Here is a 72,089-nt window from a genome sequence, read left to right as displayed (position 1 = left end):
TCTGTCCATGGGGATTCTCCAGACAAGAATACTGGAGTGGGTTGCCATGCCCTCCTCGAGGGGATCTTCCCAATCCAGGGATCAAACTCAGCTCTCCATAGCAGAGGATGAGTGGTGGGAAATAGAGCAAAAACAGGCTGATCGACAGCCAGTGCCCCACCCACGCAATGCTAAGAATTTAACCACCCACCTTCTGGTCCAAAACCTCAAAAAAGCTCTCTAGAGAAATTAGAGAAAAAAAATCTGAGGAGAATGAGGCTAGTTGGCAAGAATATCCAGGTTTTAAAGGAGGAAATGAAGGGGATCAGAATACGCCATTCCAAAACACTCCACTTAAGGATTACTTTGAGCTAAAGGCAACTGAGACACAGCAGATGTAGAAAAAGCTCTCTTTTTTCTCCCTTTCTGTCCAAAAGCAGGGTATAAATTTCCATTTGTCAAGGTAACAATTTCCTTTTGTAAAAGTGTCCCAGGTCCCTCTGCCACACCAGGAAGGGAAAACTCATCACTGAGAATGGTACCAACTTGAATCTACATAAACAAACGTTACTAATATAAACCTTGTCTTCCATTGTGTGTGCCAAGGCACTTCAGTCATGTCTGACTCTTTGTGACTCTATGGACAGTAACCCACTAGTCTCCTCTGTCCATGGGATTCTCCAGGCAAGAATACTGGAGTGGGTTGCTACGCCTTCCTCCAGGGGATCTTCCTAACACAGGGATCGAACCCACATCTCTTACATCTCCTAAATTGGCAGGCGGGCTCTTTACCACTAGCACCACCTGGGAAGACTTTATCTTGCATTAGTTTCTACCTTAAATTTACTTTCCCGCAATCTCCCCACTCTTGGGAGCCCAAATCTCTTTTCTCATTGTCTTGTCACATCTCCATAATCTATCACTCTTTGTTAAAATGATAGGAGATCAGCTCTCAGGCCTAACCACCCTTTGGGGGCTTTCACTTCTTTTCTGTGAAGCCCCCTGCCATGTATTAATAAAATATATCAATATCAAATAAAATCTGTATGCCCTTTCACCTATATAACTTGTCTTTTGTCAGTTTAATTTGCAGAATGCCAAAGACGGAACAGAAGAGGATAGAGAGAAAAGTATTTTTGCCTTTCCTGAGATGCAATAACAGGGATGTGACATGATTCAAAGAAATAAAGTATTAGGAGTTGTATTTTTAGGCCTAAGGAGAAGAGCTGCCTCAGACAAGCAAAATTCCCACCACCTTTGAAAGGTTCTCCAAATAGGCAACCGATCTCCCCACTTTGGGGCCTTTTCATCAGCTTCCTCTCTTTTTTGTAAGCATTATCTTCAAGAAGTACCAGTGAATATTAACAAATTTAGAATGAGATAAGTTCTCAGACATACTCCATCCTATGCCTGAGACCAGGATGATGTAACATGGGAAATCTACACATTGGACAGTGACAGAGCTGGGGTTTTGACTCCTAGTTCATTGCTAGTATAAGTGGGGCAGTGAGGTGAAAGCGTCATATGGAGTCCAGAAGCACTAAAATCTTCTCTAAGAGAAAGAAATGATCCTATATATAAAATTCCAAACACACATAAGGAAAGATCTGATGTGAATTTCTACTCCCTTGAACAAACTTCCACCAAATTCATTGAACCAAAGAAATGTTTCCTTCACTTGAAAAATAATAATGTAAGAGCACTTAGCATGTTGTTCACGGCCACGAAGCCACCGTTGCTTGAATAGATGCGATACACAGACTTTCATATACTTGAGTAGAGAGGAACAGAATTTGTCACACACACACACAAAGAAAAAGTATACAGAAAAAAAGCTTAGAAGTACTCTGTTTTTTCCTTTTTTTTGACTTGCAACGAATCAAAGATGTGAATTAACAAAGATTCTCAATCACAGTCCACAAAGTATCAAGGCTGGTGTGTCAGAAATAACTCTGATTATTAAGACTAGCCTAGAATGAACTGCATCTCCACATATACCTCAAAGAACTTCATTTTCTTCTCTGGTCCTTCGTTTTTACATCTAAAAATTGAGGGAATTGACTAACCCGGATAATTCCAAGAGTTTCCTTCTTAGTTCTTCCCATTTCTAGCATTCTATATCATTACTCCTCATTTTTACAGTTTATCCTTTTATTCCTGTAAGCATGATCACTAACCTTTGCAAAATGCACTTGTATCAAAAGTGAAGAACAGCTAGAACTGAGATCTCTTGCCCAGTAAAATGCAAACTGTGAGTGTTTGGCCTTCCTAATGGAATAAGAAACCAGACTGGGCTAGTCAAAAGCTGTGAAAACTTCATAACCCAAAACAATGTGAAAGTTGGCACCAAGAAGAGACATTTAGAAGCTGATGGAAAATCTTAGAGTAAGCTCCCAAACAATACTTCTGGATACATAGTCATTTGTCAAGGGAGAACTATGCTCCAAACTTGGAGTAGGACCCAGGCTGGAAATCAATCTGATTTAGCAAATTTTATTAAGTGTTGATATTATGCAAATCTCTGTGCTCAAAGCTATGAAAGATACTGAAAAGGTTCAACTTGGCCTCCATCCCTCAGTTCATAGCACAGCAGAGTTTAGTCATTAGGAGCATGGGCTTTGAATTCTTTCCTGACTTCACCTCTTGCTAATCTTATGAGTTTAGCCAAGTTACTTAATTATTCTAAGCCTCTGTTTTCTCATCTGTAAAATGGGGGTGATAATAACAGAGGATAATGCACCTCAAGCACCTTAGCACAGTGTCTCAGACAGCAAATTTTCAATGAATATAAATTTACATATTATACAGGTTATAAATGCTATAAACAGTAGGCAAGGCAAAAAAACAAAGATAATAAAGTCAAAGGCAAGATGCAGTAAGTGTTAAAGAAGTTTGAGTGATGTGATGACCACAGGACATGAGGCAGACTCTGGTGTTTTTCAGGGTTAGGAGGCTAACTTACCAATTAATTAATGAATATGATGTGTTAGGTTACAGTCAGAGAAAATTATGATCCATGGAAGCCCAAGAGAATGAAAATTATCCTTCACTCCTTTCCTCTTGGGCTTCCCAGGTGTCTCAGTGGTAAAGAGCCTGCCTGGCAAGCAGGAGATGTAGGTTCGATCCCTGGGCAGAGAAGATCCCCTAGAGAAGGCAATGGCAACCCGCTCTAGTATTCTCGCCTGGGAAATCCCATGGACAGAGGAGCCCAGCAGGCTACAGTCCATGGGGTCACAAGCAGTTGGACGTGACAGCGACTAAACAGCAGCAGCAGCAACCCGTTCTCTTATTGGCATGTTTGTCCCTCTATGTAGCTCAGTTCAGCCAGACTGATATCAGATCTGTTCCAATCCAATTTTCCAACTGCTAAATAACTACTAAAATAGCTAATACCTTATGAAGCAGCTATCACAAATAGTCCCATTTTACAGATGCAGTAAGCACAGAGAGGGTATTCAACAAAGGTCATGTAACTAGTCATATAACCAAGAGAACCTTGTCCAGAGGTTCACCACCCTACTGCCTAGAGGAGTGATGAGCACGTAGTGGATACAGTATAGATGTGTTGACTGAATGAGCTGAGAAACCTGGGGTTTGCACTCAGCACTGTGGGGCTCACCTGCTACACCCACTCCCTTTCTTGTTATCAATGAGTAGTAATGTGTCTCAGCAACTGCTTCCAAGCCTCACTTGGGCAACTACAGACCTTAAAGTTTTGTTAAAGGTCAATGTTCATTAATAATTCCCTCAAAAGTTAACAGTGTGGGAAACGTAGTTTTGAACCATTAGCCCACTGTGACTCCCTTTGCCTAACAAAGTAATAAAGCTATTTTTTTCTACTTCAGCAAAAATACTGTCTCTGAGATTCAATCTGGTGCCAGTGCAGAGGCCAGATTTCAGCATCAATATCCACCCCTTGATTATTGTTAATATTTCCATTTTTCAAGATAGGAAAAGGCAAAGAGGACTTCAGTGGCAGAGTCAGTGTTCAGACTCAGGCAGTGTGATACCAGAGTCCACTCTAAGCACCTCAGCACATGTTACACTTCCTTCACAATTTCACTGTGGGCATCAATCAAGTTGACTTTCCATCCCTGACTGGAGAAGTAACAAACAGTGTGTCTTTGCTCCTCTTAGAATAAATCTTCATGGTGAGTTCTCAAGCAGTGACTTTTGGGGGAAAGCTAGGCTGACCGCAATCGTAAAACTAGATTCCAGTGGGAGGAAGGAACGGGAGCCAACAGTGAGTGATGAATGGGTGGGGTTTTGGATGTGAGAGGAGCAGCGTATGAGTGAGAGCAGCTGCCTGGTTCATCTTTTACCTGCCTCCTCTCCTTGTAGAATACTCACCCTACTACATTTTAATGAAAGGCTGATTTGGGCTATGATTTAGTGGGTTCCTTAAACATGCATCTTACAGAGACAGAAACGTGCCTGCAAGACTTTACTTCTCCTGACCTTGGAAGTTCAAAGGCAGAGTCAGGCTCCTCCCTGCAGCGCTGTAGGCAGTTGCCTAGGAGATGGGGTTTCAGTGGGCGGGAAAGACTCTTTCCTGGGAAAAGGGGGAGGGGGGACGCCAACCCTTTCTGCTCTGTGAAGCCAGAAACTCTCAAAGAAGGGGAAAATAACTTTTATTCCACACTGACAGATGGGGCTTATATGCAAAAAATTGCATGAGAGATGAAATATAGTGATTTCAATTCACATTAAAGAGGAAAGAGTTATTATCAAAGCTTTTCCTGAGAGGCCCTGTGAATAGAAGCCAGGAGACAGGGAGGAATGGGGCTCCTACAGAAGATCTAGAAGGGAGGAAGCCATCCCCCTTCACAAATGAGGTCCCAAGCACCCTCCCTACCTCACCTTCAAGACTCACACCTTGCCTCTGTGTGTTCCCATAAGGGTTCCATGCCTGAGACTCTCCCCTGTCTTCTTATGCAAACTCCTGCTCATCCTCCAAGACCCTATGTGAATATGTCTTTGAGTATCTTCCCTCACCTTTCTATCTGGCTCCTTCATTCCTGCCCCCATTGCACTTTGTACATCCTTTAATCATCTTGTTGATACTAAATTTTTAAAGGAAAAGGAGAAGAAGAACGGAAAAAAAGAGAGGAGAAGAAAGGCACTATTTGCTTTATTTCACATGGGAATTATTGTGAAGAGGTAGGTACTGTTATTTCCAAATTACCTATGACTAAACAGCCTTTAGACCAAAAATTCTTAAAGAGATGGGAATACTAGACCACCTGACCTGCCTCCTGAGAAATCTGTATGCAGGTCAAGAAGCAACAGTTAGAACTGGACATGGAACAACAGACTGGTTCCAAATTGGGAAAGGAGTACATCAAGGCCGTATATTGTCATCCTGCTTATTTAACTTATATGCAGAGTACATCATGAGAAATGCCAGGCTAGATGAAACACAAGCTGGAATCAAGATTGCAGAAGGAAATATCAATAACCTGATATGCAGATGACACCATCCTTATGACAGAAAGCGAAGAAGGACTAAAGAGCCCCTTGATGAAAGTGAAAGGGAAGAGTGAAAAAGTTAGCTTAAAACTCAACATTCAGAAAACTAAGATTATAGCACCTGGTCCCATCATTTAATGGCAAATAGATGGGGAAACAATGGAAACAGTGACAGACCCTTTTAGGGGGCTCCAAAACCATGCAGATGGTGACTGCAGCCATGAAATTAAAAGACACTTGCTCCTTGAAGAAAAGCTATGACCAACTTAGACAGCATATTAAAAAGCAGAGACATTACTTGGCCAACAGAGGTCTGTCTAGTCAAAGCTATGGTTTACCCAGTAGTCATGTATGGGTGTGAGAGTGGGACCATAAAGAAAGCTGAGCACTGAAGAACTGATGCTTTTGAACTGTGGTTAGGAGAAGACTCTTGAGAGTCCCTTGGACTGCAAGGAGATCCAACTATTCCATCCTAAAGGAAATCAGTCCTGAATATTCACTGGAAGGACTGATGTTGAAGCTGAAACTCCAATACTTTGGCCACCTAATGCAAAGAACTGACTCACTGGAAAAGACCCTGATGCTGGGAAAGATTGAAGGTGGGAGGAGAAGGGGACAACAAAGGTTGAGATGGTTGGATGGCATCACCAACTCAATGGACATGAGTTAGAGTAAGCTCTAGGAGTTGGTGATGGACAGGGAAGCCTGGCGTGCTGCAGTCCATGGGGTCACAAAGAGTCAGACACAACTGAGCGAATGAACTGAACTGAAACAGTTTTAGAGAGGCTAAGTAACTTGCCAAGGTCACATGTATAGAGCAGAGTCAAGACTCCCCTCTGGGACCATCTAATCAAATCTGGCTTTAAGCTCCCTTCCTTGTTAGATGTTATCATTCACTGCTTTTATGGTCACTCTTTCTGGTAGACCATGAGCTCTCTCCTTGAAGCAGCAATTCTGATAAATCTGTTGTTTCATTTCCCAGTGTGTCCAGAACAGTGCATGGCATAGACTAGGGAAAGATTTGCTGAAAGGGGGAGAGAGAAAAAAGAGGAAAGAAGCAAGGAATAAAAGTGACTTGATGAACAAAGAGATGGCAAGTGGCAAGGGGATATGTGCCTCCACCCAGCGTGTGCAAGTAAAGTTATCCCAGTGAATCCACAAAGTCCTGGAGCTCTGTTATGAGCTCTGCAAAGACAGACACAGTCAGGCACAGGCTGTAAACTGCAAACACGGTGGCAGGATCACATTAACCTTAAACAGGGCCTGGTATAGATTATACCTTCTGTCTGCTACAAACACAACTCTTTAAGGATATTATCTAGTAGTTGGGGCCGTCTTGTTCTAAGGGGAACACTATTTGTTAACAGTCACTGAGCCAGACCCATTCAGTGTGCTTAGGGCAATGATTTCCAATTGCTGTGCAATTCTAACAGTCTAGCAGTGCTTGGCCTCAGGATAGCGGACTCCCATCTTTAACAGCACTGTATGGCAAGCATTTTTATCATTATTGCTGCTGCCGATTACCCACATAAAGTCAGCTTGTTGCAAGATTTCAAATGATGCTGAAATGTATAACTTATAAAGCATAAGTTCCTCTGCCTCTCTCTCAGCTTCCACTTTCTCTCTCCCTTGGAGATAACCACAAAGAACCACTGACATACACTAATAAATACATACTCTTTCCATAGAGGGAATACCAAACTATGTACAGTCCTAGAGTCAGCTTTTCTCACTTATCAGTTCTAGACACCTTCCCATGTCAGTTCAAAATCTTTATCATTCTTGTTAGTATCTGTATCATACTTCACTGTGGAGATGTATCTTTATTTAACCATTCTCCTACCCATAGGTACTAGAGCTGGTTCCATTCTTTTTCTATTAACAAGGTTGCAATAAAGATCTCTCTTGAGATGTAGATGCTGACGTAGATAACATAGATAAGATAGTATTTGCTGAGTCGCTCCAGTCGTGTCCGACTCTGTGCGACCCCATAGACGGCAGCCCACCAGGCTCCCCCGGCCCTGGGACTTTCCAGGCAAGAACACTGGAGTGGGTTGCCATTTCCTTCTCCAATGCATGAAAGTGAAAAGTGAAAGGGAAGTCGCTCAGTCATGTCCAACCCTCAGCAACCCCATGGACTGCAGCCTACCAGGCTCCTCCATCCATGGGATTTTCCAGGCAAGAGTACTGGGGTGGGGTGCCATTGCCTTCTCCGTAAGATAGTATATATCTGTATATAGATGATACAGATATATACCTTTGAATCATATGCAAATAATCTGTAGTATAGATTTCTAGGGTGAGACTATAGGTGTGCATAACTAATTTTCATATTAATAGATATGACAAACTACCCTTGAAAAAACTGGACTAGTATGTACTCGAATCATGTACTATACATGATGAAAAGAACACTTTGGAGACTGTGATCCCGGCAAAAACCATTCCTTAGGAGCTTTGGTTTATAGTTTGTTATACAACAAGAACATCTCTAAGATCCCAAATCTATGTGGAGTGGGTGGGAAGTGTTAGAAAATCAATTTAAAAATTGTTTCTCTGTGATCATAACCCTAGGATACTGGAAGAATTCAAGCGAATCCCAGAGGTGCCCCCTCATGCCACTCTGTTCCATGTTTAGAAGGGGTAGAAAATATTCTCCTTTCCTATTTTGCTCACTCCTCAATCCCACACACAATCTTGCTAACATGGGCTCATCAAACCCTGGGGCTATAACCCCAGATGCCTGCAGTGGCCAGAAAGTGAGGGCAGGAACAAAGGAGGCCAGGGTAACCCAAGACAAGCAGATCCAAAATCCCTACTGTTAAACTGCATCACAGAGTTGAGCATTTGGCTCCCATGTTTTTATGCCAACTGGCCAAGAAGAAACTAACTTACTAGAAAGAAGACGGCAAGAGTTGCACAGGATTTCCCTGGTGGTCCAGTGGTTAAGGCCCTGCACTTTCACTGTAGAGGGCAGAGGTTCAGTCCCTGGTTGGGGAACTAAGATCCCATATGTCTTAGTTTGGCCAAAAAAAAAGAAAACACACACACACTTGCTGCAAAACAAATGCTGAATGCTATTTTTAAAGAGAAGAGGAAAAAAAGAAAAACATTTTTAAAACTTGCTCATTATTTCAGCCACAGGTAGAACCTATCAGTCAGGTTTCACTTGCTTGGCTTTAGCATAAATTGCCTGGCTCCTGGCTCTGGAAACCTGAAACCGTTTCACTTGTGGCATCTCTTACTCCTCCCCAGCACCTCCATCATTTTCCCAAGCTCATTTTTTACTCTGCTGCTGAAGAGGAGAAAAAAGGTTCATTCATGTAGATAATAAATGAACCCCTGACTTTGGAAGAGGGCTAATTAGTGCGCATTATCACTTGGGCTAATGAGATCTGAGTAGTGCTGCCCATGCCCAACACGCCTAATCAGAAATTTAAATTAAGAAGTCCCACTCTCTGTGATTAAGGAGATATTCACTGAAACACTGCACTCCTAATTCCTTTGTATTTCCATTCACCAACTCAGTATCAAATGTTTTATGACACTGAAAATATGCTTAGTTTAAAAGGAACAGATGCCCAAATCTCCTTGCACTCGTTTAGAGAGACAACCTTATTTTTCTTTATCTGGGGTGTTATCATTTAGGATTACACACAGACACAGAGACACACAAGTGATTCTAACTGGATTTGGTTGAAATTGTTTCTTTATGAGCTATATAAACAGAGCTTTAACAAAAATCCCACCACCATGGGGGAAAAGAAAGGGGTTAGACTTGGGAGGGGCTAGAAAGGTATACGGCTAATTCTAGTGCCATAAAAAAGTCCTTGTTTTATTTCAACAATCATTCTGGCAGGGAATAAGTTACCCTTGAATAATCTAACAAAACTTTCATAAACTTCTACTCTATGTCTGACTCTTTCAGACACTGTTGCATGATAATGGTCCTGTCTAATAGAGATCAGTTTCTGTACAGACATTTAAATCTGTCTCAGCCGCTATATACAAAAAGGCCTTACACAAGACCTTATGCTTAAAGACTCTAAGTCTAAATTTCATCTCTTATAAAGTAGATCATGCTAAAATTAACAGCCCCTCTTCATTAACAGGCACCATCAAGAGAGTGAAAACATAAGCCACAAATGTGGAGAAGCTATTTGCAATGAACATAGCAACAACAAAAATCAAATATACAGAATGTATAAAGATATCCCCCAAACAAATAAGGAAAACAGAACAATCAGATAAACATTGGCCAAAAGTCTTTAAAGAGACACTTTACAAAAAGAAAATCCAAATGGCTAGTAAATACACAAAAAGATGCTCAATCTCGTTAGAAATTAGAGAAATGCAAACCACTGAAATGCATACCAGATGAAATCCTGAGATACTAATTCACACATCATGATGGCAAGTGGGAAAAAATCTAGTAATACCAAATGGTCATAAGAATGTAGAACAGTGGAATACCTACACACTGCCAGAAGAGGTGAATTTTGTTATAATCACTCTAAGAATTTGTTTGGCATTAAACTTGAACTGTTGAATTATTTGGTAACAAGCTTGAAGATGGGCATGCTCCATGACCCAGCAATTTCCAAATCTGCTCTTAAGTTCTTGAAAATGTATACCAACATTCAATACATGTTTATAATAGCAATGGTTACAGCAATAAAATTCAAGAAGCAACCTAAATGTCTATCAGCTGGGCTTCCCTAGTAGCGCAGATGGTAGAGAGTCTGCCTGCAATGTGGGAGACCAGGGTTCAACCCCTGGGTCGGGAAAATACCCTGGAGAAGGGAATGGCAACCCACTCCAGTATTCTTGCCTAGAGAATTCCATGGACAGACCTATCTGGTCTATCAACTAGAGAACTGATATTTTATGATATATTCACACTGTGAAGTACTATGCAGTAGGGAAAGAGAGTTAAAGGTACAAGTACAACCCAATGAGCCTCAGGAGCATAGTGAAAACCCACAAAAGCAAACTGTAAAGTAATTCATACGGTATGATTCTATTTACACAGTGTCTTAAGATATGCAAAATTAAATCCCATGTTAAGCCCAACAATTTGACTTCAAAGATCATCACTTGTAAACTCAAGCCTGTAATCTTCAGCGGAGAGTAAGGGCGAGTGGGAGTAGAACGAAGGGCTACAGAAGTGGCTACAAGCGAGCATCCATCCATGAATTACTTTGACCTCATATGAAAGGACACTCCAGAGGTTTCTGTGGAGGAAGTCAAGTGCACAAGAAGGCTGAGGGAAGAGACAGTAGTGGCCTGCATCTCTACAAGTCACGCCTGGTAGACTGGCTTCAAGGAGTTTTTCCTGCTGCTCTGAAAAGATAGCTTAATACTTGGAGCCCACTAACCAGAGCTGAAGCCAGCAGGCTCTTCCTGGCCAGCCTCCATTGTGCCTTCAAAGGACAGGGAGCTAGAAGCTGTTAGCTTGTGCCCACTCTGTAAGTCCCATGTCAACACTGGCCTGAAATCAGGAAGCCCCCTCTCACCTGGGCATAAGAATCCCTCTTTCTCTTTCCTAATGGGAAAAATGGAGAAGAAATAAGCAGGTATGCAGCACCAACAATGGTATAGATACAACACACAGGATCACATCTAATCCACCCTGCACCCCTGTGCAGCAGTTAAGATTATCCCCACTGATCAATGAGGACATCAATGCTCAGAGAAGTTAAGTAACTAGCTTATGGCCACCCCGCTAGAAAGTGCCTAGACTGGCATTTAAACCTAAGCCAGCCAGCGTCACAGCCCCATAACCATTCTTTTAGGTATCGAAACTACTTCCTGCAGCATAAAGCTGAAGGTGATGTTAAACAACAAGGATGGGTGGTCCAGTGGGTATGGAAGAAAATCTAGAAGAGTATAAGGTGTCAAAATCACATCTACTACTGCAAAACACGGTTCCTTGCTACTGGAAAACCAGCATCCCCAAAACACCCCAGTTGGAAGAGAGGAAACACACATGAGATTTTATTATGGGAAGGAGTTCTGAGAGAAGGCAAGAGAAAACCAAGAGCTGAAAAAAGAACAAAAGTGTAATAAAAATTATGGGTCTCAGAAAACTCTCATCCTAAACCTTGTTGAGACCAGAAGTCGTTAATCTCTTGATTCAGATCGGGGTCACGGTACCAGCACTGGGCTTTCTGCCCCAAATCCCTCAAAGTAAATTCAAGTTCCTCAGCTCAGTCCCATGCCTTTATTCTGGAGAAGTTAATAAATTAGCTATCAAAGGCTGCTTCTGTCTCCCTGCTCACCCGATTAATGATAATCTACAGGGGATGAACAATGTTCAGGCTGACACCAGTGGAATGCTAAGGAAATTCCAATTAATTCCTCAGACAGCAACTCTCCTTTGACAGGTTCCTCTGCAGAAAGACCCTGCATCTATTTCAGCCAAATGAAGCTCCTTTAAAGGCAACCTTTGCCTCATACTGAGCACTGTGTGTGAACCAGTCACAGCAATGAGGGGTCCTCATGGAACAGGAAGGCAGGGGCAGGGGCGGGGGGCTTCCTGCCTACCTCTTGCCCCGATACCTAAACTCACCCAACATCTCACTTCTTTCCATGTACAGCTAGTCTTCTTCACAGCTCTTACCCCAAATACCACTTACTGTTTCATTTTTATACCCTGAGCCAGATACTGTGGGGCATTGGGTACTGGTTAGGAGAGCTACTTTTAGGGTGAGACTGCCCTGACTAGAAAGCAGGCTCTGCCTTTTACCACCTGTGTGGTGTCAAACAAATTGTTTACTTCTTCTGAATCTCAGTTTCTTTATCTATAAAATGGTTACAATAATAATAACCCTATTCACAGAAGGATAAAAGTGGATAAGAATGGACATTAACAATTTTGATTATTATCATTCTAGTTACCTTATTTGAGCTAGTAAGTGGATATTATAATCCCACTTACACCTTTAGACCCCAAGACTTAGAGGGAAAGCCATTTATTTACCCAGGAACATAGCTTGTATATCTACTTGGCATCAAGCCTAGAATGTCTCGTCTCTGAACTTGTCTCTGGTGTTTCTTTCAGATTTACTTGAAAGTCCTCTCTCTGAAACAGAGGAAGTAGCCTGCATGTCAAGAGTCTCTTCTGATACCTCCCACAAGGAAGGAAGCCGCTCTCCAAGAGGCTCAACATTGATTCAGAACAGAGTAGGAGTTCTCCCACTAGACTGGCGGAGCAAGCCTCGGGGGCTGTGCATCACCACAGAGCTGGGTCACTGCCTGGCAACAGGCAGCTCTCCTGCACTCCAGCCACTGCCCTGTCCTAAGCGCTGGCTCAGACAGTTGCATGCATCACTCTGGAGCAGATCTAGAAAGCAGACTCTCTCAGCACAGCTTGGACCCCAATTTCAGAAAGGTGTGCTAAAACTCAGAGATTATGAAAATCTGATTTGGAGGATGTAGCAACTTAGAAAAAAATAGAAAGTCTGAAAGCTAGCTCTTATTCTTCAGATGATTTCTATCTCAGCCCAGTTTCTCCATTGGGATATTTACCCTCAGAACAATTTGGGTTAATAGAGAGGCAGCCTGGTGCTTCATAAATGGTCAACTATCAGTCATTATTCTTGCAGGAAGTAGCTATGGTAACCTCAATTCCACAAGTTTGGAAGGAAATCATTATCTTGTTAATATCAATTTCAAAGACCAGAAATAGCCCCCAAAAGATAGCCGTTTCCTTCAATAATCTTTATATTTGAAGAGCATACATTTATGGCAAGTGTTCCAAATACCTCTCTAGTCTGCGACATTCCTAAGTTCCTTTCTCATGCAGAAGAGTCCAGCCTCTCTCACATCTCCCCCGCGACCTTTAATAAAAGCAAGAGGCAGTAGCACACTGTCACAAAGCTTATTTAAGAATGTGTGCGTGCTCAGTTGCTAAGCTGGGTCCGACTCTTGCACCCCATGGACCCACCAGGCTCCTCTGTCCATGGGATTTCCCAGGCAAGAAAGCCGGAGTGGGTTGCCATTTCCTTCTCCAGGGGATCTTCCTGACCCAAGGATCAGACTCGAGTCTCCTGCCATTTCTCTTGCATTGCAGGCAGGTTCTTTGCTGCTGAGCCACGAGGAAGCTAAGCAAATCATGACCTGTTACAAGGGAAGAATTCTATCCTTTACACATAATCTCTTTAGCTTATCTCTTAAGACCCACTTTAAGAAACTCCTTGGTGGTACAGTGGTTAGGTCCCTCTGCTTTCACTGCTGGAGACCTGGGTTCAAACCCTGATGCATGGTGCAGCCAGAAAAAGGTAGAGGAAAAAAGACCCACTTTAAGTTCCACCTTTTCCAGAAAGCCTTTCTAATGACCACAGGCACAATTCCAGCCAAAGAAAGCCATAAAAACTCCTAGAAACAGTTTCAGTTGGCCCCTTATTCTTTATTGCTCTATTCCATGATGATGATAATAATTCAGTCTGTTGTTTTATCATCACCGAATGCTCACAGATACATTTATCATGTTCTTGAGTTTATGTTGGACTTTTATGTGTATCTTTTCTCTTTAAATTGACGGTAAGCTCACTGAGGAAAAGGGACCACTTTCTTGCTTATTTGTACTCCCTATTACCTACTATGACTCATGATACAAACGTGCAGTTTAGGGAGTATAGGTCACTTGAAGGTGACACCATTTGTGTTTGTGCCTTGCCCAACTTGTAGTAGTTTTACTAGCTTTTATCTGTCCTGTTATGAGTCAGGGAAACATAATGGAGCCACAGTATCTAAGCTGGATGAAATTTTCTTCCCCGGATAAGTCAGGAGGCCTTTATTCCTAGGAAGTCACTTTTATTTGCATGTGACAAAAGAAAGAGGAAATAAGGAGGGCTGTGTCTGTCAGGTACTCCTTTATGTCAACAAGAATAGGGGTTAAAGCACTCGGGGTTTCTATGTTGACTCACTCAGCTAGGTCATAAAGTTCTATTGTTTTTAGTCACTCAACACATTTCTCTCTCCAGCTACCATGCCTTGCATAGACCCAGCTGCTCCTGCCACTCATTATCTCCCATCACAAGCAATAGGCTTGACCAATCATGGCTCCTTTTGGTTGGTTCAGGAATGAGCACAAGGTCTGAGCAGAGCCAATCAGAGCCCTTTTATAAGGTCAATAATACACAGGCATTAAAAAAGGTAAGTTCTCATTCTGTATGCGGGTCCTGAATTGGGGCTGTGCCCACCTAGAACTGTTAGCAGCCATCTTCCTTAGCAATATGGGAGAATCCCTATCTGTTTTATGACAAAATGAACTCACAAACATAGGGAAAACAAGAAGAGGTAGGAAAAAGAGCCTCCCTAACAACATTTGAGCCACAAAACCCAGCCATGCCTAATCCACCTTGCACCCCTGGACTTGTGGTTTCTTAAGCAAATCCAGTCTCTTTTCACTTATGTCAGTATAAACTGGGTTTCTGTCACTTACACAGCCAGAATCCTGATAAATACAATAGCATCTTAGCAGGAACAGAAAGTATACTCCATGAGGGAAAGAGCCACATCTGTCTTGTTATGGCCATACCCCGAGTGTCCAGCTCAATAATTATTTGGTAAGTGAAAGAATACATCTCTGTATTCATAAACACCTCAGCAGGAAATGGTCCAGCAGTGAAGAAGCAAGAGGTCCAGCAAGCATTTGAGTCATCACCACTTGCTCTTTGAAGAAGAGAACCATTCCTTGTCCTTATTCCAGTCTTCGTATGAGATTTTCAAGAGGGCATCTGACAGTTCATTGGTTAAACGCTCCAAGTTCCTAACTTGACAATTCCTTGGTGAAATACTCCGGTTTTCACCTGTGTATCTTGATCAAAATGCTTTTCATATTTGAGTGAAGTTGATCTGAAGACTTCTGGGGTTCTTTCTCATTCTTTAGCCCACTGCAGACCCTTACTAAATTGCAAAGAAGGTCTCTGAAAGGATGTTTCTTAGATATTTTAAAATAACTTCCATTCCCCAAAGTAGAATCCTTCAGCACTGGTAACTTAGCAACATGACAAAACACCTCCACAAGCAAAAAGAAGGAGGAAAAATTTGGTCTTTTGTCATACTTATTTACTTGCAAGGAGCGTGTCACTCACTGATAAGCAAAACAAACAGAATTACCACCATACGTATGTCTTCTCTGTTGGTGTTGAAAGAGATGTTTGTATACAAACAAGAAGCCAACACAAATGGAGTTTCTAGCAAATCTGCAATATTTCTAAACCCCTCAGTTAATTTTTCAGCCCCACTACATCTATGTGACATACTGGAGATTTAAAAAGAGAAAATATTTGGAATACATTTTAAAGTATGGTCTTTTTCCTATGCATTGGTAGGGAGGTATGGAACACCTAAGCAAAAATATTCATGTGTATCCTGGGCACCAGTTTATCTGGAGATATCAATCAAGTGCTTGGATTAGGAATAAAGCACACTGAGGACGTGACTCCTGTTCCCTGATTTTGCAGATCTGCATCTAGGGTTAGTAAATAACCTCCCTTAATGAGATGCTGTGTCGTTAGCAGTGCCACAGGGAATCATGGCAGAAAGTGAAGAACATTCTAACATTATGAAGAGGTCTTCCTGATATAGAGAGTCCATGCAACAATAGTGTTTGTGCCTTCTGAGTTTCACAGGCCTTTTTCTTCCTTCCTTTCTTTCAAGTATAATTGCTTTATAATGTTCTGTTAGTACTAGGTGTACAGCAAAGTGATCCAGTTATACATTTTTTTTCAGGTTTTCTATTATAGGTTATTACAAGATTATTGAATATTGTTCTCTGAGCTACACAATAGGTCCCTGTTGCAGAGAAGACAATGACAACTGACTCCAATACTCTTGCTTGGAAAATCCTATGGATGGAGGAGCCTTGTAGGCTGCAGTCCATGGGGTCACGAAGAGTCAGGCACAACTGAGCGACTTCACTTTCACTTTTCACTTTCATGCTTTGGAGAAGGAAATGGCAACCCACTCCAGTGTTCTTGCCTGGAGAATCCCAGGGACGGGGGAGCCTGGTGGGCTGCCGTCTATGGGGTCGCACAAAGTCAGACACGACTGAAGTGACTTAGCAGCAGCAGCAGCAGTGTGTGTCTGTTAATCCCAAATTCCCAGTTTATTCCTACCTCACTTTCCCTTTGGAAACCATAAGTTTGTTTTCTATAACTCATAGGCATTTTTTTTTGGTCACATTACGTGGCATGTGGGATCCTATTTCCCCAACTAAGAATCGAATCCATGTCCCCTGCATTGGAAACGCAGAGTCCTAACCTCTAGATCACCAGGGAATTCCTCACAAGCCTTTTTTGATGTTGCACCATGGTGACTATGGTTATCAGCTAATGAGATCACAAATGCCATCCCAACATGTGCTCTACCTCAGGTAGCATTAATAAGACAACTCCAAAATGCCCCAGAGTGATCTTACTTATGAGGAGGTTAGTCCCTACCACTCCATTGCTTTAAAATTTTCAGGGAACCCCCGCCTCTGACAGGAAAAAGGCCACACTTCTGCGCATGGACTGCAGGGACGCTGGTGATCTGGGACCTCTACACTTCGCCTCATTTCCTACTGTACAGTCTCATGCTTTTTTCTCCAAAAGCACAGACTTCTCAGCATCCCTTCTCATTTTCCAGTGACCCTCGCTCCCGTGCCTTTACTCAGTCCCTTCCCTTGTTTGGCTTCCCCAGACTACTCAGTAGTCAAAATCATACCCATTGCAACCAGGAATCCTTCCCCTGCCCACTCCCCTCTTCTTCACCCTACAAACCCACAGGCTGGGTCAGAGCTCCTTCCTGGTGTTCCAAAATGCCCCATACCTGCTGCCTTCATTGCATTCATCACAGGTCGCTATCATTTTCTCTTTATTAGTCAGCTTTCTCCACTAGACTGAGATCTCCTTCTGGACTAGAACTGTGTTCTCAGGCCATTCTGAATTACTAATGCCTGGCACAGAAATTGGCATCGAGGAGGCACAACCAAAATATTTCTTGAATAATGAATAAATTAACTTCTATTTTCTCCCCAAAATAAATCATAATTTCTCTTAAAGCACAACCCACAAGCACACACATAACCTTGCACATGCATACATATATATATATATATATATATATATATATATATATATACAAGCATACACACGGCCTCACACATACACTCCTAATGATAACTTTTGAAAAGAGAAGAAAGGAATTATAAAACAATAAAATGTCAGCATTCGAAAGTACCTTTTGAAAGTCTAACCTTTTTCTGTACATGAATAGTTTATCAATCCAGGAAGTCAGATTTTCACATCTCCAGTGACTGACAGGGAACTCACCACCCACAGAAACAACCTTTTCTATTCTTGGGCTACTCTGAGTGTTGCAGGTCCCTGATTATGATGAGCTGCAACTTACTTGACTATAACTTCCACCAACTCGCTGGTCCTAGCTCTGATCTCTAGAGCTACAAAGAGTAAGTGTAAGTCTTCCCATGTGACAGCCCTTCAAATATTTAAAGAAGCCAAGGGAACACACCATACATTCCTTAAACTGATGCCCAAACACTAGGCACCTCAGTCCCTCTCACAGCCCTGGTCCTTCTTTCTAGACGTGCTCCAGAATTCATCCTCAGCATCTGCTATTAAAAACTTTGAATGTGCATGTTGGTATAAATTATAAGATGAAATTCTTAAACTTTACTGAACTTAAAAATCACTGGGGAATTAAAATGCATTGTAGGAAATCCCCACTCACAGCGATTCTGATGCTCCATCAGGATATGCAATAGGAAAATAGAGGAAACTCTATTTTCATAAGCTGTTCAATCCATTCAACTTTGTGAGGTCCACGGACCACTCACCTAATATGTCACCAATCTCAGTTTTCTCTTTTGCAGACAAGGGTTCAATCAGTCCTCTTCTCCGATCACAAGGTAAGTTGAGATCTAACTCCTAAATTAGGAGACAAAACACTGTCTTAATATTGAATGCGCATAATAAGATGGAAAGAGAATCAAGCATTCACTAAACCTTCAATGTGAGCAAAAGAAGAGCTAGCATGTGGTGTCCCTGCATCAGAGACTGAGTGAGAAAGGTTGGGGAAGAGAATGAGAGAGCAGATTTCAAGCTCTTCATTCTCTTCCACGGCAGTGTTTTAAGCAGCATAAAGATAAGTGATCTGCTCTCTGTATTTTCTGAATGTGTCATAGGAAGCCTCTTTCACTCCATGAATACTTGTATTAGTAAATCAAATAAGCTGGAGAAGAACTTAGGCATGATGCCAGGAGAAAAATCATGCTGGCGTGGCTTCACTTCGTTAATGCTATTAGTAAATCATTAATGGACACTATTGATGAATTTTACTTAAAGAGAGTCTTTCTTTTTAAACAATGGAAAACAAGCTACAAAGAATAAGGCCTCATACAGAAGTGTCCAGGGAGAGGATATTCTCAAAGGATGCTAAATACCCAGGCTCCAGAATCAGACAATACTGAGTTTGAATCCTTAGCCCTTCCAATTACTAATTTCTTATTAATAACTTTAGGTATTAGGTAACTTGAGCAAGTTACCTAAGTCAGCAGTCCCCAACATTTTTGGCACCAAGGACCAGTTTCATCAAAGGCAATTTTTCCAAGGACCGGGGCCAGGGGAAGGGATGGTTTCAGGGTGACTCAAGCATACTACATTTACTGGGCACTGGGGCTTCCCAGGTGGCTCAGATGGTTAGCTGTTTGCCTGCAATGTGGGAGACCTGGGTTCAATCCCTGGGTCGGGAAGATCCCCTGGAGAAAGAAATGGCAACCCACTCCAGTAGCCTTGCCTAGAAAGTCCAATGGACAGAGGAGCCCAGTAGGCTATAGTCCATGGGGTCGCAGAGAGTCGGACTTGACTGAGTGACTTCAATTTACTTCTATTATTATTATTACATCAGCTCCACCTCAGATCATCAGACTTTAGATCCCAGAGGTTGGAGACCCCTGACTTAAGTAATGTTCAAAGCTACATTTCCTCATCTGTAAAGTGGAACTTTTAATGGTTCCATTATCATGGGGTTGTTGATGAAATGAAAATACAATGCAAGATCCCAGCTTATTAGGTATTATTTAATTCCATATCCATACCTGCATGTGCTTATTTATTTATTTCTTTCATATTCGTAAAATACCGTATGAAGTCAGTAGTCAAACTACTCCCCCATTTTACCAATAAAGACACCAAGGCAAAGATTTGGTGGATTGCCAGGGAAACAAAATTCTGGTCATTCAGCCATGAGTCTGGAGCTCCATTTCCCATCAGCCTCCCCCCCACAATGTTGACCAGGTGTCAAGAGAGCCAGAGGGGCTTCTGAAAGCAAACCAGCCTGATGCTCACCCTAGGGGAGCTAACACAAGAAGGGCAGCTACAGATCTAGATTCCATCCTTTCCCGTGTGTTCAGTTATTCCTTGGTCTGTTCATTTCACTCAGGCCCTGGGCCAGGACCTGGAGGGAGGGGTAAGTAAAGCATATTGGATGACCTTTGTTCTCACACTCTTTAGGTCTCTGCTCAAATGTCATCCTATCCAAGGTCTCTCCCAGTGTATCACCCCACCCAACAGAGCAGCCTGCGTCCCTGTCATCTGCTTTATTTTTCTCCATTCCCTCACTTACTATGTTTTGCTTCTTTTCTTCCGTCATCCCCTGCTATAATATAAACTCAGTGAAGGTAGGACTTTTTCTCTACTGCTCACTTTTATATTCCCAGCCCTGAGAATGGTGCCCAGCCCACAGTACACACTCAACAAAGTATGTGTTTGCTAAATAAACAGAGGGGGACATCTTGGGGAGTGGAGGGAAAAGGAAGTAAACCAATAAGTGGGTGTGTATGGTGAAGTGCTAAGAAAGCAGTCCACTGGGGTTGGCTAGGGAATGATGGGCAGGGAGCCTGTTGGTTGCTGGAGAAGGTGATGGAGAATCTCCTTGAGTAGGTAACTACCCAGGGGTCAATGAGCAGCTTATATACAGACAAGGAGCGAACTCTACCTATTGCTCCCAGGTGACCCAAGGCCAGTCACTGCCCTTTCCAAGTTGCAGCCAAATCAGAGTTAAACCATCAGAACCAATTCTCACACATCAGACCCTTCTCAGGACTTAGCATGGTGAAGATGCTGAGGGCGGGAATAGATTTTAGGACCTAGCCGGGACGTGATACTTAAACAAAACGCCTTCATAAAATCCACTTCACACACCACTAAAACTACAACACAAAGAGGATTTAAGCCTGGGCTTTCAGCTCAGGGAGCCACGCAGCTCTGCAATATTTTGGTTATGCTCTAATTAATTGTTAGCATACAGTGGAGGTGTCAGGTAATCTATGCTTACTCGAAAGAAATCTGCCAGTAACAACCAGCATAAATGGATACCAGGAGGCCAGGGCACCCTACCACTGGGAGAGATCCACCATCCTCCACACCAAATGCAGGAGGAAGAACTCAAAGGATCGTGGCATGTTTGGGACTCAGGTGGGAGATACAAATGAGACCATCGGCTGCAGAAGTGAGGTTAGTTTCCAAACTGGCAGGAGCAGTGGAGCATCTCTGGGGAGAGCTGCCTTTACACTCTCCATAGGATATACTGTGAGGGCAAATACTCTCCGTGTATCCACTGAATAGATGTGCATGCATACGTGAATCACTGTGCTGTACAACTGAAACTAACCTCATTATAAATTAACTGGACTCCAATAAAAAAAGTTTAAGTATGTCAAAGAAAAAAAAAAAAAAAGAAACCTATGTGGCATAAAGGCATCAGCTCACCCTCACACTGAAACAGAAAAAGAAGTAGGCAGGTAAAGCAGCTCAGGTGGGTCAGAGGCTTAGATGCAGAAGTAACCACACAGGGGCTCTGACACCTTCTACCACCACCCTGCTTCTCCCTGCCTTACTTGAAATGAAAGCACCATTCCTACAGTCTGAACCACAGCAGCCCAGGCTCTGACAGTACTCACACCCGTAGATTAAAATCACTGTGCTCTACAGGGCCCTCAGCCTGGTGCTCTGCGGCAACTAAGAGGGATGAGACGGAGGAGAGGAGGAGAAAGGCTCAAGAGGGAGGGGACATATGTATACTTCTGGCTGATTCACACTGTTGCACGGCAGAAACCAACACAACATTGTAAAGCAATAATCTTCCAATTAAAAATAAATAAATTAAAAATCACCATGCTCTAAATTGGAGAACAAGGATTATGTCCCCATTCTGGTACATAGTGGCCAAGGGGCTCAAGTCTGTTCATTCAACTCTGGCTTTAAAAGTCAAAATCTTAATTTCTTTTTCTACTTTCTCATTATTGGTGTATAGGAATGCAAGGGATTTCTGTGTGTTGATTTTATATCCTGCAACTTTACTATATTCATTGATGAGCTCTAGTAATTTTCTGGTGGAGTCTTTAGGGTTTTCCATGTAGAGGATCATGTCATCTGCAAACAGTGAGAGTTTTACTTCTTCTTTTCCAATTTGGATTCCTTTTATTTCTTTTTCTGCTCTGATTGCTGTGGCCAAAACTTCAATTCCATTCACCATTGCAATGAAAAGAATAAAATACTTAGGAATATATCTACCTAAAGAAACTAAAGACCTATATATAGAAAACTATAAAACACTGATGAAAGAAATCAAAGAGGACACTAATAGATGGACAAATATACCATGTTCATGGATCAGAAGAATCAATATAGTGAAAATGAGTATACTACCCAAAGCAATTTACAAATTCAATGCAATCCCTATCAAGCTACCAGCCATATTTTTCACAGAACTAGAACAAATAATTTCAAGATTTGTATGGAAATACAAAAACCTCGAATTGCCAAAGCAATCTTGAGAAAGAAGAATGGAACTGGAGGAATCAGCTTGCCTGACTTCAGGCTCTACTACAAAGCCACAGTCATCAAAACAGTATGGTACTGGCACAAAGACAGAAATATAGATCAATGGAACAAAACAGAAAGCCCAGAGATAAATCCACACACATATGGACACCTTATCTTTGACAAAGGAGGCAAGAATATACAATGGAGTAAAGACAATCTCTTTAACAAGTGGTGCTGGGAAAACTGGTCAACCACTTGTAAAAGAATGAAACTAGATCACTTTCTAACACCGCACACAAAAATAAACTCAAAATGGATTAAAGATCTAAATGTAAGACCAGAAACTATAAAACTCCTAGAGGAGAACATAGGCAAAACACTCTCCGACATAAATCACAGCAGGATCCTCTATGATCCACCTCCCAGAATTCTGGAAATAAAAGCAAAAATAAACAAATGGGATCTAATTAAAATTAAAAGCTTCTGCACAACAAAGGAAAATATCAGCAAGGTGAAAAGACAGCCTTCTGAATGGGAGAAAATAATAGCAAATGAAGCAATGGACAAACAACTAATCTCAAAAATATACAAGCAACTTATGCAGCTCAATTCCAGAAAAATAAACGACCCAATCAAAAAATGGGCCAAAGAACTAAATAGACATTTCTCCAAAGAAGACATACGGATGGCTAACAAACACATGAAAAGATGCTCAACATCACTCATTATCAGAGAAATGCAAATCAAAACCACAATGAGGTACCACTTCACACCAGTCAGAATGGCTGCGATCCAAAAATCTGCAAGCAATAAATGCTGGAGAGGGTGTGCAGAAAAGGGAACCCTCCTACACTGTTGGTGGGAATGCAAACTAGTACAGCCACTATGGAGAACAGTGTGGAGATTCCTTAAAAAATCGCAAATAGAACTCCCTTATGACCCAGCAATCCCACTGCTGGGCATACACACCAAGGAAACCAGAATTGAAAGAGACACATGTACCCCAATGTTCATCGCAGCACTGTTTATAATAGCCAGGACATGGAAACAACCTAGATGTCCATCAGCAGATGAATGGATAAGAAAGCTGTGGTACATATACACAATGGAGTATTACTCAGCCGTTAAAAAGAATTCATTTGAATCAGTTCTGATGAGATGGATGAAACTGGAGCCGATTATACAGAGTGAAGTAAGCCAGAAAGGAAAACACCAATACAGTATACTAACACATATATATGGAATTTAGAAAGATGGCAATGACGACCCTGTATGCAAGACAGGAAAAAAGACACAGCTGTGTATAACGGACTTTTGGACTCAGAGGGAGAGGGAGAGGGTGGGGTGATTTGGGAGAATGGCATTCTATCATGTATACTATCATGTAAGAATTGAATCGCCAGTCTATGTCTGACGCAGGATACAGCATGCTTGGGGCTGGTGCATGGGGATGACCCACAGAGATGTTATGGGGAGGGAGGTGGGAGGGGGGTTCATGTTTGGGAACACATGTAAGAATTAAAGATTCTAAAATTTAAAAATAAAAAACTACTAAAAAAAAAATAAATAAAAGTCAAAATCTAAAACATTCAGGAGAGAGAATAATTTTACACAAAGTAATCCACCATAAGCTATCAGAACTCTACCTGGAATTAGTTTATTAGATTAGCTTTGAAAAATACAGGATGCTGAGTGAATGGAACCAAGAATGGACAAGTTTTAATGAAATTAAAAGTTAGAAAAAGGACTGCTATATGGCCCACTGCTGGGGAGAGCTAGCCTGGGATAAGAGTGTCTTAGGAAACTGTCCTGAGTTGTCAGAAGAGGCAGAACAGCACTGGGAACCCAGGATGGTGGTGGCAGAGAGGGGAGCACAGATCAGTAATATCTCAGAGTTTTGCCAAGAGCATACCCCATTCTCCACACTCTGAGTCTGTCTTTCCAGCTGCAAAATTGGCATGATACCACATTCCTCTTGAATTGAGTAAAGATTAAGTGAAGTAGCACTTGTCAAGACCGTCGCAGACAGCTTGGTGCATAGCAGGCATTCAGTAAGTAAGGAATGACCGACTTTTTTTTAGAAATGGTACATAAAAAACAAACTTCCCAAAGGGGAAAGTGGGAGGGGGCGGGATAAATCAGGAGTTTGGGATTAGACATAAGCTACTATATATAAAACAGATAAGCAACCAGGTCCTGCTATATAGCATAGGGAACTATAGTTAATACCTCATAATAAACCGTAACAAAAAATGTGGAAAAGAATATATCTATCTATGTACAACTGAACCCCTTTGCTATATACCCAGAGACTAACACAACACTGTAAGTCAACTATACTTCATTTGAAAACAATGACATTTTAAAAATGGTAATAGGACTGTGACAGAGTGTGTGGGAAGAAACAAGAACCCTGAATAATGAAGACTAATGTCATGTACTCTGCCCAAGAGTTGCAGGACAACTGCTTTAAGATCTTTACTCTAGAGAAGAGAAGCAGCTTCGAGATGGGTAAATGAGACCTCCCCCATGCTGAGTCAAAGTATCTGTGGGCCTGAAGCATCTCAGGTTTGCCTGAGGTAGACAAATGTTCCCATCTTATCAGTGGATTTCTTTTCTAATTAAAATGCATGAACTCCTGTAAGCTCCAGGTGCCCAGAGGAAGTGAGGCAGGATGGGAGGAGGTGAGCAGTGAGCCACAAAACCATATCTCTTGTTTAAAATCCAACCAGCAAAATGATCATTGCCTAACAGTATGAACAAAGATCCTGAATAGGAGAGCAGGAGAGATCTCTATTAGGAGGGAAGAAGACGGGTAAGAATGGATGTCCCAGAGGTCCTTCCTAAAGGAGGTGGAGGTGCACTGTCTGGGGCAGCTGGCACCCCATTTCTGTCTGTCTCAGATGGTATTTTCCACAGGATAACCTGATAGGGAGCCAAGGAGAAATGCCCGTGAAATAGTAATAGACGTCTACAGTGTGCATCCTTGGTGTTAGCAATTTGCATTCATCATCTCATTTATCTCTTGTTGTTGTTTGCTATTTAGTTGCTAAGTCATGTACGACTCTTTTTTGACCCAGTAGACTGTAATCCAGCAGGCTCCTCTGTCCATGGGATTTCCCAGGCAAGAATACTGGAGTGGATTCACATTTCCTTCTGCAGGGGATCTACCTAACCCAAGAATCAAACTCACATCTCCTGCATTGGCAGGTGGGTCCTGTACCACTGAGCCATCAGGAAAGTCCCATTTATCTCTTACAAAATCTATTACTTTGACATTATTATTATCCCTGTTTCATGGGTGAGGAACCTGAGGCTTCAAGGTTACTTTGCCAGGGCTTATAGGTAATAGATGGTAAAGATGGAATTCAAGTCCTAGTAGCTCAATAATAATCATTAATATTCATTGAGCACTTACCAAACATTAGACACTGTGCTAAACCCTTAACCACACTATTTATTTTATCCCTTTGACAACCCTAAGCAGTGGCTACTGTCAAGTCACTCATCTTATAGATGAGTAAACGGAGGTTCAGAAAAGTTGGGTGACTCACTGAAGGTTATCCAGCTATTAAGTAGTGGAAACAAGATCCAAATCCAAATCTACCCGGTCAAAAACTGTGCTCTTCACACCACATTGACCAAACTGCTGAGCACAAAGAGAGCACAAGGTGTTATAACCTGGATATCATGTGCTCTGGAATGGGACCCTGGAAACCACATTTCTGACAAGTTCCCAGGAGATACAGATGCTGCTGGTCAGAGATCAGACCTTTGAGGACAACTGACCCAGGAAGAGTTGCCTGAAGGATGAATGTGGGGTGGATGGAAGATGAAACACATTGGAGAAAAACAGAAAGGGATGGGAGGCTGAGAGACCAGCTGCCATGTAGCACACACTCCCTAAGACACTCTACAAGGCAGATGGACACTCTGACCATCACCCTTTGATTAGGTAAAGGACTTTGTGACCCAGCACCTGTCCTCTGACCTTCCATCCTGTGGGATCCCAGGTTGGAGGTCATGAGTTCTAGGAATCTTCTTTTCCATCTCCTCCTCAACACAGTTATGTGTACTCTGAAAAGTATTCAATCCCTACTGAACCAGCATTACTCTCCATTGCAAAGGCATGTTTCAAGTGTCTCCTTCCACCATGAGGTGGTTGTTTAGTCACTCAGTTGTGTCTGACTCTTTGCGACCCCATGGACTGCAGCACATCAGGCTTCCCTGTCCTTCACCATCTCCCAGAGTTTGCTCAAACTCATGTCCATTGAGTCAGTGATGCCATCCAACCATCTCATCCTCTGTCGCCCCTTCTCCTCCTACTTTCAATCTTTCCCAGCATCAGGGTCTTTTCCAATGAGTGGGCTCTTCACATCAGGGGGCCAAAGTATTGGAGCTTCAGCTGCAGCACCAGTTCTTCCAATGAATATTCAAGGTTGATTACCTTTAGGATTGACTGGTTTGATCTCCTTATTGTCCAAGGGACTATCAAGAGTCTTATCCAGCACCACAGTTGAAAGGCATCATTTCTTCTGCACTCAGCCTTTTTTAATGTCCAACTCTCACATCCGTACATGACTACTGGAAAAACCATAGCTTTGACTAGATGGACCTTTGTAGGCAAAGTAATGCCTCTGCTTTTTAATACGCTGTCTAGCTTTGTCATTGCCTTTCTTCCAAGGAGAAAGCATCTTTTCATTTCATGGTGGTCACCATCCACAGTTATTTTGGAGCCCAAGAAAATAAAGTCTGTCACTTACCACCAAGAGGGGGAAGGCCTAAAATTAAGATCTTATACAACATGCTGTCTTGACATCTGAAACAGGGAGGGCTCCAGATGGCTTAATCACAAGTCCCCCACCCAGTTCTGCTTCCACAGATACTGGCCCCCTTGATAAGTCAGTTCCTGCTCATCTCTGAGAAGCAGGTTTTGTTTCTCTGCCATTGCATGGAATTATTCAAACAAGCCAATCATACCCTTCCATGGCACCAAGGGGTCACCTCACCATCTTGATACTACAGAGCTTGCCTCTGACAGCAGCTGGTTGTTTGCTCCATTCTAGTTGCAATTCTCATGTGGCCTGGGCAGTGTCTTCCTCCCCTTTGCTGTGAGCACATACGACTAATGAACTGCTGGCCATCTCACTCATCCAGCGTCGGGTGTCATGTATTCAGCTGCCCCCCATGGCCTTCACTTGAATCCTTCTCTCATCAGCAGAGTGAAGAGAAGGAACTTAAAACATACTAGATGCTGAGTTCCTTGAGAGGAGACACTTCTCATCTTACCATTGTCCCTTCCACAGCCTGGAAGGGGACCAGGGCAACGAAAGACAGATGGGACTGAAATGTTTAAAACCTCATAAATCTTAGAAGCCCATCTCTTTTTGACAAATACAGAAGCTATGTCTTGAGCGTTAATATGACCAACAGGTATGCACCCTGCCAACCCACAGCAGAGGACACAGATCTGCCCTTATTGGTAAGCAGATACATGGGGACAGACTCATCCATTCTGCGGGTCATCTGCTGGATCAATCATGGCCCAGCACAGGGGCTCAGAGACTGCAGGGAGCTGCCCTGAACAATTTCAAGTCTCTTTCCTTTTCTGTCTGAGAAAGTATGAGAAGTTGGGCTTGATGCACTGGCATGAGCCACTCTTAGAAGCCCCTTTCAGGGCACATGGCCTTTGTGTGTATTCCAGTTGGTCAGAAGTAGTACAGTTTGTCCTAAGAGGGCCAACTGATGTACAAAAGCATCAGAATGGGAGTGCTTTGAATTGGAGGCACCTGACTATGTACCAGAGGTGATGTGGGGAAATTAGGGGTCCACTCAGCTCTTACAAAGCTCTTGTCATAAAAATAACACAAAAACAACTCTCACATCCTGCAGCAGGCTGTCATGTACCATTGTTGTTGTTCAGTCGCCAAGTCATGTCCAATTCCTTGGAACCCCATGGACTACAGTGTGCCAGGCTTCCCTGTCCTTCACTATATCCCAGGGTTTGCTCAAACTCATGTCCATTGAGTCGGTGATGTCACCCAACCATCTCATCCTTTGTTACCTGCTTCTCCTCCTGCCCTCAATCTTTCCCAGCATCAGGCTCTTTTCCAATGAGTTGGCTCTTTGCATCAAGTGGCCAAAGTATTAGAGCTTCAGCATCAGTCCTTCCAATGAATATTCAAGGTTGATTTCCTTTAGGAAGACTGGTTTGATCTCCATGCAATCCAAGGGACTCTCAAGAGTCTTCTCCAGGACCACAATTAGAAAGCATCAGTTCTTCAGCACTCGGCCTTCATTATGGTCCAACTCTCACATCCATACATGGCTACTGGGAAAATCATAGCTTTGATATATGGACCTTTGTCAGCCAAGTGATGTCTCTGTTTTTTAATATGCTATCTGGGTTTGTCATAGCTTTTCTTCCAAGGAGCAAGTGTCTTTTAATTTCATGGGTTCAGTCACTGTCCACAGTGATTTTGGAGCCCAGGAAAATCTGTCACTGTTTCCACTTTTTCCCCATCTACTTGCCATGAAGTGATGGGACCAGATCCCATGATCTTAGATTTTTGAATGCTGATATTTAAGCCAGATTCTTCACTCTGCTCTTTCACCCTCATCAAGGCTTTTTAGTTCCTCTTCACTTTCTGCCATAAGGGTGGTGTCATAATCCTCATGGAAGAGCTGAGAGCAGGGCACTTTCACTCCCATGTCACAGATAAGGACACTGAGGCCAGGAGGCCACAGAGCGCCGTGGGTGGCAGAGCCCAGGTCTGAGCCCCAGACCTCGTGGCTCCAAAATCTCTGCTACTAATGTTCCCTCCATGTCCTGGGTGTGATGGAGAAGGAACAAAAATGAAAGATGGCACAGTTCTCGTCCTCTGAGAATGTACAACCTACTTGGGGAAGAGAATATACACAAGGAAAAAGAACTTAAGAGCTCTTATGAAGCAACACATGAAGAGGTCTGGCTTGATAACATCGATAGAATCAAAGGTGGGCTGGAAGTTACCATTCCCACTCTGGAAATGCCACACAACCTCAAGCCAGGTGGCTTCTCTTGGAGGGAAAAGTAGTATGAGACTTAAAGTCTCATTTAAAATAACATTAACAATTATAGCAGCTAACATATAAGTAGAGTTTTTCCTATATATCCCACACTACTGTTTATACAGAAAGTTGAAGATCCATTTGGAATAATGTTTTCTTCCATTTATCAACTGCTCTATTATGTACCAGGCATTGTACAAAAGACTTACCTATAAGATTTTATGTATGTTGTCAAAGTGGCTCTGAGATCCTGACAGTATTTGTTCCTTTTTACAGATGAGAGAGCTGAGGCACAGAGAGGTTAAATCTGGATTTTCAAACAGGCTTCTGATCCCTAGTGTGAAGTTAATTTAATAGGTCATTACAAACATTGTATTAAATGAACAGAAAAAAAAGAGGGGAGAGGAGGGAGGAGAAGACATGGAACAGAAGAGATCAGAAGGTAAATCGTGTGGTATTAGTTCATTATTTTTCTTTCAGTATGTGTGTTTGTGTGTACAACAAAAAGTACTGTAAAACATGATTTTACGTGAGGATTTTTACAATGAGAATATCGAAATGGGTCTCTGTGGAAGGTTTGGAAGCCACTGGGTTAAGTGACTTTCCTGGGGTCCTACAGCTATGATTTGTGGAGCCACAGTTCAAATCTACATACCTTGTGTCTCCCGAGCCCACACTCTTGACCTCTAAACTGTGCTGTCCAATAGAAATATAGTCAACCACACATGTAATTCCATTTTTTCCAGTAGCTACATTTAAAAATAGAAAAAAAAAACCACACTGAAAAATTATCAAAATTAATATAATACATTTTATGTAACTCAATATATCAAAACATTAACATTTCAATATGTAAAAGTTGGTTTCAAAATTCAATCAATTATTGAGGCTTGTTTCATTTGGGGATTTTTTTTTTTAACTTTTTTGGTACTAACTGCAGGAAATCTTGTGTCTATGTTACACCTCCAGCCTGTCTCGGTTCAGACTAGCCTGACTTCAAGAGCTCAAAACAACACGGGCAGTGGCTGCCGGAGGAAACGGTACAGCCCTGAACAATCCCACCTCCAAAACCCCTCAGGACAGCAGGCCTTCACTCTCAAACTTCACTACAAAAGAGAATTTCCCATCATGTTGCGTCACCACTTTTACCTTCCCATGGCTTCCTTCACACTCCTTCCAGAACATCTAAACCCAACCCCACATCTGTGGCTATTTGTGCCTGTTCACCTTATCTTCTTTTAGATTTCACATCCTTGCTAGGCTTTGGGGGAGAAGAACTGGCAGGAAAAAGACTGCAGCTGAGACAAGCTAAAGCAGGGTGAGGACCAAAGCCCTGAACAAGAGGAACCTGTGTGGAACAGTGACCCAAGCAGACTGTGCAAAGCGGCAGGCTCGCTGGCGGCTGAGCTCTAGCTTCAGAAGCACGTCCGGTTCAGTTTTGCAGAGACGCATTGAATCTCTCACACTCAGCCCTGACAGAAGTCGGCTGACCCCATTTCCATGGCTTTGCCAAAACAAGCAGACCGTGGAACTGCAGAAAGATGGGCGTCTAGAGAGCTGTTAGAAGACAAGACAACTGCTATTTTGTGACTTCAGAGCTGCCCATTAAATAATCTGATAAATACTACACATAAATATTCTGTAACCATGGCTGGTAGGCTGGGAGCCCCAGGTAGCCATTACAGCAGGTGTGCTCTGGGCTCCTATAAGCTGAAAGGGAGGTTTCCACACAGACAAAAGGGAAGGCAAGGCTCACTGCCCAGCAGCAGACAGGCCCAGGACTCTAGAGCGGACAGGCTCCTGCTCCCAGCTCTTTGCATCATCCCCAGGACCCCATTTGCCTGGGTACTCAGGAAGAGTACCTTTCAGTCCATCGATTTGGTTTCCAAAGTACTGAGAGTGCTGACCAGGGAAGGAAACTTACTGTGGGGGTCCAGGAAAATAAAGAGAAAACCATCAGGCACTTTTTCCTGGATGACATATCAGCGTTCCTCAGACTGAGGAATGGAATTGTAAGTCTGCAGAGTGTTTGTTCATGGCAGCGGAAAAGATCAAGAGCCCTTCCATTATGTACTGGCTTATTAAATGAGCAACTGCCACGTGCCAGTCACCCCAGCTGGGTCCTGGGTACTCAGAAAGGCATTGCCCGCCCACCTTACATCTGGGAGCTGGGAACGTGCATGCCAGCCAACAGACTAGACTACAGAGAACACAGCCCTGTAGGGGCTATAATAGAGGTGTAAGCAAAAGATGGTGGGGACCTGGAAAAGGGATCATTCTGCGCCTGCTCTGGCCCCCACATCAGAGTCTGCCTCATAGCCTCAGCCCAGGAGGGCAGCTGCCCGATGACCCAACCTATCCAAGTCCCATCTCTCAGAACTTGGAACTAATACCAAATACTTGTTTTACTCTCCATGGGCTACCTGGACTGAGAGGTTATGTAGGGTCACCAGAGAGTTATTTCCCCACACGTTCATAGAGAAGCAAAATGCAATAGTCTATTCATAAGAGCAAAACGACCTACATAGGGAGGAAACAAACCAAATGTCCATTAGTTGATGAACAAACAAACAAATCAGCTATATGACATATAACGGAATATTAGTCATCCATGAGAAGGAGTGATGTACTGACACATGGTACAACATGACCAAGCCTTGACAACATTATGCCAAACAAAGTAAGCCAGACACAAAAGCCATGTACTCTATCAGTCCACTTATATGAAATGCCCAGAAAAGGTAAATCCGATAGACACAAAAGTAGATTTGTGGTTACCTGGGGCTAGGGGGAGCAAAGAATAAGAAATGCCTTTGTGAGCAAGGCATTTGGAGATGGGGGTGATGAAAAAACTTGATACTGGTGACAGTTACAAAATTCGGTTAATGTACTGGAAGCCACTGAATTATATACTTTGAAATCATTGAAATGATGAATTTTATATTATTGGAATTTTACCTCAGGAAAAAAGAAGGGTCCATGTTGGGCTTCCCCGGTGGCTCAGTGGTAAAGAATCCATCTGCCAATGCAGGAGACTCGGGTTGGAACCCTGGCTAAGGAAGAGCCCCTGGAGAAGGAAATGGCAACCCATTCCCGTATTCTTGCCTGGGAAATCTCATGGACAGAGGAGCCCTGCTACAACAGTCCACGGGGTCGCAAAAGAATCAGACGTAACTTAGTGACTAAACAACAACATCTGCTACCCTCTTGAAAGGAACGTGTTTCAGTATGTCTGTGTCCATCACAACTGAAAATCACCGACTCCAATGCAGCACCTGTGCTGCGTGTCTTGTCCACGGCAAACAGCCCTCCGATGCCAGGGCTTGCACTCACCCTGTTCTGTTCTACTGCTGACCTAGTTCCTCCTCCTCCACACTGTGCCCTCACTTAACATGGAGAAGAAAAAGGCTTTTGCATCTCTTCAACAGACAGCTGGCCACTTCCCAAAAACGGCCAATAGGTGGTGAGCATCCAAGTGTATTTATTTGGGTTCTGTCAGCAGAAACCAGACTTTATTAAGAGGATGCTAGCAAACCTCTTTGCTTCCCTGCTTTTGGGAGAATTCTTAATGGCTCCAATGTGCAGGTGTCATTTGTCAGCAAAATCTAATATTTATGTCATTTCCAGACAAGGAACATTGAGGCTCTCATAATGTATGACTCGTCTTGCTCCACAGCACAGGCTAGACAAATCGCTCCACCATTTGTCACCACATCCCTCCTCAGCCACATCCCAGGTGCAGGGTTTTCAGTTCAGTTGCTCAGTCGTGTCCGACTCTTTGCGACCCCATGGACTGCAGCATGCCAGGCTTCCCTGTCCATCACCAACTCCCAGAGCTTGTTCAAACTCATGTCCATCGAGTCAGTAATGCCACCCAACCATCTCATCCTTTGTCGTCCCCTTCTCCTCCCACCTTCAATCTTTCCCAGCATCAGGGTCTTTTCCAATGAGTCAGTTCTTCACATTAGGTGGCCAAAGTATTGGAGTTTCAGCTTCAGCATCAGTCCTTCCAATGAATGAATATTCAAGACTGATTTCCTTTAGGATTGACTGGTTTGATCTCTTTGCAATCCAAGGGACTCTCAAGAGTCTTCTCCAACACCACAGTTCAAAAGCATCAATTCCTCGGTGCTCAGCTTTCCTTATAGTCCAACTCTTACATCCATACATGACTACTGGACAAACCATAGCTTTGACTAGATGGACCTTTGTCAGCAAAGTAATGTCTCTGCTTTTTAATATGCTGTCTAGGTTGGTCATAACTTCTCTTCCAAGAAGCAAGCGTCTTTTACTTTCATAGATACAGTCACCATCTGCAGTGATTTTTGAGCCCAAGGAAATAAAGTCTGTCACTGTTTCCATTGTTTCCCATCTAGTTTGCCATGAAGTGATGGGACTGGATGCCATGAGCTTAGTTTTTTGAATGTTGAGCTTTAAGCCAACTTTTTCACTCTCCTCTTCTACTTTCGTCAAGAGGCTCTTTAGCTTTTCTTCATTTTCTGCCATAAAGGTGGTGTCATCTGCATATATGAGGTTATTGATATTCTCCTGGCAATCATGATTCCAGCTTGTGCTTCATCCAGCCCAGCATTTCTCATGATGTACTCTGCATATAATGTAAATAATAAGAGTGACAATATACAGCCTTGAAGTACTTCTTTCCCAGTTTGGAACCAGTCTGTTATTCTATGTCCAGTTCTAACTGTTGCTTCTTGACCTTCATAGAGGTTTCTCAGGAGGCAGGTAATGTGGTCTGATATTCCCGTCTCTTTAAGAATTTTCCGCAGTTTGTTGTGCAGGGTTAGGTACACCATTAGCAGAGGCAGGAAGGGGAGTGAGGTGCCAGGACAAAAACTTGAGCCAAAGAAGCAGAAACTGTACAAGCTAGTGTCTCCTAGAATCTCTGGTTTGGAAAAGACATTGACATACTAAAATGTCACAGAACTTTTGTCTTAGACAAAACACAAAGCTTTGATTTCTCTATGAAGTTTGAATGTTCTGTTTCTTTACAAGCCAGGGATTCTTGTGGTTAAATAATAATATAAACAAACTCCAGGGAAGCAAAGATGGCAGGGTGGGTATGCATTCCCTACTTTCAAATTGTTTATAAGAAGATACAGTGCATGTGCAAGTGCGTGACACATACTAGGGTCACATTTCACATTCATGACCTTGAGCTACGGGCACTTTTGTACTCCCTTACAGATGAAAGAACTGATGCTCAGAAGGTTCTATGATCTTCATCAGGTTCACAAGTGAACATTAAGTTAGTGAAAAAGGCAGGTTTGAACTCAGTCGTCTTATTCTAAACCACCATGTTATACCAGAATGATCACATAATCATGAATATTTTAGAGTCACATATTGAGTGGAAGACAGTGCTTTGCAGCACTTTATAGTGTTCAAAGATGTTTCACAGTCAGTGCCTTACAGGACAGAGGGTGACAGCTGTAGCATTTCTTAGATCAGCGAGATGTTAAACGTGCAGATCCCATAGATGCACTAGGCTTTGAAGGATAAAGTTGCATTTTAATAATTAACAAGCAAATGAAGAGATAAACATGAGATGAGAAGAGCAAAGGAAAAAGTCTGGGAGGGTGACAAATAGCTGGCTGGGGTAAATTCCCAGTATGGAATGCAATCACTGAGTAAGCTTCACAAAGTACTTGCTTTAGGGTTCCTTGCTGATGGACAAACAGTAACAACAACAATAATGGCACCAGCTAACATCTACTAGGCGTGTTGCAGAACAGTCACTCACAGTGCTAACCATTATTGGTGACTACTGCCTTTGGTAACCAACCACAATCCCCCTCTGGGTAATTACATGCACACATTTTCAGGCCATATGGTTCTCTCAGCTCTTGAGTAAGCCATGAAACCCAGGCCTACAGCAACTGAAACATCGTATGTGAATCAAGATTGACCTCAGTAGTGGTTCAGAGATGGACATGATGACCAGTCAGAGTCAATGATAAGACTTTCTCCCTGAAATGGTATAAAGGGTGAGGCTATTGTTAGTCATCTTGCTGAAGAGATGTAATGTTCTGATGATACTCTGGGTCCTGAATCCAGTCTTGCTCATGGACTTCTGTGTTGGTGAGCAATAAACTGCCTTCTGGCTCTGGCTTTGGGTCAATTTTTGGTCACTTTCAATGGAAGAAGCCCTAATTAACATAAGCACATAAGTGCAACACACTGAACTTCACAACACTACCACGAGGTGTGTGTTTTGAACAGAGACTGCTCCTCCCTTTTAGAGATAAGGAATGGGGGCACCGAGAGGCCAAGTCCCCTGGCAGGTGGTAGAAGCAGGATTTGAACCCAGACAGTGTAGCCTTAGAGCCAGCATCCCCCACCCCCATACCAGCTGGCTGGTGTCTAGCTCTACTCTTATGGAACAGGACTCTCCACAAGCCTAAAATAAGTCTTTTCTCTCAAAATAGCTCCAAAGGCTTAAAATACCTTAGAGGGTGTAAATTTTCTCAAGCTCCTTTAGGTTTGCAATGATCCCTTTTTGGCTTCAGTTGTCTCCCTGAAAAGAATCATTTAAGCAATAAAAATGTCTCTCCCCAAGTCATCTTTCAACTGCTGATACTTCACTTTCCCAAAAATTATAGATAAAAATAACAAGGCACAAAGTGAAGAATACACGGCTGCTAAAATGGAGAAGAGAGAAGGAAGGAAGGAGGAGATCTTGACCGAATGTTTTGTGTAGTGACATGCAAGAAGTTCTGATCATTTGGTAATTTTAGAAGTTTATTTCTTAATTACAGGTGCTTTTGTCCACCAAACAAAGTCTTGGACTGGTGGCATACGGAACTACAGCCGCTACTTCCTACATGCTTTGGGAATTTAAAAATAAAGTTAAATACACACCAGCTAAGAGGACAGTTCTGATGCCTATACCTCATCTGGACAATTTTCTCTTGTTGTTCAGTTTCCTAGCAATTTGTCAAAGGCTTGAGGACCCTATGATGAAGGAAGAGTAACTATCTTGAAGTGAAGTGAAAGCCAGGAGGCTGCACCAGGCTGTAACCGTGGCTTCAAAGAACTAAAAGACCTATTGGTATTCCCAGGGGGCACCCAAGGCAACTCCAGCCATAAGTGCTGCTGAGCTTAATCAGCATAATGGAGGTAAAGGGTTGGGTGCTGGGAGGCGGGAGCAGGAGAGTGGAGTCTAGTTCACTAGATTTATTATGTGACCAAATTTAAAAATGACAAATTAGACTCTGGTTTTTCTTTTTGTTGTTGGATTCCATTAAGTGGTAAAGTGTCTGTACAGCATAAGGAATGAATGAGCTTTGAAATGAGTCGGATCCCCACCTCAACACTTCAAGACAGTTCTTGATCTTCAAAATGAAAGAAATGCTGCCTACTGCTTGGGGCTACTGCAAGGATTAAATGATCAAATACTCTCAGCATACTTCCTCACTCAGCAGCAAGAAGAAAAAATAACAACAAAAGATTAACCATCGCTCTCTTATTAGCACTGTTAATAAGCACTGTTAATTAGCACTGCTAAGTTTACAATCCTATAGAACCACGAAAGTAACAATGCCCTTTCTACCCAAAAGGATATCTGAACACTTCTGGGCAAATGTTGACAACATAAAGATTTGGTCTTGAGCAGCAATAGGTTTCTAGTTTTTGTTTTATGTTATTACCATTCTTACCAAAATGCAGAGGTAAGAATATATCTGAATAACTCAAAGCAGATGTTGACAGTACAAAGGCTTGGCCTTGATTTGGCTAACGTGAAACTCTGAGTGCCAGTAGCAGGGCAGGTTCGACTGAAACTCCTGCATGGCATCTAAGCCTGGTCACTCTCCCGCACAGCCTGCATCACCGCCTTTAAGGTGATCTTTTGAGAAACTAACACTTTTGTCATACACATTAATTCATGGCTATTCTCTCTCAAAGATCATCCACCATCATTTGGATTCTGTCCAAATGATTAGGAGAAAACATGTTTTATCATCCATAGGTCTGCAGTTTAAGAGTAATTCCAGCAAACCTCAGAACTTAACAGCATCTGCTTGGCCAGAAATCTTGGTTTTGGACCAGACAGTATGAAACTCCTGAGGTAGGGAGATGGGCATGGGATGTGGCACTATCAGAGAAGTCAAGCAAAGTGAAGAACTGTATCTGTAGGCATTCTCGCTCCTTTTTCACTTGGTTTGTCTGCCTCCAGGCAGCATCCTCAAAAGGAGTCTGTACTTGGTTGCAATAATCCACATAGATTACTCAAATCTGTGAATCTCAGCAGCTCTCAGTGTCTGCAGCAGGCAGTGAATGCATAATGATATCTCCTCTGGTGGTAGTCAGAATTGTGAGTGTCCACGAAGAGAGGAAAGAAGGCCAGACCAGGAACCGAGACGCCAGGTTCCAGCCCCAGTTCTGTCACCAGTGCTCACGTGGCCACCGGCATGTACAGCAGCTGTGGAGGTTCCATTTGGATCCCTCTTCAGGAAGGGACTTGGCACTCAGCTGCAGAAGCCAAAGTGTCTGACAGCCTGGAGCTGTGGCACCTGTAAAATCTGCCTCGAGCTTCTGATGTTTTCCCAGGCAATGTGTCAGAGGCCAATCAAGAGTATGAGGGCCCAGTCATTTCTGCTCAACATGGCACTTCTCTAACAAGCAATCTGGGCCCTGTAGCTCCCCACTTCTATCAGATATGCACTATAGTTTAAGGCTTTCACTCCCCTAAATCTCCCTTCCTCCCCCTCTTCCTTTCACAGATGGATACCATGATCTGAAGCTTTCTCTAATCAATCTGTTTGTCTCTTCTATGAGGATTACCAGCTCCTTGTTCTCTGAGCTCTGTCAACTCTGTCCTGGAACACCCAACCAACACAAGATTAACTTCTCTAAACCTAGGTTGATTTTTCCTTTAAAGTAGGCATAATCATAGCTGTCAAGTGGAGAGGGAAAGGAGGGAGGAGAAAGTTTTGCAGGAATCATATCTTGAGGTATGGACTTCCCAGGGATCGAACCCGGGTCTCCCGTATTGTAGGCAGACGCTTTACCGTCTGAGCCACCAGGGAAGTCCCCACCCACCCACAAATGCAGGAGACATTAAAGACACAGGTTTGATCCCCGGGTTGGGAAGATCCCCTGGAGAAGGGCATGACAACCCACTCAAGTATTCTTGCCCGGAGAATCCCATGGACAGAGGAGCCTGGCGGGCTACAGTCCATAGGGTCACAGAAAGTCAGACACAGCTGAAGCAACTTAGCACGCATGCACATCTTGTGGTACAGAGAGTTCCTTCCCCCCAGTATCTCCACACCTTCTGAGCATCAGGCCAACACCAACATTTACTCCAAGGAATTCTTTGCATCAGGGGATGGCTCATAAGGCAGGAAAAACAGAAACTGTTGGAATTTCTAAGGCACACCTTTAAGTCATAAACAGCCAGGTTTTTTAATGTTAAAACATCTAAGGCCTGAAGCACTAGGGACAAACCTTGTGTCCTTAAAAAAAATCTGCAAGAGAAATTAGTATACCTATTGATCCTCTAAATAAGGACTGAGTAGACTGAGGAAAGAAGAAAGGAGGAGGGGAGCAGGTGGCAGGGGAGGTCAGTGGAGCTTGGCATTAAAGGAAATGAACCTGGAAGGGCCATGTGATAGTGATCAGCATCATCCCTGGCACTACGATGTACCCTGGAGCTTCCCTTGAAAAAGCCATCCACCTCCTCCCATCCTTTAGGGCATTAACCCACTGACTACCCAGTCCCATCTGGGTGTGCCCCTACACAGCCAATGCCATGGGAATTCCATACATTGTCCTTGTTCTAGGGAACCTTCATTGCACCCAGCCACTAGGAGGGTCAACGCTCTGGACCCTGAGACTTTACTCTGTCTCCACCCAACTTCCCTCACAAAGACAATCTCTTTCTTAACAGCTTGGGGTGCTCATCATGGGCCTACAGATGAGAGAAATGGCAAACCACAAATACCTCAAGGAATGGTGCTACATGGTGGTGGGGAAGAAAAGCAACCCACATCCCAACTTAAGACACTGGTTGAATGGAAATAGTAATTTTATATAGTTCAACATTTATTAACCTGAATATAGTGAATATGTACACCTGGTGAGTCATTCTTTCCAGACATAACTGTGAGTTCTCACAACAACTCCATGAGGAAGGTAAGAGCACTATATTTTACAGAAAATGAAACCGAGGCTCAAACTCACTTAGCTGTAAGCGAACTTGCAGGGCTGCACTTAATTTAGGTCCCTGCAAATCTGCGTCTACATCCCTGAAGATAAGAAGTGTCTTAGGTTCTACTGTCCCCTTCCTCTCTCACAGAACACTTAACCTAGTGCTAGGCAGCTAGAAGATTCTCCAACATTTTATGCTTTGACCAATTAATTTAGATATTTCCCACTCAGAACTGGGAAAAGAAAAAAACTGCTCTAAAAGTGTATCTCCATTTTCTCCATGCTGGTAGAACTCCTGGCGCAGCTGCCAGGAAGGAGGTGGGAGGCAGTGAACGCGCATCCACACAAGAGATCATATTTCAGTCTTTTCATTTCACTTGACAGGAGAAATACTGATTAAAATCAGCTGCACATGTCACGAAAGGGTAACTGGGTTCTTCATTTTTTTCTTCGCAGAAGCAGCCCCAACTGTACTCCAGGAGATAACTCTTCATGCATAAAATTACTAATAGACACCATCTATCTGATGAATGTCTTATCCTTAATAATTTATATCACTTGATCTATTTTCAAAGGTTAGTCTTACATTAAAATTACAATTCTGAATAGGTCAGCCTGTTATTTAAGGATAAATTATTTCACCCCTTCATGTTAGTGTTGTGTTTAGTTAATGATGAGGTTTTTATTTTAGCCCCCAATGAAACCACAAAAGAAATTGCTTGTTTGACCTAGCCTCTCTCACCCTGAATCTTATTTCTTGATTCATGCTGACTCGCTGTTAGTAACCAGCCTGCACGTTTCAAGATACTAGTTTTCCATTCTTGACCTCATGTTATTTTTCTACATTTCCATCCTCTCTTTATCTGGTCATCTCTTCCCACTCGCCCTTCCATTCCCATTACCCCACCTTCCTAATCAAAGAACAACCTATTTCTGGGTCCTCTCACTGGACACACAGCCCTACATTGTCCCATCACTGGTCCATTTCATTCCAAAGGGGTAATACCAATAAAGATGTTCCACATAGCTTTCCCCAGGCTCTGACATATCACTCATTTAGAAAATAAGGATGGAGAGGTCTTGCAGTCAGTGGAAAGAAGACTAGAAAGAAGCTGGGTTGAGTCCTGTGAGATCCAGTTCAGTTGGTGAAACAATTTCAGTCCCTGTTTTCTCCATGATGGAAAAGAAAACAGTTTTGCAGTCAGATAGGGCCAGGTTCAAACCCAACATCTCTTAATACTTAGCAGCCTGGCCTAGTAAAACATGAGAGTCAATTTCTTCTTTTATGAAATGAGGGTGGCCATACTTTACTCAGGACTTTAAGAATTGACAAGTTAAAATAAGGAAAATATAATGCAAACACAATGGGAAGCAATTTAAAAATGTTTGTTAAAAGAATTGTGGATGAGTGGATTTGATTAATAAATGACTATTATCAGACAAATAATTTTTAATGAAAAGTGTATTTGGTCAAGATGGGATGGCAAATTGCTTGTGTTGAATTGTGGTTAAGAGCATGGTTCCTTCAGATCCCACTTCATACCCTGACCCACCATTTACCAGCTACACTACCTTTGACAGGTTGCTTAGCCCCCAGTTTTCTAATCTGTAAACATGACCAACACTTACTTCCTTGGGTTCACTGTGGCTTAAATGACAAAGTGCCTGGAAAAGACTTGGCACAGTGCCCAATGTAGAATTAAGCCCTTTATACACAGAAGGTGTCACTACTAAGATGAATAAAAGTAAGACAAAATGGAAGGTCTCAGCGGCCTCTACCTCATGGCACAACTACAAACATGGAGAAAATGGTTTGTAACCAGAAGTATGTAAACACATGAGGGATTTTTTATTACAATTATCATTAGGAAGAATAATGAACTGAATAGATGACTGTTACCGGAACTAGCACAAACTGCACAAGGCCTTTCTTCAATCGGGATGTGTATATGCACACAAGTACTTGAGAAAGGTGTAGGACTGGCTTAATTAAAGGATAATTTCTGCTGTTGCTCTGAGTGTAGAAAGTCATAGAGAGGGTGTCTAAAAGAGAGGCTAAAGTAATGTGGGGAGAATTTAATTGATACTCTAAAGCCGTTGATTGTAAATATGCTCAGGAGGTAGATAAGTTCACACTGTTTTATGGCAGGAGGGTTTTTTATTGGTAATTTCATGCAGTTGTGAAATTGGAAGGAGCACTGGGCCAGAGGTTTTCTATGTATTCAGCAGAGGGTTTCCCACTTCTCAGTCTTCAGGAGTGACTCCCTCTGGGAGCCACTGGCCGTGACCTTCCATTTTCTGGGTGAAGAGTTTTCTCTCAAGGGGACAAGAGAAGGAAACAAAGTTCCTCAGAAGGAGAGAGGGCCTGTAGGCTGTTTTCCCAAGCTTGTTCCCACATTCCCAAGCGTGTCCATGCCTATAAGCCTATGTTTCTTAGGGTTCTTTCAGATACTGACATCAGACATCCCCAGGGTAGCCACACTGGGGAAAAGGTGATCTTCCTGTGGTGAGTCACCATGAACTGACAAGACCCAAAACAGGGCACTTCGACATCAGAGGTGCTGGCCTCCTCCTCCCACTGCCTTCCCACTCTCTTCTGTATGCATTTCCGTATGCAGCTGTTCCATTGTCTCCCAGGAGACCGGCTCCTCTGCTCCTTCACAAAGGTGGCCAAGATAACTGCACCCAGCTCCTAAGCTCAAGTTCAAAAACTCCATAGAAACAGTAAGAATGCTAGAGCTTTCCAGGGAATTTCCATAGAAGAGTCATAGGATGAGTACATACTCTAGTAGGCATCTACAGCACTGAGGCATGGAAGATAAGATATTTTTAATTTCTAGAGATAAGGGCCAACTACTGGCTAGATGTTAACAAATACAGAGAATACTTACCCATGGCTTCCTCCTTCTTCACCCTCAATGGTGCCAAGAGATATGTGTTGCTCCCAATCCAAAGACCATTTCCATGTGCATCAGAGCAGACAAGGGCACAGGTGGAACTGACCCCCCAAGTTCTCCTCTACGAATGACTCACTGTGGCCTCCCTCCTTTTCATGTTGAATTAAAGGGGGACCTTGCAGAGTGCACATTAAAGTGAAGAGGAAAACAGTCATATGATGTCGTCATGAGCTGGTTATTTCTGCCTTGTTCTAAAGCCAGAGACAGAAGCTGAGCATCTTTCCATGGCAAATTCTAGTCATCCCATGCAAAATAAATTGGAATAATTGCCAACTGCGTTGTTGATGGATTTTTATGACCCCTCTCATCAGTGAGCATTGTTTGTAAAGTACTATCTCATAACTCTTTGGCCTCACAAGCCAAAGGCTCTCTTCCCAAGCTATAGCTAGCAAAACTGAGGCTCAGAGGATGGCATGGTTTCCCAAAGACAAGCAATAAGTAAATGGCAGAGCTGATAACAAAATTCAAAACTTCTCATTGATAATTCTGTTGTCCTTTAGCTATCTTCTTTTGCTTCCCCATAGGCAAGCTATTTGTTATTTTTCCCTTTGCCTCTCCAGAGGTGCCCTCCACTCTTCTCCATCCTGCTTGGTGTCCTTGGAAGATGACTTTACTGATTAATAAAGTGAGTTAATGAGAGAGGCCAGCAAGAAATCAGAGAGTGAGAGCAGAGTTTATTTTCTGAATTCCTTACTGCATTCCTTCCTCCAAACTCCTGTAGTTCCTTTCTTCCCTTGACCTTTCAGGGCTAAGAGTAGTACCATTTTTTGAACTCAGATGCTGCATCATCCTTGTTGGTTTCCCTTAGCCCTTGTCTCTATTTAATTCCGTTAGCCTTTTTGTGCATCCCATCATTCTCCTGCCTATGATTCATCAGCAAACTAATAGCATACCTTAATCTCCCCCATTGCTGTGTCACTGAGGCTTATGGAGATATTAGGATTTTTTTATTTTCTTTTTTAAAATTAATCTATTTATTTTAATTGGAGCCTAATTACTTTATAATATTGTATTGGTTTTGCCATACATTGACATGAATCAGCCATGGGTGTACATGTGTTCCCCATCTTGAATCTCCCTCCCACCTCCCTCCCCATCCCATCCCTCTGGGTCATCCCAGTGCACCAGCCCTGAGCACCCTGTCTCACGCATCAAACCTGGACTGGTGATCTGTTTCACATATGATAATATACATGTTTAGGTGCTCTTCTCTCAAATCATCCCACCCTTGCCTTCTCCCACAGAGTCCAAAAGACTGTTCTATACATCTGTGTCTCTTTTGCTGTCTCACATATAGGGTCATCATTACCATCTTTCTAAATTCCATATATATGCGTGATGCTTTTGAACTGTGGTGTTGGAGAAGACTCTTGAGAGTCCTTGGACTGCAAGGAGATCCAACCAGTCCATCCTAAAAGAGACCAGTCCTGGGTATTCATTGGAAGGACTGATGCTGAGGCTGAAACTCCAATACTTTGGCCACCTCATGCGAAGAGTTGACTCATTGGAAAAGACCCTGATGCTGGGAGGGATTAAGGGCAGGAGGAGAAGGGGACGACAGAAGATGAGATGGCTGGATCACATCACTGACTCGATGCACATGAGTTTGGGTGAACTCCAGGAGTTGGTGATGGACAGGAGGCCTGGAGTGCTGCAACTCATGGGGTTGCAAAGAGTCGGACATGACTGAGTGACTGAACTGAACTGAACTGAACTGATACTGTATTGGTGTTTTTCTTTCTGGCTTACTTCACTCTGTATAATAGGCTCCAGTTTCAACCACTTCATTAGAACTGATTCAAATGCATTGTTTTTAATGGCTGAGTAATATTCCATTGTGTATATGTACCACAGCTTTCTTATCCATTCGTCTGCCAATGAACATCTAGGTTGCTTCCATGTCCTGGCTATTGTAAACAGTGCTGCAATGAACATTGGAGTACACGTGTCTCTTTCAATTCTGGTTTCCTCAGTGTGTATGCCCAGCAGTGGGATTGCTGGGTCGTATGGCAGTTCTATTTCCAATTTTTAAGGAATCTCCACACTGTTCTCCATAGTGGCTGTACTAGTCTGCATTCCCTTTTCTCCGCACCCTCTCCAGCATTTATTATTTGCAGACCTTTTATAGCAGCCATTCTGACTGGTGTGAGATTGTGGTTTTGATTTGCATTTCTCTGATAATGGGTGATGTTGAGCATCTTTTCATGTTTGTTAGCCATCTATATGTCTTCTTTGGAGAAATGTCTGTTTAGTTCTTTGGCCCATTTTTTGATTGGGTCATTTATTTTTCTGGAATTGAGCTGCATGAGCTGCTTGTATATTTTTGAGATTAGTTATTTGTCAGTTGCTTCATTTGTTATTATTTTCTCCCATTCTGAAGGCTGTCTTTTCACCTTGCTTATAGTTTCCTTCATTGTGCAAAAGCTTTTAAGTTTAATTAGGTCCCATTTGTTTATTATTGCTTTTATTTCCATTACTCTAGGATGTGGGTCATAGAGGATACTGCTGTGATTTATGTCAGAGAGTGTTTTGTCTATGTTTTCCTCTAAGAGTTTTATATTTTCTGGTCTCACATTTAGATCTTTAATCCATTTTGAGTTTATTTTTGTGTATGGTGTTAGAAAGTGTTCTAGTTTCATTCTTTTACAAGTGGTTGACCAGTTTTCCCAGCACCACTTGTTAAAGAGATCGTCTTTTCTCCATCGTTTATTCTTGCCTCCTTTGTCAAAGATAAAGTGTCCATAGGTGTGTGGATTTATCTCTGGGCTTTCTATTTTGTTCCATTGATCTATATTTCTGTCTTTGTGCCAGTACCATACTGTCCTGATGACTGTGGCTTTAAAAATATGGAATGCTTCACAAATTTGCGTGTAATCCTTGCACAGGGGCCATGCTAATCTCTGTATTGTTCCAATTTTAGTATATGTAAGCACAGAGATATTGTTTTATTGTCTAAGTAATAACGTTTGAGAGGAATAGATTTTACTTGCAACTCACTGTCCACAAATACTCTTTGGATCTTAGTCAAAGGGTACAAGTGTTTTTCCATACTGTATTCTGGTTTCTATCCATCCTAACAAGGCAATGTCCTTTGTTGCTCTGAGTCTCAAGTAGGCAGTCTGGCAGCTGGAACTCAATGCCACAGTTCCCGTCTTTTCCATGTGGGATCACCCCTATTTCTTCACACAGGCAGCTCAAAAGAAGACTTGATATTGGAAGGGGGCCATATATTGGGGGACATAAGGGTAAAAAATTGGGATTGAGAGAAACATAATGAAGAAACAGAAATGAAGAGACCCCAGTAAACAGTACACAGAACTATAAAACTACATAGCCACAAGAGATGGTCCTTTCTATACTGCCTGTGGATAGGCAGGAATTGTTTCTGAACTTCAGCAGGCTGTTTATTTTCCTATCTATTTTATTCTGCATAGAGCTAAATACAGAGAGTGGTTTATTTAAAAGTTGAGTATTTTGAAACACTGATGTAAAGAACTTTTAAATGGGTCACCATATTCCTCTCTTCACCCAGATATACATACATAATAAGTTAACATTCCCCATGCAAATGACTCTATATTGCTATTTTGGTGTTTACTGATCCCTGTCAGCCAACTGTGCTCAAAACACTAGCAACAGTCATTCCCCAAATGACAAATTCACTCCATCAGAGCAGCTTTTCTATGTCTCCTGACAGCCCCAGGGTCTAGCACAGGACCCAGCACACAGCAGGCATCCAAGGAAATGTTTTGAGATAAAATTGCATGACTGCAGGATTTTGGGAAGTGCTGGAATGGTAGCATTGTGTCAGAGACAGAAGAGGAGGATGATGGAGGCGGTTCTGAGAGAACGGCGATGCAGGCTCCTGCCGTCAGACTGAGTCTTCTGTCTTGTCTTGCTTTTCTGCTCTTCACACACTCTGGGAAGAGCTGTTTCCTCAGAAGCTGCCACGCTCTCCCAGAGCTGGCCAAACGTGGCTGCTTTCCTAAATCTAGCTGTAAATGAGCATGAGCACAGGCAGTTCAGCTCGAGTTGTGTCTGCCCGTACCGAGAGACGCCTCACAGTCAGAGAAGGTAGGTTTCTAATTTTTCTCAGAGGAGGCCATGATGTGAAACAGGCTGAGAGGGTGGCTCCCACTGGAATCCATTCCTTCACAGCAACAAGTCTCACACCTGAAGGGCTGTAATAAAAGACACCTCAGCCCTTCTTGCCAGTTAGCACCTTACTGCTTCCTGGGTGACTGAGAGACCCAAAAATATTAATAGTTTCTAGTCACTGTTTCCAATCTCCACAAAGAATTCGGAATGCTGCTAAAGGTAAAATATTCAGCTCTCCAAAAAGCCAGGCAGCAAGGTGAATTCTTTTCTGCTGCAGTACCATGTCTTATTTTATCCTCTCAGGTACAGCCTATGGAAAGCACCACCCCCATCACACACTGCCAATGCCCCCATTACACCCTCTGGTAGAGATTTTAGGCACAGTCACACCACAGAATCCTTCCTTATACCTGACACTTCTTAATCCTCTAAATCTGGAGATTTTACCTCAAGCGAATTCAAAACACATTTTCTGAGTTCAAGAGCTAAGACCTAGAGAAAATGTTAAACAAAATTGGTTGTGTTGGGTCTCAGAGGGGGCTGCCCCCAAATATGCCTAAATAGCCTATTGGTTATTTTGAGTTAAAGTTACTTATGAAAGAGTCAATGCAAGAGGACACTCTAACCATCCTCTCTGTCTCCCTGAAAGCAGCAAATTAATCTCCCCTGTGAAATGTGCCCTCTTTGCAGCTGGAGGTAAAAGGAAACCCTTATCACCAGAGATATGGAGTTCTAGCGCACCAGCCTGTATAAGAAAATCTTGTTAACTTCTTTCATTCACTACCCCAAGTCCATATTCTGCTTGGTTTCCTCACTAATTGAGCTCTCAAAACCTAAATTGCTTTGTTTTCCCCAAAAAGCATGAAGCCTGCCTGCTTTGGCCACTTCTTAGGTCCCATTTCTATAAGACCTACCTGCACACAAGTTAAAACGTGCTTCTTTTTCTCCTGTCATCCTGTCTTGTTTCTATTTTATTATTATTCCAACCACAAGAATTCAAGAGGGGTAGAAGCAGCAATTTTCCCTTCCTGTCAGTCTTTATCCTTCAGGAACTAACAATCTAGCATTTGACCTTCATTTATTTATTTTCCCTTCTAAAACGGATTGAGGTGGCTTACAAAATTGTAAATGCTACAATAAGGGAAAATAAAGCTTAGAATAAGTTGGTGGAGAAATCAGGAGAGAAATTAAGACAAGAAGCATAAGTGAAGCTAGAAATGAAGTCAGCACCCACATAGCAGGCTATAAGATCCTGAACACTTGCTAGGTGTGATCCCCAATGTGACTGCAAGATTTCTAGCAGACAGGACACATAGTCTAATCAAGGAGAAAAGCCAGGTCTCAAAGTAACTATGAAGATAAAAGTTGTGAGTTCTGGGGCCAGGTCTTCTGGATTCTAAATCCCAGCTTCCAGGCATGTGATCTAAGGCTGGGTCCCCAACCTCCAGAATCTAATTCCTGATGATCTGAGGTGGAGCTGATGTAATAATAACAGAAATAAAGTGCACAATAAACATAATGTGCTTGAATCATTCCAAAACCATCCCCCCGCCCCCAGTCCATGGAAAAATTGTCTTCCATGAAACCAGTCCTCGAGACAAAAAGGTTGGGGACTGCTGATCCAAGGGAAATCATTCAACTTCTCTAAATTGCAATCTATGTGTCATCTGGGAATAATAGTACCAACTCCAGAGGGTTATGAGGGATCAAAGAATTTATGTCTGTAGGAATGTAAAGCATTCCATTATACAGTAAGTGCTCCACAAGCGTTGGTTAGTACAAGACAGAATACGACAAGTACTGCAACAGAAGTTCAGGTGCACTGTTACAATAACATAGAAGGAAAAGATTGATTTGGGTTGAAGATAGGGGAGGGACGTAGATTGGGTATCGCTTTGTCCTGGTGACAGTAACAAAATAGAATGGAAGAAAGACTTTGGCTAGTCAATGGAAGGAAATGGCAAAGTTTAAGTACAAGGACCAGTACAAGTGTTAAAATAGGAAAGGACAGCAGGTGTCCAAGGACCAGTGTGTGTCAGAGAATCTAGAAATCAATTAGTTTTCTATCATCCCTGTATTAGTCCAGAAACTTGTGACAGCAAGTGATGGAAACCCATACAAACCAGCTTAAGGAAACCAAAAGATGGGTTGTATTATTTCCTAACACTCGGAACTCAGGGGCAGCTTCAGACGCAGCTGGATCCAGGATCTCAAAAAGCATATTATCAGAATTCATCTCAGCTCCACTTTCCTCTATGTTGAATTTCTTCTCAGGCAGAAAAACTATCCAGATAGTCCAAGTGTCTGTCCACCCAATCACAGGCCCATGGAAATGCCCATCTAACCATCATTTAAGAAGTGAGGGACTGGGGAGTACTTCGGAAAGGGCTCCTGTTCTCCTTCTGGGCACCAGGCAGGATTCTTCTTCCACGGCCCCCTTTGAAGTAAAAGGCTGCCACAAGACTGACAATAGATAAAGGAATAAGAGTGGACGTGGCCTTTCCGCATCCAGGTGGGATCTTTAAGAGGCAGCCATTTCCCCTCCCTTTGCCATGATGATTATGGTCCTTCAAGTCAAAGAGGACTCTGTCACTGTGGGTCATGAATGAGGAGAACTGAGTTCACCTTCTGTGAACACACAACTAAAGTGAGAAACGTTTTTGCTGTATTAAATCACTGGGTTCTAGAACTTGCTGGCTACCACAGTATAGCCTACCCTATCTTAATAAAGAAAGAATCCCTCGTCGGATCTGTATTGGGGTTCTCCAGAGAAATAGAAAAAATACTGTGGGGGAAGGGGGAGAGAGACAGAGATTTTAAGGAACTGGTTCACACAATGGCAGAGACTGTCAAGTCCAAAATCTTCAGGGTGAACCAGAAGCCTGGAGACCCAGGAGAGCTAAAGGTGTAGGGTCCAAAGTCTGTATACCCACAGAATTCCTTTTTGCTCAGCAGAGATCAATTGTTTTATGAAGGCCTTCAACTGACTGGATGAAGTCCACCCACTTATGGAAGAATTTACCCAGAGTCCACTGATTTCAATGTCAACCATGTTCAAAAAACACCCTTACAGAAATATCCAAGGTATGTTTGACCAAACATCTCAGTTCCATGTCCCAATCGAGTTAACACATAAAATTAACCATCACAGGATCTCATCCACACAGTTGGAGTGAGCAAGTACTGTTAAGGCCTTTGCAGGAACGTGGTCAGAATTTCCCTTTTGAGGGAAATTATAAAGGAACTCATGATATAAGCCTTAAAGAAAAGCTTCCTGTCTCCTCTCTCAGATCATCCCAATGATTCTCTCTAGAGAAAAAGCTTGTGCATCTCACTTTCAGCACTGTTTTACTTGGCACCTGAGACATCAGATTCTGTTTGTCCCATCCTGGTTTAAGCCTCTGCGCCTTCCCCTCAAGCCACATCTCCTGAAAAACCCCTAGTCTCCTTCAATACTCCTTTCTTCCACAGATCCACATGGCCTAGCCAAAATAAAGGGCAAGAAATAGTGACTTGAACCCTGGGGCCAGATAGAGTCACACAAATCCCGAGGAACTGGTTACCCTGAACCTATTTGACAAAATTTCTTTTAAACTATGAGTCATTTGCAGGTTTGGTTCTTTGGAGCTCCTCATGAGCCCATGAATCACCTTTTTATCTCTGTTATGTAACAGAGGCAAATTTTCAGAACTTTCCTGGCTTTAACAAGGAAATAGCTTCAAGGTGTTTGTAAAACTGAACTGGAATGAGGCGTGGGCCAGGTGTAAAACATACAGATAGACCAGTACAAGGGAGTTGTCAGTACTTCTGGCCCAGCAGGGGGAAAAAAACAAACTCTTACCAAAATTATAAAAGTAGGCAACATTACCTCTGCTGGCCCAAAGCCTCAACTTTCTGAGCTCCTCCCTTCTCTGCAGGCACTCTCCCTCACCTCTGCTACTGACAAGTCAAAAACTCCACACAGGTAACCCTCTTGCTGTTTTTCAAGGCACCCACTCATCACCTCATGCCCTTCTCCCAGGTGGCTAGAAAGAACTGTTTGGTTTGACCAATTCATTCATATCACAATATTAGTTACTGAGAAAAGCCTGACTGTACAGACAGGAAGACAAACACTGTATAATATAACTTATGTGGAATCTAAAAAATACAACTAGTTAATAAAACAAAAAAGAAGCAGGCTCACAGATGTGGAGAACTGACTAGTGGGCACCAGTTCAGAGACAGAAGGAAGGAGGGGAAATACAGGGTAGGGGTTTAAGAGTACAAAGTTTTAGCCATAAAATAAGCTACAAGCATATATAGTACAACACGGGGAATATAGATAATATTTTATAACTATAAATGGAATATAATCTTTTAAAATAGTAAATCACTATTGGTAGCTCTGATCGTAAAGAATCCTTCTGCAACACTGGAGACCTGGATTCATTCCCTGGGTCAGAAAGATCCCTGGAGAAGGGAATGGCTACCCACACCAGTGTTCTTCCCTGGAGAATTCCATGGAAAGAGGAGCCTGGTGGGCTACAGTCCATGAGGTTGCAAAGAATTAGACATGATTGAGCAACTAACACTTCCACATGCATATTGTACATTTATAACAATATTGTACAGCAACTATGCTTCAACTGAAAAAATTAATTACAATAAAACAAAAACACTGCTCAAGAAAAATATAGGAGTTTCTCTATAAACTTTCTCAAAGGTATTTGAAAGTTAAAAGAGGTTTCTTTCAGGTATCAGTCCTTATCAAAATAAACTCAAAACTCTGACATGCTTTTCATTTTCTCTGCCACCATTAGCAAAGCCCTGGATTCTCCATGATTTTCTAGGCCAAATCTTATACAGATGCATGAATATAGCTTTGTGCTTTTAGACAATTACCACTCAAGAGAACCTAACATTCCCCCCTACTCTTCTATGTAGCCTGTGTCTTCATGCTAAAAAAATGGGACATTCTCTTACACCATCATCTGTTCTTCCCTACCCTTGCCCTTGAGGGGTGGAGTGGACCTGGAAACAAAAATTGCAATGTCACATGATGAGGACAATAAAACTGATGGGAATGAAGCACTGGAAACAGAGGCAGGAGAACTAACTCGGCCCAAATGGCACTGTCCCCACAAAACTCTTACATTTACTTTCAATGCCAAATAATCTAAAGCAAATTATTACAATTCAAAAAAGAAGTCATTCAACAAGAATCCAGGCTGCCATATTGCACAAATCCAAAGGACATCACTCACAATTATCCAAGTGAATGGTACCCCCTAGAGCTGTGCAACAGAGTAATGCTGTCAGGAGGATACATACTCCCTGACATGTCTCAACTTTGGATACCCTTATGCGTGCTACATGCTAAGTTGCCTCTGTTGTATCTGACTCTTTGCGACCCTATAAACTGTAGCCCTCCAGGCTCTTCTGTCCATGGGATTCTCCAGGCAAGAATGTTGGAGTGGGTTGCCATGTCCTCCTCCAGGGGATCTTCCCAACTCAGGGATCGAACCCGGGTCTCTTACCTCTTGTGCATTTGCAGGTAGGTTCTTTACCACTAGCGCCATCTGTAAAGCCCCAAATAGGTATTTGGATACCCTTAGTACTGCCTATGAATCACATCCATCTCAGTAAAGGAACTGTTTGACTCTATGACATCAGTCCCTTAATGTTAACCAATATCCTATGACAAAGATTTTGGTTGGAATACAACACTATTCACATGCAATTCACCAACTATTTCCTAGAAGTTTCTACAATTCTTTTTCACATTCCCAATTTCTCAGCAATTGTTTTGAATTCATTGTTTTCCCTAGTGAAAGAGCTTTAACACCAAACTTTCCAGTTTGTGTTCCTGGCACCGTTTTCATAATGTATCCAGTCATACTAGCCAAGCCTTCTGTTCTATCTTTCCCCATCAACTTGTCAAGTCTGTCAATCCTGTCTCTGCAAGTTCACTATCATGTTTCCACTTCCACACCTCTAGCCGTCACCTCTCTTACCTGGTTATCTATACTGAAAACTCTCCCTTCTCCAATCCCTTCAAAGGACTGTTTCTTTCTTGTCATAAAACCTCAACTCTACTCCTCTATTCAAATACCCTCAATGGCAATTAAGTACAACCCTTCATTTTGGCCTGAAAGAATCTCTACAACATAGCATCATTTGCTTTATCACTCATCATCCCTTCCAGCCACTGTTCAAAACTTGATCCATGGACTATTGATGGGTCCCCAAAATCCCCCAATGGACCATAAACTGATCCGAAAATCTCATGAGCTAATTTTGATCAATTCCATAGATAACTGTTTTAGCTATGACTTAACATCTTTACAGGAATCTGCTAAGCAGGTAAGGGGACCAAAGTAAGCTATAATTAACACCACTAAAGTGATTCTGAAGGACTCTAATTCAGTATTCCATAAGCTGCTTAGCTTCCATACAACGCTGAAAGCAACTACACATGTGTACATGTGGATTAGTGGAGTCCCTTCCGATAGGTGTGGGTGGGTGGAGTAGACTGAGGTACACTGCTAAACAGTAGCTTTTTTTTTTTTTTTTTAGTATATGAAACACTATTCTAGGAAGAGTCTAAATTCTAATCAAACTAATATACTATTCTCTAAATAAGTCTGTTTGTTCTCGTGGCTCTTCACCTTCATTAACTTACTTCTGTCTGCTTAGGATACCCTTCCTGTATCTGAATGTTTAAATATACCTCCTTTTGTATATTTCATTTCAAAACTCCCATTTCAAAAACTCCCTGCCCCATCAGATATGAGGCTAAAGTCTCTGTTGAAGCCCAGGTGGTCCTGGCAAAGCTTCTATTAAACAACCCACCCTATCTTGCATTACTGTTATTCATTTTCTAATAATGCTTCAGCTAGAACACGTCTCCTTGAAGGTAGGTACTGTGCCTAACATTTGCCTCAACAAGAATCTTGCACAGCCTTACGCATAATGACCACTACATGTTTTCTCTCTCTCACACACACACACACACACATACACACACACACAGAGCGCTAGTCACAAAGATAGTCTGTAGTAAGTTTTCCTCGGGGTAATAAAAGCTTTATATAGTTGAAGAGTTTTGAAATATAAATGGAACTGTGGAATTCTTCAATGCTCAAAGGTAGTTATCACATATATAATTCCATTATAAAATTAGCAGTGGACAGGATGAAACATTTTAGGAAGGAAGTGGTAAAGATATTCAAGCCTGGGGCCTACTGAGAATTATAGTACAAAAAAAAAAAAAAAACCACTTTTATTTCATTTTCCTGAATCTGAAAACTTCTTTGCACAATTGATCCTCAACACCTACCCAGAAGCAATCACACACACGAGTTGCTGCATGGCCAGTTTAGGGAGTCCTCTAAATGTTTTCTCATTATTTGCCTGCGCATTTAAAATGTCTTACAGAATTAAAACACAAGAATTACACTTTCGTAGTGGACCACCATCTAAAACTATATTCTAAGTTCGAGAAGATAGCTGGGGCATAATAAAAATAATTCTGGTCATAGAATCTCATTGCCAGGGTTTCAAGTTCCAGCCCTGCCCCTTTTTTAATGGCCTACCTTGGAAAACCATCCTCTCTGAATCTCACCGTCCTCATCCACATGTGAGTGTGTGCTCAATCGTGTCCGACTCTTTGTGACCCCATGGACTGTAGCCAGCCAGGTTTCTCTGTTCATGGGATTTCCCAAGCAAGAATACTGGAGTGGGTTGCCATTTCCTTCTCCAGGGGATTTTCCCAACCCAGGGATGGAACCCACATCTCCTGCAATGGCAGACTTAAGATGGAGATAAAAAGAGCTTACTAACTGCAACACAAGTTTGTGTGACCAGTGCCCGGGAAGCCAAACAATACCAAAACACCAGAGTCTGGAACAGACAAAGGTTTACTGAGGGCCATTCAAGGAGATCGGAGAAGGCAATGCCACTCCAGCAGCAGCATGCAAGGAGACGGGAGACCCATGCCTTAGAAATCCCAAACTCCACAAAGGCTTCCGGCAAAGCCCCTGTCTAAGAGAGGTGAGGGAGAGGCATGGTTACTTGTTGCGAACTTCTCGGTGTCAGATCCTTTGTTCTCAACGTCAGTCATGGTCCGGCAACAATGCTCCTATAAATCTCCATCAAACAAGAGCTCTTCACTGTTACAAGGAAGGGCAAAGTCACAGGGCACAACTTTCACTCTCTGAGGTCCCAGTCCTGGCTGAGAGGAGGCAGAGGTCAGTTGGCAGCGCCCTCAGCACTAGGTCCCAGACCCTGCCCAGCTGTCATCCCTGGAGGAGCCAGGCGCCCAGGATCCAGCTGGCCCTCAGGCCACCCATACAGCGGGGGCAGGTCCTTCAGACTATGTCTCAGGAAGACGGCCACCACCATTAGGTCACAGAGGCAGGGACTGGGGAGAGATTCACCGCCACCTCAAGGCCTGAGCCAAGGCCAGAGGGAGGCCTGGTGAAGGTTATGGAGCCCTGCAGGACACAGCCCCCAGCTGGGCCCCCCATCTCACCCACTGATCCAAGGCCCCAAGAGAGAAGGCCAGGATTCACCTCTTAGCTCATTCTCAGTCTGACAATCACCACTCTGCCAACTGTTTGCTGAATGGACCACTAACGGTCGCTCATTGACAGTCGGTCACTTAGGGGAGGAGCCCACTGCAATGCTGACCAATGGCTGAGCAGGACCACTAACGGTCACTCATTGACAGTTGGTCACTTGGGGGAGGGGCCCACTACCATGCCAACTAGTAGCTGAACATGACTACTCACAGTCCCCTGGTAACCACTGGCTGGTCAGAGAAACCTGGCTGGCTACAGTCCGTGGGGTCACAAAGAGTCAGACCCGATTGAGCACACACTCACATGTGGATGAGGACGGTGAGATTCAGAGAGGATGATTTTCCAAGGTAGGCCATTAAAAAAGGGGCAGGGCTGGAACTTGAAACCCTGGCAATGAGATTCTATGACCAGAATTATTTTTATTATGCCCCAGCTATCTTCTCGAACTTAGAATATAGTTTTAGATGGTGGTCCACTACGAAAGTGTAATTCTTGTGTTTTAATTCTGTAAGACATTTTAAATGTGCAGGCAAATAATGAGAAAACATTTAGAGGACTCCCTAAACTGGCCAAATTGCTGAGGTAATGACACACAGCAATGGCCACATGCTAAGTGTTGTGTTGGGCTGCGCTCTGTTACAAGATTACCATGGGTGCTTCAGAGAGTTTTTCTAAGAATTTATCACAATAATAGATATGGGATGTCTATGTAAGTCAGCAGTCCCCGACCTTTTTGGCATTAGGGACCAGTTTCATGGAAGACAATTTTTCCAGGATCAGGAGAACAGGAGGGATAGTTTCAGGATGATTCAAACACATTACATTTATTGTGCACTTTTTTCTATTATTACATTGTGATATATAATAAAGTAACTAAACAACTCACCATAATGCAGAATCAATGGAAGCCCTGAATTTGTTTTCCAGCAACTAGACGGTCTCATCTAGGGGTGATGGGTGAGTGATGGGGAGGGGATGAAGCTTTTGCTTGCTCATCCAGCTCACTTGTCCACCACTCACCTCCATCTGTGCAGTCTGGTTCCTAACACAGTACCAGTCTGTGGCCCAGAGGGTGGGGACCCCTGATGTAAGTGATCAGGTTCAGAGGAATTATTTTCTGCTCTGTTACTTAAGAGAAGTTAACCATTTCATCTGATTTTCATACAAGGGCAAAATGTGCCTAGTTTTAGTTTGTAATGTGACTTCAGATTGTCTGCAAGGCAGCACGGCTGAGAGTCTGAACTAAAAATTTGATCAGTGAGCAGAATAAAAACAAGCAGGGAAGGAACAAAAAAAATTACACCTTCAAGTGTACAAGGACACACTTTTGGTTCTGACAGTGAGACACAGCTGCCTTAGTGACTTGTTTGCCTGTCACGTGCACAGGGGCTGCCAAGGTTCCACCTGAGAACAGAATCCCCCTGCCCGCCCCCCTCCCCGGATTCACAGCCACCTCACATAAGCTTCTGCTCTCAGGGAATTCAGCCCCTGTCTCCTAGAAAGCAGTCAGAGATCTCCCAAGGCATTTCACCAGTATCGCTACTCCTCCCCACCAAGGAACAGATGAGGAGTACAGTGGCCAACATTTCCCAGCTCAAGAGTCAGTGCAGCTAAAACAACTACTTAATAGCCCTGGCCAGTTCCCAGGCTGTAAGTTCTTCAGGCCTAGAGGCCTGACTCTGCACTATAGAATGGGATGCCAATGTATATCCTGTCCTAAATAAGGCGATTGTTTTCTCCCAAAAAGGAAGAGTCTGGTCTAAGGGGACAGACATTGTATGTCTATTACCCTGAGTCGCCTAAAACTAAAATGTGGCTGGGGAGGTAGTAGTCATTTATTCACTTATTCATTTGACAAATACTTATTAAGCCCTAACTATGTGCTATGTGAATGTTGAGCTTTAAGCCAACTTTTTCACTCTCCACTTTTACTTTCATCAAGAGGCTTTTTAGTTCCTCTTCACTTTCTGCCATAAGGGTGGTGTCATCTGCATATCTGAGGCTATTGATATTTCTCCTGGCAATCTTGATTCCAGCTTGTGCTTCTTCCAGCCCAGCGTTTCTCATGATGTACTGGTCCCATCACTTCATGGGAAATAGATGGGGAAACAGTGGAAACAGTGTCAGACTTCACTTTGGGGGGCTCCAAAATCACAGCAGATGGTGACTGCAGCCATGAAATTAAAAGACGCTTACTCCTTGGAGGCAAAGTTATGACCAACCTAGATAGCATATTCAAAAGCTGAGACATTACTTTGCCGACTACGGTCTGTATAGTCAAGGCTATGGTTTTTCCAGTGGTCATGTATGGATGTGAGAGTTGGACTGTGAAGAAAGCTGAGCGCCAAAGAATTGATGCTTTTGAACTGTGGTGGTGGAGAAGACTCTTGAGAGTCCCTTGGACTGCAAGGAGATCCAACCAGTCCATTCTGAAGGAGATCAGCCCTGGGATTTCTTTGGAAGGAATGATGCTAAAGCTGAAACTCCAGTACTTTGGACACCTCATGCGGAGAGGTGACTCATTGGAAAAGACTCTGATAGTGGGAGGGATTGGGGGCAGGAGGAGAAGGGGACGACAGAGGATGAGATGGCTGGATGGCATCACTGACTCGATGGACGTGAATCTGAGTGAACTCCAGGAGTTGGTGATGGACAGGGAGGCCTGGCGTGCTGCAATCCATCGGGTCGCTAAGAGTCGGACATGACTGAGTGACTGAACTGAACTGATGTGCTATGTGGGGCTTCCTAGGTGGTGCTAATGGTAAAGAACCTTCCTGTCAATGCAGGAGACGTAAGAGATGTGGGTTCGACCCCTGGGTCAGGAAGATCTCCTGGAAGAAGGCATAGCAACCCACTCCAGTATTCTTGCCTGGAGAATCCCATGGACAAAGAAGCCTGTCAGACTATACTCCATAGGATCACAGAGAGTCAGACACGACTATAGCAACTTAGCATGTATGCATGTGCTATGTATTATTTCAGGTAGCAGAAACAGAAAGGAAAAGAACACTACAGCATTTTCTTTCTAGTGTGGGGTGGGGAGCATGCTGGGAGGCAGAAGGGAGATGAATCAATACAGGAATAAAATGAGGTCATTCCAGACAATGATAAGCATCATTAAAAATAATAGAGGGTAGCCAGACTTGTCCTCTGTGATGGCCCACACTCTGTCTGTGGAGTGCACTTCTCTTTGAATCTGAATAAATCCACTTCTTAGCTATCAAAAAAAAAAAAAAAAGATACAGGGTAATAGAATAGAGATTGCAGAATGGATGGGGGAATGGTTTTAGTTTGGGGAAAATGGAAGCCTCTTAGAAGAGGTGACATCAGAGCTAAGCAGCAGCAGAATTCAACTGTGCTGATTTATTTTTTGGCCTCACTGTGTGGCATGTGGGATCTCAGTTCCCCAACCAGGGATCAAACCTAGGCTCCAGCAGTGAAAGTACCAGGTCCTAACCACTGGACCATCAGGGAATTCCCTCAACTGGGAGGGGAAGAGCATTTTGAACAGAATGGGGGACATGCCCCTGTAAGAAACTCCAGCCCATCCATTTGAAGGGCATATTTCACTCATAATGCTTCCATGATGCAGTTTCAACACATCTGGAATCATGGTACCAGTATTCCTCTAGTCCTCTGGAACCCAGAAGCAATTTTGAGGTATTGAGCAATTCAACAACTGAGCTGGATAGTTATTTTAATTCTTCAACATGGGATGTACCTTTTTCATTCTTTTTTCACAAAGGAAGTTCTCACTCTTTCTTAGAAGGGTGAGAAAATGGGATGTACCTTTTTCATTCTTTTTTCACAAAGGAAGTTCTCACTCTTTCTTAGAAGGGTGAGAAAATGTGCCATGTGTGTCTATATATATGTGTTTTACACAGTCTATATGTATAGATATACAGATACCCAAACACAGTTCAGTAAGTCCCCTAAATAAGAACCTTCAAGTTGCAAACTTCCAAAGATGTGAATGTATGTGCCAGCCCCTGAATGCCAGCTGTTGTAGTGTAATACTGTACTTCTCAAAGTACTGTACTATAAGATTAAAAATATTTCATTTTGTGTATTTTTTATGTACATATTAACTGTGTAAAAAGTATTATAAACCTATTACCATACAGTATTATAGGGCCAATTGTGTTAACTAGGTACCTAGACTAACATTTTTTGACTTAAGAATGCGCTCTTCAGACCTGAACTCATTTGTACGTAGGGAACTTACTGTAATTTAGGCCCAGCTTCTAGGCTTGTCTGTGAAAGGTAGGATTGCCCATAGAAACTGTGTGTGAGGAAACCCAGAGGAAAAAGCTTGGGAAATGGAGTGTGGTGTCTGTTGATGATCTGATACCCTTGAGCCTATCCACAACCTCATACTCAACCCCCAGGCTTGGACAAGGACTTGGGTCTGAGCAGTCTGGAGCAGACAGAAGCATGAAAAGGGGTTTTAAGAGGTATATGTGACGGAACAGTGAAAAAGCTGGCTTAAAACTCAACACTCAAAAAACTAAGATCATGGCATCCAGCCCCATCAGTTCAGTTCAGTTCAGTTGCTCAGTCGTGTCCAACTCTTTGCGACCCCATGAATCGCAGCACACCAGGCCTCCCTGTCCCTCACCATCTCCTGGAGTTCACTCAGACTCATGTCCATAGAGTCCGTGATGCCATCCAGCCATCTCATCCTCTGTCGTCGCCTTCTCCTCCTGCCCCCATTCCTTCCCAACATCAGAGTCTTTTCCAATGAATCAACTCTTCACATGAGGTGTCCAAAGTACTGGAGTTTCAGCGTTAGCATCATTCCTTCCAAAGAAATCCCAGGGCTGATCTCCTTCAGAATGGACTGGTTGGATCTCCTTGCAGTCCAAGGGACTCTCAAGAGTCTTCTCCACCACCACAGTTCAAAAGCATCAATTCTTTGGCACTCAGCCTTCTTCACAGTCCAACTCTCACATCCATACATGACCACAGGAAAAACCATAGCCTTGACTAGACGGACCTAAGACGGCAAAGTAATGTCTCTGCTTTTGAATATGCTATCTAGGTTGGTCATAACTTTTCTTCCAAGGAGTAAGCATCTTTTAAGTTCGTGGCTGCAGTCACCATCTGCAGTGATTTTGGAGCCCAAAAACATAAAGTCTGAACTGTTTCCACTGTTTCCCCATCTATTTCCCATGAAGTGATGGGACCAGATGCCATGATCTTCATTTTCTGAATGTTGAGCTTGAAGCCAACTTTTTCACTCTCCTCTTTCACTTTCATCAAGAGGCTTTTTAGCTCCTCTTCACTTTCTGCCATAAGGGTGGTGTCATCTGCATATCTGAGGCTATTGATATTTCTCCCAGCAATCTTGATTCCAGCTTGTGTTTCTTCCAGTCCAGCGTTTCTCATGATGTACTCTGCATAGAAGTTAAATAAGCAGAGTGACAATATACAGCCTTGACGTACTCCTTTTCCCATTTGGAACCAGTCTGTTGTTCCATGTCCAGTTCTAACTGTTGCTTTCTGACCTGCATACAGATTTCTCAAGAGGTAGGTTTGGTGGTCTGGTATTCCCTTCTCTTTCAGAATTTTCCACAGTTTATTGTGATCTACACAGTCAAAGGCTTTGGCATTGTCAATAAAGCAGAAGTAGATGTTTTTCTGGAGCTCTCTTGCTTTTTCCATGATCCAGTGGATGTTGGCAATTTGATCTCTGGTTCCTCTGCCTTTTCTAAAACCAGCTTGAACATCAGGGAGTTCATGGTTCATGTATTGTTTAAGCCTGGCTTGGAGAATTTTGAGCATTACTTTACTAGCACATGACATGAGTGCAATTGTGCGGTAGTTTGAGCATTCTTTGGCATTGCCTTTCTTTGGGATTGGAATGAAAACTGACCTTTCCAGTCCTGTGGCCACTGCTGAGTTTTCCAAATTTGCTGGCATATTGAGTGCAGCACTTTCACAGCATCATCTTTCAGGATTTGAAGTAGCTCAACTGGAATTCGATCACCTCCACTAGCTTTGTTCGTAGTGATGCTTTCTAAGGCCCACTTGACTTCACATTCCATGATGTCTGGCTCTAGATGAGTGATCACATCATCATGATTATCTGGGTCGTGAAGATCTTTTTTATACAGTTCTTCCATGTATTCTTGCCACCTCTTCTTAATATCTTCTGCTTCTGTTAGGTCCAGACCATTTCTGTCCTTTATCGAGCCCATCTTTGCATGAAATGTTCCCTTGGTGTCTCTACTTTTCTTGAAGAGGTCTCTAGTCTTTCCCATTCTGTTCTTTTCCTCTATTTCTTTGCATTGATTGCTGAAGAAGGCTTTCTTATCTCTTCTTGCTATTCTTTGTAACTCTACATTCAGATGCTTATATCTTTCCTTTTCTCCTTTGCTTTTTGCCTCTCTTCTTTTCACAGCTATTTGTAAGGCCTCCCCAGACAGCCATTTTGCTTCACTTCATGGCAAATAGATGGGGAAACAATGGAAACAGTGAGAGACTTTACTTTCTTGGGCTCCCAAATCACTGCAGATGGTGACTGCAGCCATGAAATTAAAAGATGCTTGCTCTTTGGAAGAAAAGCTATGACCAACCTAGACAGCATATTCAAAAGCAGAGACATTACTTTAACAAAAAGGGTCTGTATAGTCAAAGCTATGGTTTTTCCAGTAGTCACATATGGATGTGAGAGTTGGAGAATTGAAGAATTGATGCTTTTGAACTGAGATATTGGAGAAGACTCTTGAGAGTCCCTTAGACAGCAAGGAGATGAAACCAGTCAATCCTAAAGGAAATCAAGCCTGAATATTCATTGGAAGGACTGATGCTGAAGCTGAAACTCCAATACTTTGGCCACCTGATGCATAGAACTAACTCACTGGAGAAAACTCTGATGCTGGTAAAGATTGAAAGCAGGAGGAGAAGGGGACCACAGAGGATGGGATGGTTGGATGGCATCACTGACTCAACAGACATGAGTTTAAGTAAGCTCCAGGAGTTGCTAATGGACAGGGAAGCCTGGCATGCTGCAGTCCATGGGGTCACAAAGAGCCAGACACAACTGAGTGACTGAACTGAACCATATGCAGCTTAGCAAGGGAATAGGTCATTTCGGGCAGAGAACACACTCCTGCTTATGTGCAGTGAGGATTTGCACATTTCAGGACCTCAACAGAAAGCCTTTTCTTCAGGATATCTGTATCGTGTGTGTCCCACCCCCTCAACCCCTGCACACTGGAAAGTTCCTAAGGCCAGGGCTTCTAGATGTTAGCATACTGCCTGGAATATAATAGATTCATGATAAACTTTTGTTGAATTTGCTCCACTCTTACTAAGGTCACAATCAGTAATGGCAAAAGATGGACATCAGTGAGGACTGTGCAGACACGCACACATACGAGGGGATTATTTATAAGCACATCAGGCACATCTTACCCTCATACCTCAAAATACACAGGAGCAAATTATGCGAGTTCGGAGAGTGTCAAGAGGCAACACAATGTAGGCAATCACCATTAACTGCCTCCCCTTGAACCCCAGATGAAACAGCCTGCAGATGCAAACAACCCAATTTTAGGTGGCATTTTACGTGCTTGGGAAGGCCATCTTGATTTCTATGGTCAAATTAATAGATCATCTGAAGCTGTAAGGAAATCATTTTGTTTGAGTATATATTCTAAACTTAGTCCCAAGTGGACGCTGCATTCAAAACCAAAAGCAGGCTAAGAACCTGGCTCTGTCTACCCTAATTTCCTCAATAGTTGCTGCTGGGCTCACCACCCTACTAGGAAATTCAGGTAATATTAATACCCACATTCTACTCAATAACTCCAATGCCTCGAGCTGTAGTTCTGAGGTCCCTGCTGAGAAGATAAGGCTATTTTTTTGAACAAAGCAAATTCACTACTGCAACTGGCTTTGCATAGGCAGTCTCCTAAGTACTCCTAAGATATGCTTAGGAGACCTTCTGGAGGAATTTTGACCTTGGTCACTGTGTGGAACCAACAATTTTTCTTCCATCTACAGTGTGATTCTCTTAATATACTTGCAACCCACTGAGTGCATAACCAGACAAAGATGAGCCCTCCTGAGGTTGGTATACCAACTCACATTGGTAGGTGCCAACCGCAACTGAGAGTGTTCAAACTCAACAAGGACTTCAAAGTTTTAACAATGGTTTCTAAAAGTTACTGTTGAAAACAAGAGCTTTATTAAAAAGAAATAAAAGTTCTTGTCATTGGGGAAAAAATGAGCTTTGATAGGGAGTTTGGGATGGACATGTACACCCTGCTATATTTAAAATGGATAAATAATAAGGACCTACTGGACAACACAGGGAACTCTGCTCAGTTATATGGCAGCCTGGATGGGAGGGGATTGGGGGAGAATGAATACATGTATACATACGACTGAGTCCCTTCACTGTTCACCTGAAACTGTAACAACATTGCTAATTGGCGATACCCAAATACAAAATAAAAACTTAAAGATAAAAATAAAAAATGCAAGCTTTAGGCGTAGAGCATGGGTACAGGCCCCCACTGAGAAAGGAAGAGGCAAACGTTCAGTACTTCCACTGATGATGTGATCCCTCCATCAATCCATGAAGCTGGTGCCCATGTGTCTGTCTCTCCATCTCACACACACTTACACAATTAATTTTAATAAAATGGAGCTAACAGTATGATCTTCCCTCCATGTTCAAATTGTGGCTCTACCGCTGGTTGTGGTAACTTGGCCAAGTTTCTTGATTCTTCCAAGCCTCAGTTTCTTCACCAGGAAATGAACGTAAGAATGCTTGCCTAACCAGAGTAGGTGAATAGACCATTAAATGAGAAAATGTAAAATCCTTAGCTGTACCTGGCATTCAGTAAAGACTCTGTAAATGTTCACAACTTAAGAGGGACTAAACAGAACCCTATAAAATTCCTTCCCATGGCCTGAGTAAGGTTAACTTGGGTAGCTGGTGATGGGCCACGTATAAACACCTAGTGATTCCAAGAAACAGTTGGGTGGGGTTTGTGGATGAGAGTCAGAGCCAGTGAGGGACTGGTTGTCACTATGGAGATGACCTCACAAGAGCCATAGGCTAAGGAGTCTGAGAATGCACACCCACCCAGTAAATACCAGTGCATCTGAGCCCAGTGACTGCACCACACATCCTCGCACTGGTCCTGCAGCAGTTTTCCCCAGTGACGCTGCCGGTTACAAAAAAAGCACTAAGAACCTGCCCTGTCCTCAAGAACTCCTCCAGGAAGATTTCTGATTCCCTTCTTTCCAAGGACACTGCCACCACCTCCTGATCATCCAGGTTCCTGGCATCTCCAGCTCACAGTCAACACAGAAGAGAGTACAGCGGTTACAGCCACAGCTCTGGAGCACGCATGCCCAGCTCAAGTCCCAGTTGTGCTGCCTTCTAGCTGAAGGACCCTGGGCAAGACAACTTTCCTGTACCTTGACTCCTCATCTATCTGTTAACAATGAGAGAATGACTAGTATTTACTTCCTCAGGTGCTGCAAGGATTAAGCAAAATCAAGAACAGAAAACCCTTAACTTGCCACTGAGATGAGCAATCGTCACCCTGGTTACTGCTTGTTGAATCCCATCAGTGCCAGGGTGCAGGGGAAGGGGCCCGGGTTCACCCACCCTTAGTGGCTGAAGCGGTCAGTGTGAATGGACAGGGCGCAACCTTCAAAAGCGCTCTTCCAGCGGCTTCAGCAAGACAAACAGGGAAAGGCCCTTGTGCCTGCCAAAACTTTGCCTGGTAAATAATTGATGTCCCGCCGTGTGTTCTTTTATTCAGAAATGCCTTTGAAGTTCGCCCTCGCCCTTGCCGCAGGGAGACTGGGGGAGGCGGGCCAGGGGGATGGAAGGGAAGGAGCCACAGAAGGGGAATGGGCAGTGTGCAATCCAGAAGACAGAAAAACTAAAGCCATTTTTGGTATCTGTTAAGGTGTGGAGTCATTAATTGTAAGTTTTTATCAAGAGAGGATTCCCAGCAGCCAAGCACCAAAAAGGGAAGATGGGGAAGGATACAAACGCAGTTCTTAAGAACACCTGTGAGTGCTGGTCCACCAGCTCGCTCCTGGGGAGGCGACAGTTGGCAAAAACATTCAACAGCAGGCAGGAGTTTAGCTGGGCAAGAGCAGCCAGCCCAGCCTCACAGGGACTAATTATGAAAAATATGATTACAATGGATTAGTAATCTTGTCAATCAGAGCCACATGCCAGGGAGTACCTGGCAGAGGCTGAAAATGCCACAGGACAAATGCCAGAGGATTTCGTGCTGTGGGCATTTTTTGTGGGGTGTGGGGGTACAAAATGTTCCTCCCTGGGAGGGAGGGCCTTAGGGTCCCGAGGATGAACAAGTCCAGAGAAGGCACTAACAGGCCTATGGAGAGGAGCAGTCGGGATGCACTACCAGATACCTCTAGGGTGTCCCAGCTGGGAATTCTGCACAGCATCCTCTTACTGCCACCCCTTAGAACTGGCCGAAAACTGGTTCCCTGTTTTGCATAAGCCTGAAAGACAGTATTGTCTTCCTGCAGGAGTCAAGGGAAGGCAAATAGGGGTTAAGAAATGATATGGGTAGAAAAAGAAATACTAACGACAGCTACTCTTCCCTGATGCGTAGAAATAAGGTCTTGCCATGTTTCTGGCAGTTTTGTCTTCACCTCATTTAATCCTTACAAAAGCCTGTGAGATAAGAATTACTTCCTTATCAAACAAGTAGAAGCTCATAGATGTTGTCTATGACTTGGCCCATGCCATATCACAAGAAAAACAGATCATCTGAACTCCAGGGTTTATTTTCATAATTGCCAGCGTCTACTGTTGATTGCCAAAGGGAACTCTAAACCAATGTTCCTCAGTCATCTTTCCTGCAGTTACAGAAGCATCCTCCACACCACAGTGCAATCAAGGAATCAGGGAGGTAGCAGAGTCCGGAGTACAAGATACTGAACTGTACATCAGAAGACTTAAGTTTCTCAACACCATTAAATGAAAGTGAAGTCACTCAGTCATGTCCAACTCTTTGCTACCCCATGGACTGTAGCCTACCACGCTCCTCTGTCCATGGGATTTTCCAGGCAAGAGTACTGGAGTGGGTTGCCATTTCCTTCTCCAGAGGATCTTCCTGATCCAGGGATTGAACCCGGGTCTCCCGCATTGTAGACTGACACTTTACCATCTGAGCCACCAGGGAAGTCCTTCTGTTTCTCAACACAATTACAAGCTACTTTTAAAGGTCCATTTGCCAATGCAGGAAGATGCAGGAGATGCGGGTTCGATCCCTGGGTTGGAAAGATCCCCGGAAGAGGAAATGGCAACCTATTCCAGTAGTCATGCCTGGAGAATCCCATGGAGAGAGGAGCCTGGCAGACTACAGTCCATGAAGCTGCAGAGAGTTGGACACGACTGAGAACACACTTTTAAAAGAGTCTTTACCACGTCTGTCACTGTATTAAATGCTTTGGTTACTTTCGGCATTGCATCTTCAAAGTAAAGGTACAAACATAGCATTATTCTATTTTGTAGATGAGAAAATGGAATCTTAGTAAAGGTGGATAATTGCCCATATGCTATAGAAGTGGTAAGAGTCAAGAGAAGTAATTCCAAACCAGGTTGTTCTGATCCCCAGCCTTGGCTTCTTATGACCGCTCTCTGTGTGAGAGGCATGTGAGTGTTTTAAATCCTCATCAACCTTGGTCATGACCCTGGCATGCAGAGCACAGGGCTAGAGACTAATCCATCTGTACTTTGCTTCCCCTGCTAGGCACGATAACATTTGTCAAGTGTCTGTTCTGAGTCATCACCAGGAAAAGTGACCTGGGGTGGGAGGAGATAAAATTCTGCCCAGACTCATAGGATTATTATTACCAAGGAAAATTCTAGAGTGACCTAAATTTCATTCATGCTGTCAATGCTCAAAGAACAGAGTAAAGGAAACAGATCTGTTTTCCAGCTTAGGATATGAAGAAATGAAGGCATGCTCAGATAAATTTACCAGAAAGGGGGAATGTTTTACAATGTATCCTGTCATTGTCATGAATAAAAATGTGGGCTAATAAAAAGAAAAAATGAAAGATGTTTTTGTAACACTGTGATAGGAAAAAAAAAAAAAAAGATAGGCATGGGAATTAGGCTGCCACATTCACTAAGCTCTACTCTATTAGAGCTCTTGCTGTCCACTGCTATTTTCATTTGGATGGTTTACAGTTTTCCACCACTCATCGGTGAGTGAGGGCTCAATTTCTAACTGACGTCTTGTGTTCCTCTACATCCCCAGCATCAAGCAGAGAGCTGATGTGGTGCTGAGCAGATCCTCAGCCCAGTTTTGTTTTATGAATCCCCTCCAGCTAATCCTAGTGACAGCAGAGAGATAAACTGAAAGATCACTTCACTTCCTTTTAAGGCTTATCATTCCACAGTTCTGGGGAAAATGGATATAAGTGATGGATAGGAGGCATTCAGGCTTCCCAGGGGGCTTAGTGGTGAAAGAATCTGCCTGTCAATGCAGGAGACACAGGAGATGCTGGTTCAGTTCCTGGGTTGGGAAGATCCCCTGGAGGAGGAAATGGCAAGCCACTCCAGTATTCCTGCCTGAAGAATCCCATGGACAGAGGAGCCTGGTGGGCTACAGTCCATAGGGTCACAGAAGAGCCTGGTGGGCTACAGTCCACAGGGTCACAAAGAGTCAGACACAACTGAGCATGCATGGACAGGAGGCACTCACTCCTCCAACTTGTATTCACGCTCACTGACCGGAAAGAAACAAATCTCTAAAAAGCTTTTTAAATTAGTATAACACACTATGTACACATAAGTCTTTAGCGGGGGGTGGGGGAGGGGGGCTGTATGACAATGTCAGGAACTGATGGGTAGCATGAGCCATCCTGAGAAAGCATCCACACATAAAATACACAAAGGCATAGAAGCATATTCCTCTGCCACTGACAGATTCCCCCACTTCAATGATACCATCCCCCAGCGCACTGCAAAGCGCCAAGACTGAAGGAGAGCGCCTATAAAGAGGGCTGAGGAATGCATAACCAGCGCTGTGTCAAGCATGTGAATCCCAGGAACTAGAGGTGGCATTTGCTGACTAGCTCTGGAGAGGCACAAAGACGTCCATCTCTCAAAAACAGCCTTGAGCATCCACGTCTTCACAGTGAAGAGCAGCTGATAGGCCTTGAATATATGATTCATATTATGAGCCTCACTATTTCTAGACCTCCTCCTAAGCCTGCAGGGTAAAACCACAGTGTCTGGAGGGAGGGAAGGGGAACAAGAAAATCCTTACGAGAGCTGAATCATCCTTTTGAAATATGCTGGTCATTCCTTATTCAGACAGTACCTTCAAGAACAAGGCCATTTTGAGAGAAAACCCTCTTCCAGTTTTGATGAGGTGAAAACCACACTGTACTCTTAGGTCAAAGGAAACTGCTAAGGAGTTTTCCTACTGGTGCTTACAGCCTACTGGTCAAGCCTACTGGTGCTTGACAGTCCCCTCCAGGAGGAGGCCTCTGAGGCCTCCCTCCACACAATGACTTCAAGTCTCTGCCTAACAACATCCCCACCCACTAGCCAGGGATGTTCCCCTCATTGTCCTCACAACGGGAAAGTCATCCCCTTTCTTGTTTCCCAAGAATGTCAGGTGTGGTCAGGCCATCATGCCTCAGTTCAGGCCTTTAGTATCCCCTCGACTTCTCTCTCCAATCCAGGAAAATCTCAGTTCTCCCCTGAAACTGTATCAGGCACTTCCTCCCCTAAGAAATCTTTCCCAAATGTCTCAATCTATATACTCTCTTTCCTCTCCAAGTTATTCTCTAGGACCTAAATCTAATGGGGGGCTTCCCTCTGCTAACAGTTTCCTATGTCCATGTACTTAATCAATCCAAAGAAATAAGAAAATCAGTAATTGCTAAGCATTTACCATATTTTGAGACATTAAACTAAACTCTTTATAAATATTTATCATATTTAATCCTTAAAGCCAAGCCCTGTGTGGCACCTACTATTATGCCCCATGTCATGGATGAGGAAAACTGAGACACATTTGAATGAAATCTTGCTCAGTATCACACCCCCAGACATAAATTCAGATATATTTGACTACAGATCCTGTGACTTTAACCCTCAAAGTAGCCATAGCCTGAAAAATCTCCTGGATCTCACAGACCCTTATACTGATGTATATTTCATTCATTTTCAGTGAGAGAAATTGTAGTATGACCAAAATTTGACTCATGACTTCTCAGTGTTATTCATTTACTGAGCATTTTTCATTTGCCAAGCACAGTGTTCTTGCCTGGAGAATCCCAGGGATAGGGGAGCCTGGTGGGCTGCCGTCTGTGGGGTCGCACAGAGTTGGACATGACTGAAGTGACTTAGCAGCAACAGCAGCAGTGCTAGGTGCTAGGGATAAAATGATGAACAGACATATCCTCTGCCCTTAAGAAGCTCAGAGCCATAGAGCAGAGGCTCTATAACTATTGGGATTAAATTACCACAAACACAAGCCAATGACTGGTAGGTTCAACCAGGTATGCATGAAATGGTCACTCTGCTCAAAGAAGTATTAAATTGTGAAGAGAATACTGGACTGATACATAAGGCCCCTGAGGTTTCCCCAGACCACCAATAATTTGCTATATGCCATCTAGCAAGCAATATTTCATCAATCTGTTCATAAATAAAGTTGAGAGCCTGAACCACATCTGTGAATACACAAGTTGGCCCAACATCAGAATCACCTGTTCAATGATTTTCATTCTACTGCCAAACAAGTACCTAGAGAACCTGAAACGGAGCAGGACCCTGTGGGGCTCTCCCAGGTACAAATCCTTTCTAGGTCCCCCATATACTGTTCATAGGAAATAGGCTACATTCAGCTTCCTTGACCTTCCCTAAGTTCCAAAGGGCAGATTCCAACAGTTGCTTATCAGGAAAGGAAAGGAATGCAGAAGCAAAGGTTTCCATATGAACTAATGAAGTAATGGATATGAAGGACTTGGCACCATGCCCCTAGATTGTAAGCCACAGCTATGAGGAAGGAGCAGTGTAAACTGGAACAGGATGGGGCAGGAGGACCATTGTCTCTGGAGGCTTGCTCCTAGGCAGAGCCTCTCAGATCATGGAAGTATATTCCCAGCTGACCCCGTTTGCCTCCTCCCCATTGCAGCCCTTGGTTTTCTGAGGCTCATATCTGGGTCAATTGTTATCAGAAGGCAACATTCAAGAACATGAAATTTGGAATCACACATCTGACTCAAACGTTGACTAGCCGTGTGACCTACTGCAAGTTAGTCAACCCTCTGAATCTTGGTGTCCTCAACCCCTCAGAGCCTCAGTGTCCTCATCTGGAATAGAAAGACAGTATCTGCCTTGAAAATCTCATTTAATCTTCTTAAGAGTTTATTGATCAAGGTACTCTGAGGAGCAGATGGCAAGTCATAATTAAATGAGTAAGGAATTTATTCAAATGGAGAATACTGCTCAATGGGCAAAGAGTCTCTGTTCTGGGTGATGAAAAAAATTGGAAATGGACAGTGGTGGTGGTTGTACAGCATGGTGAGGATAACTAATGCCACTGAATTGTATGTTTTGTTTAAATGGCAAATTTTACCTTATGCTATGTATTTTATCACAATTTGTAAGAAATGGACTTATTAGAGGAAACATGTGTCAGACAAAATGGGGAAGGACTTAGGAGAGGCTTGGAGAACCATCAGACTGGGATGCAGATACCGACCCCAAGTGAAGAAAAGAAAAGGAAGAAAGGTTGGGTGGAAGGGTCATAGCCTAGAATGCATGTCTAAGAAACTTTTAGCAAGGACATCAAGGAGTCCACTGTCTCCCACTGATTCCTAAGTAACCCTCCAACTCTCCATCTGGCTTGGAGTAGCCCAAGGGAAGCATGCAGTTGGCAAGAAGTCACTGGTGGATTTCAGAACACAGCAGCTGGGACCATCAGTCAATTATGTCCTCTGTAACTAGACATCTGAAAGGCAAATTCTCATGGCTGAGTTCCCACAGGGATCCTATAGGTTAAGGCACTTATCACAAAAAGACAGTAGAAAGTAAAAGTAGCAGTAATTTCTATACCAACTATCAACATCATTGTCAGTTATTATCACCAATATCTTTATCTCTGTAAATTGTGTTCAAAGTAACATACAGCCAATTCAAATTAAACATTTTCAATACTTGCTGCTAGTTGTAATAAGTAATTGATTGTAATACTCATGTGAACATCTTAAACTCCATTGTAAACATTAGAATTGCTAAAGCTCTATTTTTCATAGGTGCAGGGGGACAATAAGGTGTGACTCAAAAATAACACAAGAATTGTGAATGAAATTTAGGCAGAGCCTTCAAATCCTGCAGTCTTCAATCACTTTAAAGGATAGTACTGGCCTCCACTGTCTTGTCACATTACTCATCTATCATCTGCCAAAACCACTTCATCACCTACAAACCAAGTAACCAGGCAAGAGAGAGGTCGGCGTGAACTTTCCCACATCAAAAGTGAATCAGGAAGTAGTTTCAAAGTAAGTAATCCCATCCTGTTATTCATGGCAGCAAGATTTGAACCCCACAACTTACCCACAACATTTAGACACCTGGGGTGATTCCTTTGCCCTGAAGATAATACATGCTTCATTACCGTGTTCCCGTAAAAAAGAATATGACACTCAATTGAATATAGCGGGAAGAAATCATTCCTCTGTCTTCTCATAAGGAGAAGCTAGTCAATTTTGTAAAAAATCAGAGTGGGTGACACAGAAAGAAAGGTATTCAGAAAAACATAGGTTTAGACAGCAATTCCACTTTGGCAAATATTACCATTCTCCAGTCATTTAATTTGGCAGAATCCTGTGTCTTTAACCTGTTCCTTTAGCAGAGAAATGAATCTGTAGGGGGACAGTAAAATCTTAAACATAGACGTCCCTTTCAATCATCATGTTTCCCACCAAGG

The 72,089-nt window shown here is 43.0% G+C and overlaps 1 pseudogene; it reads right to left on the bottom strand.

The window, feature by feature from the left end:
• Positions 1-45,300: 45,300 nt before the first annotated feature.
• On the bottom strand, positions 45,301-45,401 carry LOC128051872 (uncharacterized; annotated as a pseudogene).
• Between the last annotated feature and the right edge of the window lie 26,688 nt (positions 45,402-72,089).

This window comes from Budorcas taxicolor, chromosome 7, assembly GCF_023091745.1.
Source record: "Budorcas taxicolor isolate Tak-1 chromosome 7, Takin1.1, whole genome shotgun sequence".
In the NCBI taxonomy this organism is placed as follows: domain Eukaryota; kingdom Metazoa; phylum Chordata; class Mammalia; order Artiodactyla; family Bovidae; genus Budorcas; species Budorcas taxicolor.
This window is presented reverse-complemented; position numbering and strand designations above follow the sequence as displayed.